The following is a 62,243-nucleotide window of genomic DNA, read 5'->3' on the forward strand; positions in this document are numbered from 1 at the left end:
TTCTTGTCTGCAAGACTAAGTGTTTTTGCTTTTTTTCTTTTTCTTCTTCTTCTTTTTATACTTAACAAGAAATCTACTTTTAGGTCATAAATTGAAAAAGTAAAATAGAAGATAGTTGCAAATGTAATTTCCCCAGTATGTGCACTAATTTACATGTTAACTGAGAAACATAAGATACACATGCACATACATATATATATATATATATATATATGTATATATATATAGACACACACTTGCACACCTATGAACATAAACATAAAACGCATTTATACACATATCCCGTTTGAAGTATAGGCTTTGAGGACATGCACTGGTTTATATGCCTAAAGGAGTAATAACAATATTTTTGTAGCATACTTTTAGATTTTTGTAACCTAAAAACAAATTTATTCATATGTGTAGGACTCAACTTTAACTTGCAGTAGTATACATTTATTTAGGTGTAAAGTTTAAAATAAAATTACATAAATAAAATTAAATAATACACAGACAAAGTAAAACATCTGAAAACTTTCATACACAAGTGCCGCAAGTACTAAGAAAAGTGATTTACTTTTTTTTTTGTATTTTTTGTATTTTTTTTTTTTTTAAGGGTAAAGAATATATTATAATACCAAGTTACAGATTTTACACTTGAGCAGAGAAAATTTGTTCTGTCTTATATATATAACTATGTACGAAAAAGACTTCGTTCCAGTTGTTGCTATGTATGTGTGTGTGTGTGTGTGTGTGCGTGTTTAGGTGTCGGTGTGCGTGTGTGTTTAGGTGTTGGTGTGTGTGTGTGTGTGTGTGTGTTTGTACGTATTGGTATGTGTGTGCCTATAGTGTGGACATTTTAAGATAAAATAAAAATTTTTTCGGCTAAAACTTTACGACTACCATAGACTTCACTTTCAAGTTTAATGCTATACCACTAGAATTAAACGGAAGCGACAACTTAAAGTGCCACAACTTTAGTGGAGACATAACATAGAATCGTAAAGAAAATGAAATCAATGTTTGCAAGTTTAGACTTTAACATGATTTATATTCGACAGTTTGCTACATTTTTTTCTCATTTTCTTATGTCTACATAAAGACATGGATGTGAACATAAATTTGAAATTGAAAAGACATTTACTAAATAACAAAACAGTGTTTTGTAGAGGCTGTTATGGTATTTATAGATAGATTATAAATAGAAATTAAGAGTGTAATTCAATTGGTTGTGAGTTATAATTAAAAATCTTTACGGAGAGCAAGTTTACGGCACTCGATACCACCTCTCTATTTCTTTCTTTTTCTTTCCTCCCTTGTTTCTGAACATCGCCTCGTTACGCAAATAAGGCACATCCCCTGAGTGAAAGCTCATATCAGAATAAATATTAAAATACCTTACACGACTTGTGGTACGGGGTATATTAAGTTGGTGCTGTCGGATGTAACACGCAGAAGATCCACCTTTTATTATGCCGATCGGATCAGAATCATCATCTAAGCCTATCTGTCCGTCGGATGTCTGTCCATGAAAATTTGTGTTCAAGCTACAGATCGTAATTTTTGAGATATTTCGATGAAATTTGATACAGTGAAGTCTTTTGGCCCAAGAATAAACGCTATTGAAAATGGTTCGGATCGGTACAGTTTTTTCATATAACGCCCCATTTTGAGAAGTCGTTGTAAGGAAAAAAATTGCAATATTTAGGCATTCGAAATTGGTATGGAAACTTTGGACGGGCTGAATCAATTTTTGAACCCCCTCATATAACGAAAGCTGAAGTTCACATCACCAAAAAGGTGTAATTATCAATGCTTCATGAAGAAAATTATATCATAATACTAGTAAACAAACGGACAGACGGACAGACTTAGATCAATTCGGATTATAATTCTGAATCGAACGGCATTGGTCAATCGTAGGCGCTTCTGTGTGATACATACGACCGCACTGACTTAACTACCGTGTACCACAAACGTATGAGATAAAAATTAACATGCATCAAATTTGGACCACCGCAAACGATATTTTAGATCCTACGATCTTCTATAAACCAGAAAAGCCTAAATTTTCATATGTCAATCAATTTTTGAACCGTTTGAACAAAACCACTCAAACGGAAAGTGTCCTATAAAAACAGGGTACAATTTTTGTATTCTATGGGAAAAATAACAATTGTGTTAGACAATGTGGTGTAGAGTATTTAATAAGCGACCAAGCCCGACTATAATGTTTTCACTTGTTTTGTGTTTGGATTTATAGTTCTCGATAATCGAGACGATGTATCAAGTACCCAATTTACAGCAGTCGATAGAGTAAGCTCTTGTGATACTGTGAAGAAAATTCCAAAGCTCAATTCAAAATAAACTCAAAGATCATTACGTTGCATTCTTAAGCGTTAGGAAAAAAAAAACTCATTTCAGTTTTGTAGCCATTGCTATGACGAGTGATTATTCAAAGATGACTATAGTTTTGTTAATTACTCTAAGTAATTTTCTTTTAACTTAAGTTTAAACGGATATAGAACTTTCCACATAATATATTAAAAGAAATTAAGTTGAAGTATACTTGGAGGAAATGTAATCCATTTAATTGATAAGTTTAATGAATATTCAAGAAAGCTTTTCGAAAAAGTAATTCTATGTCAACAAAAATGTTTAATTAGTAAATAGTTTAAAAGCAGAAAACTACTCTTTGTTGTCTAATAGATCAACTATAGTCATTTTGCTTATTTTGAGCCATAATCACTCATTAAATGAAAATCATGCCGGCAAGAAATGCTTAAGGCAAAGACAAAGAAATATGAAAGTTTTTCTTTTTTTAATGTCAGCAGTCGCTGAGGGAATATGTCGCCAATGTGGCCACGCGTCTGACAGTGACAGAGGAGTGGGCCAAGACAAGACGAGATTAGGATCGGCCAATGCTTAGTGAGTGGATGCCCAACCGGTGAGCTCAGGCTCAACACTCACTATAAGTCCGACCATGTGCGGTCAAGCTGCACTGAAATTTGAACCTGTGAACCTAGACTTCGTAGTCGTGATTCTTACCTACTCCGGCTATGTTCACATCTCTGACAGGGACCGGGAAGTAGGCCACGAAATAACGATATTGGGAGCGGTCAGCGGTTGATAAGTGGATGCCCAAATATTAAGTGCCGTTTGAACACTCAATATAGGTACGACCACGTACCGGTTAGGTACCCGTGAACTTCGACTTGGTAATAGCAATACTTATCTACCCGCTATGCGGTAACCCTATTGAACAGGCACTTTCACAAGCCTTTTCGAGCTTCGTTGCTATTGTTGCTAATATTTAGCTTGACCGCACAAAAGTCTCCGATTCGATAAGCTTTCTATGCTCGGTTTTCGCCAAAATATTTCAAAAATTTCAGTTCAAATAATTCTGAAAATAATTATTCCAATTTTTTAGTTATTCGAACGATCTATCATTATAGGTATCCGTGCTCTAAATATGTGAAAATATTCAATATTTTAGATTTGAGATTTTTCGATTCTACGATTGTTGACTTCTCTGCCAATGTTTCCAATTTCGAAAATTTCCCTTGGGCAACTTTCCATTATTTTCGCCTTTTTAAGGGTACTCTTGCAACGTGACATGTGAGAGATCTCTTTCAACTTTTGCAAATCGCTATTTCAAGGATGATCAAAAGACGACACTTCTATATATATGTATATGTAAAGTTACCTAGGACGACAACAAGCATTTTCTCATAGATTTCATTACCGCTTACCGAAATATGGAAAAATTTTTCAATTAAGACTCTAGTCACACCCTTTTATAGACAGACTGTTATTAATTATTACAACAAAAGTTTTAGGGAGAGCGCGGTTAAGTAAGTTAGCGTATTCCTACACTAGTTTGAAGTTATCTTTACATATATTACATTATGCACCTTTTGTATGCTTGTGTATGGGTATGCTTAAAAAAAATAAAAACCAATACATTTAATGACTCGGGCTTATGCTTTTATGAAACACATACATACACTTTAACAACACAATGTGTCATGTTTAATGATCGACAAAATACATGTTTAGAAAGCTATCAGAATATTCAAAGGATGCCAATGATTGTCATAGTGGCTAGACCATGCCATTAGAGACGTAGTCAAGTTTGATTTGATGTTCCCCCCTAATCGGCAAGGATGCTAGCAATGTATTTAATATATGAGACGGCGGGAATGAAATCAACGCTTGTTTCCAATTTTTCTCGAAAATTTGTTCTTTACAAACTTTTTATTACATTTTGAAAAAATTAAAAATACACACACTTACACAGACTTAGTAGGACACAGTCCACCATAGCATTTATTCACATAATGATTTTGCAAAATAAGTTAACTAAAAACGCTAAATAGAAACACTATAGCGATATACGGCTAACTATTAAATATCCTCCATCACTTCACTTAACGATCCCGAACAATGCTTGGGCCAAAATACTTCAGTGCACCACATTTCATGAAAATATCTCTAAAATTGCAAGATGTAGGTTGAATACCATTAAACAAGGCGTACAGAGGGACAGACAAACAAGCTTTTTCTTCATTTTCAACAAGCTTCAAGCTTCTTCTACTCTTCCTGGTTTCTTGGAGTATATTCTAACAGTCATAATAGAAAAGCAACTGAAGGCCGTTCCTATGTCGGGTGAGTTTGTTCAACCTAAGGAATTTTTTCTAGGTTGGATGCTTTCTTTTGGATGCTTCGAAGAAAATTGGATTTGTCATTAAACGTTAATTTGGCCAGAATGGCCAAGCTAGACTTGATACTGGTGCTCTTGGGTCAAGTATTCTTCAATATAAAAGCCCTTGACATTTGAGCTAAATTTTAGATTAAAGCAGAGAAAGGCGAGTGAAAGTAACCAAGCGCACAAATATTCCAAATGTAAAGTAGGTAAGCCGAACATTTATCTTATAGGGTATGCGTATGAATTGAGTGGGAAACAGGGACTGACTCATTCGAACATCAAAGCAGTTTTTTTCAAATGTGATGAGACCCCTTATGAGGGGAAGAATCGTTCACCAACTCCGCTCTATTTATTCACTTCCTTTTATATACTAATATGTAAAATGTGCGGTAGGTCTGTTCATTTACGTGAGTTTGTATACGAATTCTTGTCCTCTTTGACATTTTTCATTCTTTTAGTTTATGGGTATTTTGTAAAATATTAAAAACTTTTTAAATAATTCCTATGTAATAATTTTATCATATTTTTTTTTGGTTTTCTTTTTTTTTTTGTTTTGCTTTTGTATTTCCTGCTAACACACATGTTTGAGTGAAAGGTGTAAAAATACAGCAAAATGTAACAATAGAGAGAGGACTGAAAAACTAAATTTGTAACTTGTTTCATAATTGTTGCATATTTTACTACCTGGTACTAACAGGAGTAATGTTGAAAATGCTTGCACGGAAGAGAATAACGAGGAGATTCACTGCTTATTGTATGAACGTATGTTCGCATGTATTTCGTCAACACTTTTAAACTTTTTAAAAAATTGTTCTAGTTTTATTTTGTTTATCGTAACAAAAGGTTTGTAAGCGTAACGTCAACCTTATTCCATTCTTTACACGAGACACATATCGGCACGCACGATATATTTAAGAAAAACTCGCAAAGTTAATTAAAGCTCTCATATTTTACGATCACCATGTCCTTTAGAATAAGTGATGGAATTTTCGCCTAGACGTGATATGAGAGCAACCAGAAGAGACTTTGCCGAATTTTATTTTGGCCTCTTTTCATAGCACATTCTTCTTCTATTCTTTTATATCCCCTTTCTTCAGGCAAGAGGCTTATATGATCTCATCGACAAACCGTTGCCTAAGGCAATTCTCTAACGAAGGTCGATATAAAACATTGCGAAGCACAGAGCGCGAGTGGCGCAAGTGATAAGCGAGGAAAGCAAAACAACATGTGTTGCCTTTTTTGGGAATAGAAGACAAAGAGAAAGCACTTTAGCACGATTGATCAGTTGTGTACTACTGTGTCCGAAAAGTAAAACCAATTTAATTTTTCCTCTTTTAAATCTCTTTGTTATCCAAAACCTCCTTCGTCGTCATCAAGTTCAGATATTCAATGTTATTGTTAGCTCGGCTCAACAGATGGATTTCTTAGTGCACATCCTCAGCATAATTGATTTTTGGGCGAATTTGTAGCGATTCATTCGTTCTTAGTTCGCCTTTTGCGCGATATTCGCTTAGTTGATCGGTTATTTGCGTTTCGTATGGGCAGATCCAATTCTAATCTCTCGTTATAATTCGTTTCATGACTGAAAAACAGTCAAAAATCATCTCCGTCCATACAGTGTAAAAATGTGAAAAAATTCCTTTTGTGTGGCATAAAAACAAGCGCCGCTGAAACATTAATGACGTTTACGATGCGGAGTTTGACATAATTATCTGTCACATGGCTTTCTGATATTCGATAGTCTCGCGCAATTCAACCTGAATATTGGTCTTCTAAGCTTATATTCTGGTTACAACATTGATGCAATCGATCAATAACCTCCAGTAGACTTACACAAGAAGCTTAAAAGCTTCCACAAGGAGGTCCATATTCACTGAAAGCGTGCCAGAGAAATTCAGTCAAGCACTCTAATATGGATCAATGTAGCACATAGGACTGAAGGTTATTTGGTTTTAGATACATTTATCCTATGTTCAATGACACTACTCTCTCGGCCGATATTGCCAGGCTAACCGTCACCGTACCTAGCGACTTGAGACATATTCGTGACATACGACACTGCTTTTGGATTATAAGTTCAGTACCTATTAACTGTCTCGAGAGCGCGAGAGATGGGTAAAAGGACGACAAAAGAAAAATGAAAGGTGAAGGACAAAAAATATGATTTTGACTCTATCGTGATTGTAACATCGACCGAATTCTTGATGCGTATGTCGTAGATAAGAAAACTCGAAGGGTGCACCTAAGGATGGGTAAATGATCCTGCTCTGTCTGTCACAACTGCCCTTTACATCGAGTTAAAAAGCACTTTGACAGTTGGTAGCGTAAGATCGCTTAAAATCGTGGCTGATGCATTTAGGATAGATTGAGTGAGGAGAGTGAGACAGGCATCTTGGTTGACAAGATATGAAACATTGATGCTTTTACTGTGTGACACGAATCCTCACTAAGCATCAAAGATAGCGAAGATGGAGAAAAGTTTATCTTTCTCTTTACAGGGACTGCGCTCAGCAAGATTGGAAATCTGTTAAAGAGAGAGCAGACGTTTGTCTTCCGAAACCAATGGGGAAAGACATCATTTTAACTCCTTGTCCATTCAATTTTTAATGGCGAAAGCAGCCTTGGACAAACTTAACGGAATGATTGAACTTTGTCTCATCGTAAGAGGCACAAGGAGGTGCAAGATTCGCCCTAAATTCAATATACTTTCCAATTTTTTTTTTTTTTTTTTTTTTGCCCTCTTGGCCCTTAAAGCGTTTCCAAAAACTTTTTCGTCCATATTGATGATGACGGTGATGATGTCGTCCTATATACCTATTGTAACGTATGAATATTTTTGTTATATTTTTGTTGTTATATTGTTTTTTTCTTTTACGTATATATATACATATATATATCAAAGGACAAAAAATTGCATTTACACGAACTTTTCTTTATATATTTATTTTGTTTTACTATTATTTGTTAGTTTGTGCTTGTTTTTTGTTTTTTTTTTGCAGGCTACATGTATGCCATGTGTCGTTATGTTAGAAGCATTTTAGAATTTGCACTCAAATTAAATAAACTTTTTATATTTTTTTATATATCTCATTTTTATATATATTGTTGTTTCGTTGCTGGGTTAAAACATTGAATGATATTTCAGTGTCGTCCCCCTCCCCCCCCCCACCCGCGCTCCGATTCGCATTTTCTGTTTCGTTTTGTTTTTTTTCCAACATCATAGCCATTAGCTGCCAAATAATTTCATGCTACATTTTCGGTTTTTCTCAATCTCTTTGATTATCAAAGAATGATATATGCATGTGTATGTGTGTGTGTGTGTGTGTGTATGTGTGTACAAAAACAAGTAAAACTAACTATTGATGCTTTTGCGGTTTTTAGGGAAAAGTAGCTTTTTATGCTTAACTTAAATATTTATTAACTGTACGTTAAGTGCCAACTTTTTAAAATCGTTAAAAATGTTTTTAAGTTTTAAAATAAACATAAAAGGATTACATGATTAAATTTAAGTAAACTTTTCACAAATAATTGCAGCTTACAGTTCAGATCACAAAATCAAGCCGTGTCTTTTTTTTTTTTTTTGTTTTTCATCAATTTTCTTGCGAGGATGGGAACAAAGTGTGTAATCGTTACACTTATGATCCAGAGGACATTGACACATAAGCTTGCAAGTGTTAACAGTTAACGGAAAGATGCGCATTACGACGCCATATACTAAATATATGTTTATGTGACAGTCTTTATCTTGTCTGTCCCTCTGTCACTCTGTTGACATTATGACTACCAACGAATTTGTTTTCGAATTTTCTTTACATTCTGATCAAATTTATTTCTAATAGAAGGCAATGTGATGCGTTGGTTAGTTTTCAGTTAGCAAACAACTGAACATCAGGTGTTCGTTTAATAACAATTGTTCGTAACTTTTTTCTTTTGGTAGAAACTGCAGTAAATCGGTTAATAAATCATTATCTTCGATTCAATTTTTTTCTTATGAGAGTTTTGATTAAGGATAAACCACACACAAATATATATATATATATATATATATACATACGATGCCGGATATTTAATAGTTCCGTTTGACTGACTGCAACATTTATTTTAACGTCGCACATTTGAAAGGCATGTTAAGTCTTTCTAATGGTACGCCTAAATGTATGCTAGTTGTATGAGAGTGTAAACAGACTTGCGTGTATTTGTCTGGCTCACGTGTTTTGGCACAAGAGGCAATCCTACAAGCGTTTCATTATACCCTACTTGTGGTACATGGTATATTAGATCGATGCGGATGTATATAGCACTCGGAAAGGCTTGAGTTAGATCCATCTTATATTTTAACAATCAATTTAAAACCAACTTCTGAATTGATCTAAGCTTGTCTGTCCGTCTTGTCTTCTCTGTTCAATATACACCTCGCAATTTTTGAAAAAATTTTGATGATATGTGGTACAACGGCGGAATGGACGTGATAAACTGTGCTCACCATTTACCATCATTGTATGAATAACTGCATTCAGCGAAGTGATGTGGGGTACTTAACGGAGGAAAATTTTCACTTGTTACGATGCGAATGATTCGAAATGATGTAAGAGTGTAGCTGCAATAAGAACATTATATTTTCAATTTAGGTAATTTGCCTAAGTAAGCAGACGATGAAATTTTCTAGATTTGCTTTATTATTTAATATTAATGGATGGAATCGGTCAGGGTTCCCTCTCATATTGTAGCTTTCACATATCATTTATATCTTAAGCTCTTAGGATTCTAAACCTAGTCACATGGATCTTTTTATTTTATGCGTAACTTCTAATAAGATTTCCAAGTGACCCGAAATTATGAAAGCCAAGCTAGCTGATCTAACTCTTAGCTGCTACTTCTCAACTTTGTTTAATTTAAAAAGTTATTTCTTCGAGAAAACTAACTTAGAATGCAATTCAACTTTAAGTGCTCTTCCGTCTTCTCGATATGAACATTTTATTCTCAGTACAGTAACCAAAGGATATTTCATTACATATGAGGTCTAATTTCATTCATTTTATATGAGATCTAACAGATTCCAGGACAATTTAATTTGGATTAAGAACGAAGAGAACTAAGTTTTGCTTAAGGGACTCTTCAAGCTTTTGTTTTTTGTTTGGCAACCATTACCGTAAAGCAACAATGAAATTGATACTTGGCAAAAGAAAGAAGATCAGAAAGAAATGTTAATGAGTACAACTACTACCGTACTATGCACTATCCTTAATGAACATGTTTAAAAAACAAACATACAAGAAGAAGAAAAAATTATGTTTATTCTTACCCCACTTATGGATTGATGGCAACTTCAAGGGCATCAACAGATTTTGCTTAAGCTAAATAGGTTGTATTCCCTTTATCGTTTGAACTTTTCCCTTATACAGCTGTTACGAGGAAAAAGTTGATTATACTAGAAAAACTGGTAGCTGGTAGGTAGCCTTTACACAATTGAAACCTATTTAGAGTGTTTTTCCAGCTCAACTAAAACTCTCCATAAAAGTTTAGATGAATTATGTGATAATATGTTTGTAAGTGTGTGCACGTGTTTCTCCATAAATAATCTAAAAGTTTTATGGGGTTTTTCTATACTCCACCTCATCTTGTATCAATGGTATACTCTCTTTTACCCTCTGTCCTCCTCACTGACCCAGTGTGTGTGTGTGTGTGTGCGTGTGTATGCACTGTTTAGTTAAAAGGTTTCAATGAGTTGTAATTTATGGTTAAAGTTTCAACTGAATTCATTACCGAAACGATGTATGTGAGGTGCATATGATGGATAGGCTTGATGTGCTTCAAGAAGGTAAATAGAAAACCATTTTGTTTTGTTTGATGAAAGGCGAGTGGAGAACAGACAAACACGAATTATCAAAAAATTATGCAAGTATGAGTTCAATGTTATCTCCTGTAAAATTTATGATATTTTACTGAGTTTGTTAACTGTTTTTTTGTATTCTACATCGCTTCTGGTAACAGTATATTAGGTTTATATGCATAAATGTAACAGTTAGAACCAATTGAGAGTGAGCTGAGTCTATTGTTATTTATTGTATAAGAATCATTTTCAAAATTAAGTTAAAATTGTCCGTCCATCTGTCTATCTAATGTCTTTATACATTTGTTTAGCCTGTAAGTCTCAGGAAATGTCCCCTAGACGTACGATAAAGTTATGAATTTAAAAAACGTGGAGGGAGGAAACGAGATAGAGAGAGTGGCCTCAAACTAGTGGTAGTATACGCATCTTATGCCTTTATCGACTGAGCGCTCGGCTAGGCGACAGCCCATGCTCCATTTTCCCAACCACTCTCTGTATGAAGCTTTAGTTGCAAGAAATTAATATAAGAAAATGTCTCATTTTAAACACCAGAATATTTAAGTGGTATGTGACCATATTTTGAATCAACTGTCACTTGATCGTTCTTAGAAAAAAAATAAGCCTTTATTTGATCTATGAAATGTAAAGTTAACTATTTTACGAGAAACCTAATTAATGGTGATTTGATATGTAGATCTATTGTGGTAAGTTTGCGTTCATTTTCCGAACGGCTCTCCATATAATTATTCTCATGGAGAGTAAAACTTTTGGAAACCAACAAAATACAATGATATTTTATTAAGAAGATGTGCGCAGTGGTGTAGGGTCGTTGACATTACACAACAAACTCATTTTCTGATTTTCTCTTAATTTCTTTACTTCTCGTTAAATCGTTTCTTTTTGATACATTTTTTGCCTCGCTATTCATACAAAAGGTATTTTAAATTTTGCATTGTTTTGTCTAGGAATAAAGTTAACTAAGAAAAATAATTAAGAAAATAGAAGAATAATCTTTTAGAAAGATTTTCTTCCGTTTCGTTTTAATTATATTATAAACTAAGGAACAATTTGTCAGTAATTAAGAAAATGAATTTTAATTAGTTTTAAACGAATCCGATAGTACCCTTAGTGTATGTGTGTTCATCGATTTTTTTAAAGAAATAAAACTTTTTGTAATCAATAACAATGCAAGCGTAACTTGCTATGTCAGCCTATGTTGAATAATGACTGTAGTAGAACTTATGAGAATCTTGGTTCCTTTATTAAAAAAACTTCTTGCGGAGTAAAAATTATTGAAATAAAAAGTCCTGACAGACTTTGTACGAGAGTACGAGAGTATGCTTTAAGCAAAACGCTATAAATAACATATTCGCTGCACCGTAAAAACAATACCGAGCATCCATTAAGGAGAACAGACAAAATGCTGTACGTCTTTCGTAGAGCAGGGCTTAAGTTACCAAAAAGTCATTTAATCTCCACGTCCTAGCAAAAGTCCGTACTTAGCTTTGCTGACCACCACAGTGCATATGCGTACAGAAAAACGCTCTGAGCAACTGGTTGCATACAAAAAGCATAGTAAACACCGGGAATTGCAGTAAAAAATAAAAAAACTGGAGCAAATACCGATATTAAGATGATGGACTGGATTATCGCATAGCCAAACAGTTTAGAAGCGTGACTTTGAAATCGGTATACCCGTGTTCCGATGGCACTGCAGTAGGACTACGAGTGGTTTGTGGTCGCAGCCATAGTGAGTGCTCAGTTGATAAATACATAAGACTTAATGATCAAGCATATACCGTCCAGTCTACATTTTATCTCTTTCAACGTCCGCCCGACTTCTTCCACACGATCACTATGTTACACGTATTCAGGTTATTCCTTGAGCTTATGTAAAAAAAAGGATAGGATTGACGTTGATAGCGACGTAGACGAACATAGTCTTTAGCCTTTTGCTTTGTACTCATCTATCAGGTCGAGAATAAGTAGGTTTGATAGGACATAGTTGTTTTAATTTAAATGGAATTAGTCAACAAGTAATATATATTTTTACACATGTAAAACTTTTTTGGAAAAACTAGTGAGCATTCTTCTCATTATAAGCAGAAACCTGTGCTCGCTGTTCATAACTAAATTAAGTTAAAGAGAACAAAAATAGAATTTCAAATTTCGAGTGTTTTGTCAAACAAAGTCCGAAAGTAATGCCGACAGCTTCAATGAAAGGACAGATGGACAGACGTAGGAAAGAAACGATGGCTAGAAATTTGAACAACCATTTCAAGTGACCCAATAGACCTGAAGGCTCTTGATCCCCTCACAATAAGGATAAGAAGGTCAAGGATAATTGCGACCAAGCCTATGCTTTTGGTTGGCCGGCTTTTCTCCTGAAAATTGCAAGCGATGTTTGAGAAAAAGTTTGCGTAATATAATGCAAAGTAATGTGATGTCACAGTGAACAGGTTGAGTATATATACATATATAGAGGACATGGCTATTACATATCTATATTACATATCTATATTTATATCTATAACTAGTTCTGTGCCCATATCTCTATCTATTTGTACATCTATCTCTATTTCTGTATTTATTTCTATATCTATTTCTATATACATATATATATATCGATATCTTTCTTATTACTACTTTTCAACATATGTACTTCTTTCTTTGCGTTACCAACACTTATTCAAAATTCAATATATCCTATGTAGTGGCCATAATAAGAAGATTTCGAAGAATCGAAGAAGTAAAAAAAAAAAAATACTCTTTTAAATCTGATATAATACCGTGTAATGAACTTTTCCGTAAGATAATTAAGACCTTTTCCTCTTCAACGGCAAGTAGAGAAAGCAAAACCAATTTTACAACTGTTGTGTTCAGCAGCTGTGACAGCGTATTCTTAATAGCTGGGCAAGAAGACGACGGACGTTGTCAAACCCTTCAGCATATTATTTACAACTTGTATTTCATTTACAGCTAAATACGCTATGCTATGATGTCTCACCCGCGTACGATGGCGAAAGATTTGTTGTAAGTGAAAAAACTTTGAGAAAATAAATTGAAATAATCATTAAATGCCGCCGAACGAAAATCTTGTTAAATAATTCACGCGAGTGCTAACGATACACCAGAGCTTTGAAATGTAATGTAGTGGTGGCGGGGTTAACGGCAGAAGACAGTATATCGCCCAGTTGAGTGTATATGCGAAACAAAAATTGTGAAAATTGCTTCAAGCGATACGATTGTGGTGTTTCTGGCATTAGTTATGATTAAATATTTCATTTCACTGACAAATTTATTCTCGCAAGTTTTTTTTCTGTTTTCGTTTCTTTTCGCCACAGTTTTTTCAGAGAGGTAAAGGTAAAAGGACGACAGTTTTACCTTAACTTTATACTGAGATAATTAGTAATGCCCAGAGGGTATTTCGTTTTCTTTTTTTTTTTTTGCATCTCAGAATTAAAAACAAAAGATAAAACTGCAGCAGATATTTTTAAATGAAAGTATACTTACTAGTGTGCACAGTGCTCTCACTAATCAAGTCGGTAGTTGCACACTAGCACAGAGCAAAGTGGTTGTAAAGAGCATATAATATCTGATTATACTTTGGATTGCTTATCAGGGGATATAAAAAAATAAAAAATATGAACAAGAAATTATACTCAAAAAATTTCTAACGGCGAAGAAAGAAAATAAATTTGTCAACGCCTTAGGGGCAAACTGTGCTTACTCGGTTAGTTTTTCGTTAAATACACGATCCGAGATGTATCTTTGTCCAAAGCTTTTAAACGCATCTTTAAGCAGATCTCTATAATGCCTATGAAATAAATTCAATTCATTTAATTTTTTATATGCCTTTGATTAAGTTTCATACCTGGTCTCTACAAGGATAAGATATAGGACAAAAGTTTGGTTTTGATCCCTGATGGGAGATGGATAGTAATTTTAATGATATTAATCAAGCTTATGCTAAGTGCTATCTGTTAAGTAAGGCGCTCGAACCAAGAAATCTATAGTTAATTCGAAACGCCTCTGTATCTTAGTATGAATGGAATGAATGAAGTCCCTATAAGAGTTTCGAGGTCTCAAAGGTGGAATACTTTTGTAAGAAATATTTCAAACTCTCACAATAAGTACGTGAAACATCGCACAGTGAAGCTGATGTGCGCTCATCTTTATGTGAATGGTGGTAATAAAAGTTAGAACTCTCCTCAGCAGAGCCATGCGAACATATAAACGTTTCCATTAGCTTCAGCACCTATTGTTTTTGCTTTTATTGCAATCTTATGTATTTTTCTATAGTACATCAAAGAAGAAGTTCGTGGCTTTGGAAGTTATGATTAAGCTAATCTTCGTGGCTTTTCCTCTCATAGAAGGCTTTAGAGTTGCATAAGTTTGATAATCATAATCCTATCAAGCCCGATTATAGCTCGAATGAGAGACGATAGTTTAATAGATATTTTAAAATAAAAAACTCTAGCAGTTGTTGATTTGGTTGAAAGTACTGCGGGATGAAAACGAATCCAAATTTTGGAAACAAGTCGCCAAGTTTACACCGATCAAGTTAATAACGCCTTGCAGGCGTGTAAAAGTTAATAGTGTTTATACTGAAGATTCTATATCAAGTCTAACCTCACTGCGCCCCACGGACGCTATGGGTTGATTTGATAATCGGCGTTCCCCGCGGAGTAGGACAATTGCCGCCGAAGGAGGGCTTCTCATTCCCAATGTATCAGAATGAGAAAAAGAAGATTGTGAGTTATTTTTCTCATAAGTGGAGGGCTATCTAAACCCTACGTAGTTGTTTAACGTTTGGGATAACCATAGCCAGCAGGATTCCTCTTGAAAACCCGTATGCAGCAGTCGGGCAAGCAATCATTCTTCTGCAAATCTGATGAGAATCCCATCACACTTTCGCGGCCATACACTATTTGGACTACAAAGTCGGAAGTTTAAATTTAAGCCTAAGTTTATCATTTGGACTGTTCACAAGTTCCGGAAATTCACCAAGCCTTGCTCGAGGACAAATGGTGCAATAGCAGGCAGTTGGCCAACTGTGCCCCAGGTCCCTACTGTTTCGCTGTACCATTAAAAGTGGTTGTTTAAGAGCAACATTTTGAGGACCTTATGAACCATTTAGAAGAAGAATGTCTTCATTTCATAAACGAAAGGAAACTAGATACAGGAAGTCTGGATACTGGGTGTAAGCGTATACGAATGAAAAGCTTATTGGACTGGATTTTAATCTGCGAGTCGCTGCTAGGGAGATAACGAACGATGAAAGGAGATGCACCTATTGCAATATTGTAAAAAAAAGACCGTAGTCGAAAAAAGATGAGTACGTACAGAACAATTGCACAACGCGGATTGACGACACATTTGGTAATGCTTTGTTTTTGTTTGGTTAGACTGTCATCAGATTATACATCAAGTCCTGTTCGAATCTAACCAGATGATTGATTTAACTCTTTACTGTCAACAAAGAGTTCCGTTAAAACGGCCAATTGTGGCAAAACGCAAACCGAAGTGATCATTAGGGAAGGCCGCGTCTCCCCTCACATGAAGTTATATCATATTATTAATCGGGTGACAAAAATTGAAAAAGTTTGCTCATGAAATATTGATTCATTTACCATAGGGCTCGGGCCATGCCCATCACATTACCATATACCGTTTCTTGTGAAGAACCCTTTTAGGGCACACTTGGAAAAGACGGCGGTTAAGAACGTTTTCTTCTGTTTTCAGTTCTGTTCCATGTAAAACATAAAAACAGAAATAATCCGTTTGAAATTTAAAGTTGAGAAATCGCCACGAACTTTTTCCTTGCTTCAAAATATATTTTAAAAAAAAAGTGCAAATATTTATTTTCCTTTGCCCTTTTACATCTTAGTCCGTCTTTTTTTATTTGCTTCTTTCGTTTATGTGTATTTTCTTTTTCTCTGTCACATGTGCACAATTTCTTCTCATAACGACATATACTTTACTTATGTTCGAATTACAATAAGCTCGCCTTTGCTTTAATATCTTCATCTGATTTTCTTTGTTAGAGTTTAAAGTTAATTTCTATCTAATAAGAATAATGTACTAAGAAGAAAGCATGAGTAAAGCTTATATGAAAGTATAAAAAGATTTCATTTCGCATGCATTTTGCTTTTAAGCTACAAAACGGATAATATTGAATTTCCCATTAAATACTTGTCTACGTACGTACGGCAATCAGAGAAAATATTGAAAATAAGATAATGGATTTTAAATTCTATTAAATTGCAATCGATTTCACAGGCGTTAAAATATTTTTATATTAATAGCAAAAGTTTTTGTCAGCTTTTGGTAAAGTGCAGATAACACTCCTCCTCTTCTTTACGATTTGATACGATGATCAAATAATTATTTTTAAAGTTTATTTTGATGAAATGTCGATTAATCTTAATTAAGCGCGTACATCTGGTTTAAGATGCTTATAAAAGATATAATTAAACGGTATGATAGAAAGATTTATGAGAATTCGTCTATTTTGTGCTATTTACGTATAAGTTCCAGTTTCCAAGTACTCTGCTTTGCTAAAATATCTGAGTTAATCTGATGGATTGCCGGGTTTTTTTGTTTTTCTTTTGAGCACCACATTTGAAATTCGTCCCCTTAGTAAAGATTAATATGAAAGAGAAATTTGTTATATTAGTTATTAGCAATTTTATTGTTCAGGTGTCGCGTGCAAATGAAAATTCTTTCTGAACTTAGCTGCCTTTCTGCTTACACTTAACTAACTCTTGGGTTCTTCTCGTTTTCTTCAGAGATTTTTATATATTGCCTTAAGATCTCCGGATTAAAATGATAAGTGGACAGTTTTATTTGGAGGTCTAGTGCCTAAATGTTTGTGAGCCCTTTTCAAGTGTTCGAAGGAATTTAATGGATGAGATACTTTCTAATCGTTGGAAATTGTATTGATCAAAAGTTATACATGAATCATTTTGTTCTGAACTCAGCTGTCAGGGGGTACTTAGCTGGTAAAAGCATGACACTTACCGATTGCGATCGCTACCTTCCTATTGCTGTCTCTTTCCGCTCTTCTTTTTGACGATCACCGCATTACAGTCTTGAGTGATTGGACATATCAAAAAAAAGCTATATACACGTAGTATAAGCTATATAAAGTCTATATGTATAGTGGAAGCCTTTTTCATTTGTTCTAAAACGTTTCCATTTAAGGCCCCCGGATTAAAACGATAGGCCTGAAGTTTTATCTGGATCTTTATTTGCGAGCAATTTGTTGAGTATTTGACTTTCCAACTATTGGAGATATTATTGAGCAGATGTCATTTATAAACAACGTTCTCATGAAAATTGTTTCTAAACTCAGCTGTATTTCTGCTTGCATTTTACCTTCCCTATATTCAGTAGGTAGTCCTAGCGATCGTTTCAGAAATCCTTTTCAAGTGATTTCTTATAATCTCTTTTCGACGGCGGTGTATCCCCAACCATAGAATAGAATAGTTTTCTTGAAAACACGTGAAGTAAATGATTTGACTTTTCACTTTGTTTTACCCCCTCACTGCCTTTCTGGAGGCTAAAGCACAAGGCATAATTTCTAATTAGAGGAACTTTTATTTATTGGAAAACCTATAAGCTATACTTAGACATTATTTTTCAACTCACCAGTGACTCTGCTTACATTTGCCCATAGCTGAAACAAAAAACAAAAAAAAACCGAAATTATTTTTTTACCAATCCAACAATTAAACAGAAGATGCACTGTAAACTGTTTGGGAAAAATGGCATTTTAATCAGATTTTTAATTAACTTACTTGATGATCATTTTAATTAAGAATTCTTTTCAGTTAAAGAGAATCATTGAGTTTTTGAAATTGAGTTTCATAGCAAAATTGAAAAGAAAGAAAAAAAAAAAAAAAACAAATGATACTTCAATCTTTTTAAAATCAAGAGGAAAAAACAAATATTAACTAAATACCTGATTAGCATTAACTCACGCTTTAGCATCACAGTTGCGTTTGTACTTTCGTACGAATAAGTTGTTAAGTGGTTTTTAAGCTGCGGTTGACTACATATTAAGTTGAGATTAATAATAATAAAAAAAAATAAAGAGAAAGATTCAAGTGCCTACGTACTACTTCGGTTCAAGAGTTCAAGTGTGTTTCGTTTGCGAAGCGATTAAGTGCGATTCATTCTTAAATAAAATCAATTATTTATACATATACATATATATATATATATACATATATATACATATATAATTTAATATATAACCATGCAGTATAGTCTACCTGGTTTATTGGTAGCATGCACGTATTTAGCTTACCTACAATCACACACTGTTCAAGCGCAAAGTAAGTAACATCTTCATATGAGTCATGAACTTGAATCTCAGTCTCGCTTACATACGAGACTGACGTGCATTGTCAGCTAGCCTTTGTTGCATTCAATGTTTGTTTTGCTTGCTTATTCCGATTTTTTTTTTTTGGGGTTTTTTTCGCTACTGAATGCTGTTTTTGTTGGCGGGTTTTCTTCCGTTGTTTACATTTAATTACATTAACTATAACTCAATGTGTTTTTTTTTTTTTCATTTTTATTACTGTGTTTTACGATTCAATAAATTAATTGATTAGAAACGTGTGACTCAAACGACGCCCATAGAACTACATTTTGTTTAGATCAACAAAAGCTTCGTTGTTATCAGTCATTAGGGCTAATTGGGAATTTCTATAAAAGTTGGAAATTCAATGAAAATTTACATTTAATCTAAAACACTTAGCCTTTGTAGAAAAATATGCTTTTAATAAGAGTAAATATATTTTCCTGTTGACTTCCCATCATTCAATTTAGTAGTAGAAAGATAGTTTTGATTTTGATAATCGCTCATTTTTGCTTGGAAAGATTTCTTCAATTCGTGGAAGTGTCTAAGAACAGTGACCGCTTTCTTCATTATTAGACTTAACAGTTCTTTGATTATGGGGATTCGAATTTGATAAGCAAGCGTCATGATTTCAGCGCTTTCAACGTGTCACGAATCAGCTTGGCTGCATGGATGCATGGACAGACATCATCTAATAATTTTGATAACTAAGTGCCATGGGCTGAATTCTTTCAACGTACTTCCAACGTACCACGAAGCAGCTTTGCTACAAGGAAGGAAGGACAGACGTCATGTTATAAGTTTGATAACTAAGCGCTTTGGGTTGAGCGCTACCAACGTATCACGAACCAGCTTGGCTACATGGATGCATGGACAGACTTCATGTAATAAGTTTGATAAGTGAGTGTCATGGGTTGATCGCTTTCAACGTACCACGAATCAGCTTGGCTACATGGATGAATGGACGAACGTCATGTAATAAAATGGGAAGATTTGTTCAATTCGTACTTCGAAAACCATGACGATTAAGAATAATGAACGTTTCGAGGTTGATAAGTAAGCCCTTTGGGTTGAGCGCTTCCAACGTATCACGAACCAGCTTTGCTACATGGATGCATGGACAGACGTCATGTCATAAGTTTGATTAATAAATGCCATGGGTTGAACACTTCCTAATTACTTCCAACGTAACACGAAGCAGCTTTGCTACAAGGATGGAAGGACAGACATCATGTAATAAGTTTGATAAGTAAGTGCCATGGGTTGAGCACTTCCAACGTCTCACGAATCAGCTTGGCTACATGGATGAATGGACGAACGTCATGTAATAAAATGGGAAGATTTGTTCAATTCGTACTTCGAAAACCATGACGATTAGGAATTATGAACGTTTCAAATTTGATTTGGGTTGAGCGCTTCCAACATGTCACGAAACAGCTTTGCTACATGGATGGATGCACAGACGTCATGTAATAATTTTGATAAGTTAGTGCCATGGATTGACCGCTTCCAACGTACTTCCCACGTACCACGAAGCAACTTTGCTACATGAATGCATGCACAGACGTCATCTAATAAGTTTGATGAGCAAGTGCCATGGGATGACCGCTCTCAACTTATCACGAATAGCTTTGCTATATGGATGGATGGGCAGACGTTATGTAATAAAATTATCTTCTGTTAGCTTTGTTCATATTTTACGCATCTTTTCAGCGATAATCTCTTCAAATCGATTAACTTTTGTGGATAGTGCTTGGTATTAAGCATTTCACCAGACTTTAACACCTAATAGCAGATTACATCATTCTACTTCCACGATTACATATAACTTGACCCGCGATGTTTCCTTCGGAGAAAATTGTATTATAATAATTGAATGCAAACTACGGGCCAGGAATCTCTTAATGAATTTCCGCATGAAAGAGGCTTATCTCTGTTACAATCCTTCTAAAGGCTGCCAGGCTAAAGGTGGTGCTTTGTCCTGAACATTCTACTTGCGAAGTAAGACGGACGAACGATGGACCTGATTTTACTCCGGTTTTCTCTACTACTGAGACGGTGGTTACCCTGAGAACATTTACTTCTTACGATTCCCTCAGGCAACATGCTTTTAGGTGAGCTATCAACAGCTGGGCGATAAACCCTAATCCGTATTGCCCTTTTTGCACGGCGAGGAGCTCTAAAGTTTTGCCAGAAGCTTCCTCTTTTCCTGGTTTGGTAACGTAGTCGGAAGCCGTTTCCACGTTTTCCTGCACTGCTAGCATTGCTTTGTATTTGGTTTGAGCCATTTTCTTACTTATTAAATGAAATAGATCGCGATAGGCCTCCTTCAGTCCGTGAGAATGCTCCAAGCGCATTGTATAGATTGGAATGTCAACTGCAGATTCTATCTCATTAGTTTATATACGATCTAATACAAAATCCGACCTGACCATTTTTTCTGCTTTATTTTTGGTAGTATGGATGTCAGGAGCCCAAGAAATAATTTTCTTCTCTCGGCCTGATAACGGGAACGGCGTATTGCGGGAGTTTAGTGGTGGCCCAAATCGCGGGAAAATCGCGCCAATTTTATTTATTTTTATTTTACCCATTTATAAATGAAATTCAACTAAAGAAAATCACAGTCGAGTTGAGTGCATCTTAATAGAAAATCTTATACTAATTGTTTTAAAACTAGTATACAAGAAAAAAGAAGAAAAAGAATGAAGATGAAGAACAATAATAACAGCAAAGTAAGTTTAAAAATAAATTTAAAAGTCAAAAATAATGATTCATGTGTAAATAAATAAAAAGAGAGAAGAAAAAAAGCATGTACTCAACTAGCACAGAAGCAAACCCGCAAAGAGAACAGATCCAGGTTGCAAGTGAACCCCTAAACCATTGCAAACATGCATAAGCTTGGCAACCAACACATTAACAACACAATGTTATTTTAAATAAAAAATGAGATATTAAGAATCAAATGTTAGTTTAAGTGCGACATGGATAAATCGCGCATATGAAGCAAAGTTGCTTTAATTGATCCCGATAATGAGAATAAGTGACAGACACCTTTTAGGTTTCTACAAACAACTCTGAGCGGGTTAAACAGCTCAAACATAATCAAGATAATCTCCTAGCTTAGTTCGGTATGTCAGTCACTCTATTTACTCAAGCCAAACAAAAGTCAATTACGTGCCTTTGGCCATCTGATTACGGGCATGCCTTCTATCCCAATTGAATATATTACCGATACTACATTTTTTATCTGCATCTGGGCCAAAAATTTTTGGAGATAACTTTGTCCCAATCTGGATCACCTTCGATACGAAATTTTTGTACTTTACACTACTCGTAGTGCAAAGGTATATTAACTTGTGTAGATGTCTGCAATATCCGGAAAGACTTGAAATAAATTCATCTTTTATTACACAGTTCGATTCAGAAAGTGATTCTAGGCTTATTTGTCGATCGATTGGTCTTTTTTTCTTGCCGTCAAACTGTAAATAGTAATAGTTAAGGCTCCGACCGACTCGTCGTCCACTTTCCATATAACGCTTTATTTTGGAAAATCATTATATGAATGATAATGTGGTGGGCAATGACTGCCTATAGAGTTTTTATTTATTCGCTATAACTATGAGCTGAGATCTATTATGCATATATGTTCAAAATTATTGTGGAATAATCTCCATTCATAACCGGGCCACTGTTTGTGTGTAAATGTTTTGATTATCACGGAAAGTATACCAAGGGCAGTTGTGCATATCCCGTCAAAGTGTTGGTAGGTATCGTTTCTCTGACGATATTCATATATAAATCACTTGAAGTTAATTTCACTTCCTTGGTTCATATATTGTGGAAAATAACGAACAGATGAAACCCTAAGTTTCCCTATGGTTGAAAAAACAAGCTAGGTTTACGTTCATTTTTCGGGAACAAGTTGACAAGACGTTATTTTTCTTGCAATTGCAGCCGGCTGCCGTAACCCGAATCGCCGTATAGGCCAATGCATATCTATATACAATTGTGAAAGTTTACTAGAGGTCGTGAAGGAGGTTAATTTGAATGCGTTGGAATTGCAATTTTTACAAGAATCCCAATGCGAACGTGGCTATGGACGGCCACCACATGTTTGCTGTACTTCGGATAAGGGCTATACGACAACACCGACTGTAACACAAAGAACAACAACCACGACAAGTAGACCGGTTACAAGAGTAACTACGCCTCGCACTTGGTTAAGCGCAAGTCCATCGCCAAGTAACGGTCTTGGCAATGTATTACCTGTGCCACCAAATTGCGGTCACGTAACACTTGGCGATAAAATTTATATGGGTAATGATACAGGCTTGGATCAGTACGCTTGGATGGTGTTGTTATCATACAGAGACAGTAAGTTAAAACTAAATAGAATAAATTTTATTTATTTATCTTTGTCAATATTTATTTATTTAATCATCGCAGAGAATGGCAATGAAGAATTTAATTGCGGTGGTAGTCTAATTAATCAACGTTACGTGGTAACGGCTGCTCATTGCGTTATTGGTGACATTGAAAAGGAAGTCGGACAATTGTAAGTGCCTTACAGTTTTAGCCGATATTTGAATACATTATGTATTTTTTTTTAATACGGAATTAGAACGAGAGTTCGCTTAGGTGAATATGACACTAATCAGGAAATTGATTGCATAGAAGACGATTGTAATGAGAAGCCTGTAGATTTGGGTTTTGAAGAAGTAATACCTCATCCGGACTATTTTACTACGGGGAATATTCATCGTCATCATGATATCGCTTTAATACGTTTGGCGGCCGATGTTAAATTCTCATATTTCATACGTCCCGTATGCCTGCCTTTGTCACAACAACGTAGTGCTATAAATGTGGGAGATCATTTAATTGTAGCCGGCTGGGGTCGCACCTTGTTGGGTAAGTAAATAACAAAACACAAAAACAAGAAAATTTCATACGTAACATGGATACATGCATACATATGCGTATGCAGAAATTCCTAAAGGAGTTTTTTTGCATTTTTTTCTTCTTTTTTTTTTTTGGTGAGCAAAATTTATTTTTATGATTATTTTTATATTTTGCTGCAGCACGTCAGTCCAATGTAAAGAAACAATTGGCAGTGCCTGTCACCGGACATGAGGAGTGTGCCAATAAATTTCAGACACGTCGCATAAGTTTGATAACATCGCAGCTGTGCGCTGGCGGTGAATTTTCAAAAGATAGCTGTGACGGCGATTCGGGTGGTCCGCTGATGCGTCAACTTAATAATCGCTGGTATTTGGAGGGCATTGTATCATTTGGCAATCGTTGCGGTTTACAGGGTTGGCCCGGTGTCTACACGCGTGTTACTGATTATATCGATTGGATACAGCAAAATATACGGCCGTAGGCCTTTGCCGCACGCTCTTAAAACTATTTTTAATAAAGTTTATTTGCAAACACATTCACACAAAAACGATTTAAAAAAGAAAAAGTAGAAAAGCGCAGCCGTGTTAAAAAACCAACAAATAATGTTAACATGTAATCTAGACATACAACCGACAAATATAATGTCATTTTTTTAATATTTTTTTTAAAAACATTTTATGTAAAAACAAAAATATAAGAGAAGTAAGAGATTGTTCTTCGCTTGAGAATGAATATTCAGCAGTCGCCTTATCTGACCGGTAAATTAGAATTTTTTTTCAAATATAGAAATCGGAATCAACATTAGCCGTTTAACTCGACGCCCTGAGTGACCGAGTAGGCAAAGAAAGGATGTCGACTAACAAGTCAATGGTCGCAAAGTCAAGTCTTAACTGCGTTAGAGTTTCCAATAAAGCTGATCGCCTTAGATACTAGCTCTTTAAGACTTTAGTCTTACAATATATATCTCTGAGGGAATTAATTATAATAATAACACGAAGTATTTATATCAGGTTTTAAAAAAACTTAACCTTTATAGTATGTTAGCCTCATTGCGTAGCCAAGTAGTCAAGAAGTGGGACTGTCGAATCAATTCGCAGTAGGATAAGCCATACTTTAGTATAGCACGTATCGGTCGTACACATAAACGGAACAGTTACCCATCAGATTTCCATCTCTTAGGTTATGACCAATTGCTATTTTCTATTCCTTTTCTTTCCAACCATCACCTTATTACACTTATGGACCACATCCCTTGACTGATTGGTCATGTAAAGCAAAGTAACAATTTTTATTTCCCACGGGGGCTTATATGTCATTCAATCACACAAAAAAATAAGAAAAGAAACGTTTTTTGTATTAACTTCGTGGGCGTGTGCATCCCCATCTTTCTTGCCATATTGCACAGTTCATCCGCTACCGACTATTAGATTAATAGTCGTTGTGGAAGATGCTTTGCCTTATGTAGACTTAATTATAGGCAGAACACGCCTATTCATATTGTTAATTTATGGTAAGATGTACCTGATGCCTCAGATCCCAATTTTTTATGAGTTACAAGCAAAAGGGCAAAGCTAGTATATCCTATATGCGTACCGCTATGGTGGATATAAAAATAAATGAAGCTTCCTACTCGTTACACTGTTAATTGACAGACATTGGCGGTCTGCAGATGATGGGTTCATTTAATTGGAATAAGTGTACTTTCAAAAGAGGTCAAACATTTATGTATAAAAACCGACTATTAAGAGCATCGCAAATAACCGAGATTTTATTCTAATTTCTTTACTTTACTAAATTAATATTTATGTTAATCAAAATTTTTCCCCTGTGGGAAGTTAACAAGAATTGTAGTTTTTAAAGTAATTTTTTTTTTTTTTATTTTATATCAAATTCTTGGTGAAAACTTAAGGGAAAATCAGAATTCAATTCGTTACGTTGATGGTGAGAAAGATTCATTTTTCGTACTATTTTAGAAATGCTTCAATTTTGTATTTATTTATATTGGTTCGTTGGTTATAGTTTAAGTGTCTAAGTAGAAAATTGCCTCGAGGTTTTATATTTCAATTCACTTGAAAATTTATTTACGGTTCAACGGCATTCAATGCATGCATACATATAATGCCCCCCTACCATAGTAAATGAAATCATGAATTTTCATAAGGAAATGGGCAAAGCACTAACGACTCGCGTATAGCAGGAGCATTGAACGAGTAAGTGACAATTGAATAGAAATGAGAAGGGAGGGAACAGCTTTCATTTTAGCTTCGCAAGTGCATATAAAATTGTGAATAATTTAACTTAAACCGTTAAAACTATTTCAAGAAAACTAAATTACACTTATTCTGCGTATTCTCGCATAACTCAGAGTTGTATTTGGCAACCATTTTGTGTTGAGAGGAAATCACATCAATTCTTCTTTTTCAGTGCGACTTGAGGAATCAAAACAAGAAGCCGGAACAATAAACCGCATTCACAAGTCATCTCTAAGGTCTACCATGATACCCAGGCTCGGTCTATATCGATGCTTTTTAGATATATAATGATTTGCCGCATTTTACTGCCTCTTCACTACGACTCACTCGTATCGTTTTTACCAATGGCGCGCTTAACGATTTCTTAACGTAACATTTCTTGGACAGACCTACCGCTTCGTACGCAGGCGAGTTACTAATGAAATTTTAGAAGGGCACGTTAAGGTTTTTATACAAAATTTTTCTATTTAACTTATTTATGCATTTAAGAAATCGAAGTGATAGCATGCACATCTTGGTTTAATGGAAGATTTTCGAAAAATTCCTTTAAAATCTCTTAAGACAGACTTACAGAGTTTGTTAAATCTAACGCGTAAAGTAAGAATCTTTTATTGGCTTAGATTTTCTGCAACAATACCACAGGGTGTAATGAATGTATAAAGAGTATAATTCAAAGATGTAACACAATACTCAATACGTATCCTCACTCAATACGTATCCTAATATATATATATATATATATATATCGCTGTTGACAGACCCTTTTGATTTTTGAACAGTACCAATACCTTCACAGGTATTTTGTTAATTAGTTTAGTTTGGGCTAAACAAAACACGTCAGCGTACCATGTTTCATCAAAATATCTAGTCGGAAGAAACTAAGACGAATAGATGGTTAAACCTTAAACGGACAGCCGGACCAAACTTTAATCGATTCAGACAGTGACTCTAAAGCTTTCGGTATAATAAAGTAATTGGTCTATCTCAAGTCGTTGTGGGTCTGCTTGCATCGCATGTGGTTTAAGGTTACAGGTTTCGGTTTCAATTTTTGCAACTTTACGAAGTTAAAGGAGGACACAGTAACGGATGAGTATACCCAACGTCTCCTAATCAGAAGCCCGTTTGTTAAGAATATGCATTCGATTAATGGCTTCTTCGGTATAAAAGTCCTAATGGCTTCTTCGGTCAGTAAGCCCTACAAAACCAGTAAAAGGCCCTCGAGCTTAAGGAGGAGCTTAAACACTTTAAGAGTCTACAAAAAGCATTCCTTTCTTTTCGATTAGCAATATTCGAGAAAGTTATTAAGCATATATTTAGGTATCAAAGCGAAGTTACCTTCGCAAGGTATTAAAAAATTGGAACGCTGCGGCCAAAAGCGGAAAAATCGTCTTCCTAAAGCGAACTGCAAATCGTAAACTAAGTATCGAAATATCATAAAATATTGAATATATATAATATGTATTCCATAAAGATCAGTAGTATCGAGAAATTGTGTCGTTCCGATAACAGAGTTGCCATAAGTGTGTTAGAAAGAAGACTTGTTGAGGGATACGATAATAGGCTGACTATAGGGATTAGAGCATAAAGAAATAATAATTCAGTGATGTAACGTAAGAAACCTATGTAACAGAATTACTTCGAGGAGGACTACACATTTTTTTTTTTTTTATTTCTGACAAGTACAAGCTTATGGAAGGAAGTAAAAGTCAAAATTCGTTAGATACAAAAGAACATCTATGCTTCTCGGGCCAATGGAATGATAATACGTTGGTAGATACGAAACGCGATTAGAGAAATTGATGGAACGAAAATTTCCCATTTGCTAACCTCAACATGTAAGACAACTATTATTATAACGTCGTACGTTATGGCAAAAAAAAAAAAAAATCAAAATCGTTTAAACATTTATTAAACGAGGAACAGAGAGCATAAAATCATTTCAACGTCGTCGGCAGGTTGTAGTTACCGTTGATAGTAATGTTGCAAGTCAGTCGAAAAAACCAAAAAAAAAAACAATTTTTTATACATATTGGGTTATATTTAGCGCTTATATAGGTATGTCGGCTGTAAATATAAGTCAATTTAAAACAACTCTGTTTTGCATGCACACTAACGATAATATGATTATGTCGTTGTCCTATAAAATTAGCAGCTATTCGTTCGTTTTGTGTTGATCCCTCTGTATGGGCTATGTTATGTGCATACTCCCCCGGGGGCGGAGGTTATAGGAAGACCGATATACATAAATGCATTCGTTACAAAAACGTATTTATTTACATAAAAGAGTTCAGAGGCAACATTTACATATATATATATATATATATATATATATACGTATATTCTCTGTACACCAATGTGACACGGCAGGCGTGTATTTAATGAAAATCTATGAATATTTAGGTATAATTACAACAAAAAAGGTTTAGGCATTAAAATATTTTTGAAATATTTAATATGTTGTTCCAGCCAGCCACTAAATTTATATATGATAAGAGAAAATTATGGATTTTCATGCTTTATTAATACATGAAAGTCGAGATATAATAAATGATCATTAAAGCCAATCGTTTCGTTTAGTGAATGGTAGTGTTTTTCATTTATTTATTTAAAAAATAAAACTTTTTTTTTTTTTAAATTTAGATTAACATTTCAAATTTATGACTTGTTATGTTACATATATGTTTGCCATGATTGCTTGCTTATACGTTTTTGCGTTAAACACCATAGAGAATTTGACAATTTGTTAAGCTAGAAATTTATTGATTTAAAGCACTAAAGTAGACATAATTTATTTTTTTTTTTTATATCACAAAAACTAATAGAGTGTAAGTTAATGATAAAGGTTTGAAAGTTTCGAAAGCATCTCTTCCCAAAAGACATTTAACAACGTTGTGATCATACTACTATTATTACTATTCCCTTACAGTCAAAAGTGAATTAGGCAAAAGGGAAAGTTCGTGGCGTTTTCTTTTCGCCAGATAGCGCCTAATGTTAATTCTATAATGTCATACCATGCGTATTGTACGAAAATAAGTGAGGGTCGAAAGAAAACATTGTATCCTTTTTTAATTCAGTTAAAAGTACTAGCGTTCTAAAAATGGGTCAAAATCCAAAAAAAAAAACGCTTTAATTTATAACACCCTTCCATAGGCTCGGGTAAAAAGTTCGTGGAGTGAAGATGCTAATCAAAGTCAGCAGCACACGAATGCTTTGTTCGTTTTCAATAAAGAAATTAAGAAAAATCCGCATATATCATCTGATTACACCGTTAAATACTAAGCATTCAGCTACAAGTGTGCTTTGAACCATTTATAACTTAAGGTTAGATACAAAATGGAATTCAAAATTTCGTTCCGCTGACCCGCATTGAAAAGTGACAAAATTGGGGATTTCTCAAGAGTTTTTAGGACACAAAACGCCCGTGTTTGAATGCTGGAGTTAACTTGACAGCTTTCCATTAGTTTCTTCCCAAGAAATGCATATCTATGAAACCATTTATAACTTAAAACTGGATACATGGTTCAGTTCGTTCTGCTGACCCGCACTGAAGAAATTTGGGGATTTTTCGAGACTTTGTATGGAATAAAATTCCGATATATGAATGCTGAAGTTAGCTTCACCGCTTTCCACAAATTTCTCCGTAGAATAAACCTAAGGGGTTCCTCAGTAACGTATCGTACGCACGAATTTTCCTTATACTTTATACCTTTTACTCCCTTCACTCGCGGTTTTCTTGCCTTTACATATGTAATTCAATCCTTTGCTTTAGACCATTATTTATTTATTTCACGGTTTCCTTGATACTTTCATTACGATCAATCTAAGTACTTTCCCAGACGCTTGTCGAGAATCACAGATTTATTCTCCATCAAGAGAGCAGAGAAAATACAGGATTTCATTGAAAGCGTAGGACTAAGCCGCAAGCTTGTGTCTACACTCAGAATAGTGATATAAAACAGAAGCTCGAGCGAAAAGTCCACTTCTTTCGAGACCTAATCTTCGACCATCGTCTTTGCCACACTTGTTCCTCCCTCCCTGGTGACCCTTTGTATACACTGACGTCCTTATACTGCACTTCACTACAAACTTCCTCCTCGTTAGTATTAAACTTAATTTAATTGATGCTACGGATCATTACACGTAAAATAACTCTAACTAATAACTCATTTACTTATCGTAGATATGGAGTTACAACGAGGGACGATTTCAATCCTCACAACGTAATAATGGACCACGAAAAATGTGCCACGTAAAACAATTACATGGAATAAAATCATAGCCTAAGATGGATAAAGCTGCATGAACGATGGCAATGCCTGAACTGACATCTGGCGAGATTGTCTTTGATGGGCTTGGAATGCTATTTCAACTTGGCCAGGTGATTAATGTCAATCTTGTCTGTCAAGCATTAATGCTTAAGACATCCAATTTATGCAAAGTGTCCAGAATTGGTCTTACTATTGAGTGTCGTCTTGCCTTACGGCAATGCTAGACCAAGCACCAAGCTTAAGAACTTGGTTATAAGATCGTACGGCTCGAAACTTGCTCGTCCGGGCACCACCACTTATTTCGATCTCTGTATGAATCTTTCGAATGGCGAAAGCAGACTTCAAAACCGTTTCGTTTTTCACCGAGAAATTGCAGAACTTCTTCAGAGAAGGGAAAGATTTGCAGGAAAAAATTTGTAAAAGATCATCGACCAAAGAGACTCGCATTAAGTGTGGTAAAATTTGTTGGAAATCTAAAAATATGGGGTTCAAAATTAATTCAACAACGCCACGAATTTTTTTACCTACTTTTTAAGCATTTTTAATTTTTCTCTCAAAAGTATGCTATACATTTTTGATAAATATTCATATTCAATACTCTGTTTTGCTTTGCTGTTGTTAAGAGCCAGTTATTAGTAATAATTAACTAACTATGTCGATACTTGTCGTACATTTGTGTATAAAAGTTCCTTACACCGCAAGGTATCCTACAAAGCATTACAACACTGTAGTTAAAATTCAGTTACTATAATTACGAACATCTTACTACCTACTTAGTAGCAACTCACGACAGATTCATACACATTTGTATACACGTATCGGGCTTATTGAGTTCTTGCCTCAAGTGTAAACTTTTTTTAATTACATTCAACGTAATGAACAGTCAGCTTAGCTGCTCTTTATTTAGAGTTGATTTAAAAAACATAACGCACAACATTATAGTCGAGCAAGGCCGACCATTATGTACCCTACGCCACAATGTTCAATGCAATTCTTTAATTTGTTTTACTATTGTGGGCTAATTTTCTTCACCACATACTAAAAATTAGACTTTTCTCCTCTGCAAAGGATCAATTTTCGGGCAAACCCTTATTAGGATAGCATCCAAAAAATAGAACGAGGTGATCCAGGTTTGGGATAGTTAATTTTTCTATATTAATTTTCATAATGAAGCATTGAAAACTGTACCTTTTTGAATTTCCGTTTTCGTTATATGAGAGGGAGTTCAGAAATCTACTCAGTCGGTCCAAAGTTTGCATACCAATTTCGAATGCCGAAATACTGCTACTTAGCCACCTTTGCCAAGAAATTTTGAAAGTTAAAATTGTTTTCAATATAATGACTTTTCAGAATAGGCCGTTATATGGAAAAAGTGGATCGATCCAAACCATTTTCAATAGCGTTAGCACTTTGTATCAAATTTCATAAAAATATTGCGAAAGTTGTGACCTATAGCTTGAACACAAAATTACTCGGATAGACATCAGACAGACAGACAGGCTTAGATCAATTCAGATTATGGTTCTGAACCGAGCTGTATAATAAAAGGTGTGTTGATCTTAAGCACTTCTACACATATCCGTACTAAACGTTGGACCACAAGTGATGTAGGGTACAAAAAGATGACTTTAGTACGAGAAATTAACCAAGTATTTCAGTTCACTTACCCGAAATATAAAAGTAGAATACCAATGGGATAAAGATAGTTCCCTGTTTCGTGTTTTTTGCTATGAAACTTTTTACATAATAGTATTTTAATATAAAAAAATTTATGTGGACCTGATTTCAGCCACATGGGTCTATTTCCTTTCCCCATTCCATAGAAGATATCCCATGAGTAGTAAGCCCTTGGGAAAAATGCTTGATTTTTAATGATGAAAATTAATTTATAGTAGGAAGTGAGCATAAAATTTACTGGTAGGCAATTTGCATCACATAGGTCTATTTTTCCGAACTCTTTTACATATATAGATGTTATCCGAAAAGCAAGCTGAATATATGAAGAGAAAGTATAATTGCCCAATATGCGGGGTTTCTTAAAAATTGTGGCTTTGCATGAAAGGCAAAGCGGTGTAGGGTATGTAATGTACGGCGTTACCCGACTTTAATATTCTTATTTCTCTTTCGTTCAACTTTTGCTACCATTCCTAAGTAATTAACAAGGTATTGAAATGCTGATATATTTGATTTTGTCGCGCTGTAGTATAGAACGTAAGGCAGCATTGAAGCTATATGCACTGAAATAAGTTGTTGGTGTAGTTTTTGAAAATTGTTGTTTTAATTCTAACCTGAAAGTCGCAACTCACTAGACTATTGCTACCCCTTATCTATTTCTCTTTGCTTACTTCTTTGTGACCCTTATCTCCTGAATGATTGATTGGTTGTATTAAACAAAAACCATAAATAAAAACATTTTGAATAATTGTTACATGGTCTGGGCTGTTATGATTTTCCCAATTTGAGTGCAACTATATCAGCAGAGAAGTATTGCTAAGAAAAAAGCAATCATCCTTATGATAGTTCTCGGCCAGATATGTGGAATAAATTCTGCTGAATTTATAACTCAGGCAAAAGCATATATCTCTTTAACTGACTATTATTATCCAAAATAAGTTAACTTGAATGTTAACCCTAACAATCGGGGCGTTGTTTAATATATCCTCCTTACAGGAATTCTTCTCATAAGTAAACGTGTGTTCAATGCAATGATTCTTATTTCCACTGGTATCAGCTTAAACACATTCGTTAACAGTTGACATTTAAAACCCATCATTATTTGCTAACGAACCCAAAAATTTTACTTTCGAAGATTGCTGGCTTCTTTCACTTTACGTGAGCAAGAAAAGTAATGTAATTAGTTCACTTAACTTTTAAGAGAGACTAGACGACAGTTTTAATTATCAATTTAACAATCAATTACTTATAATAGTAGCAGAGGTGGGAAAAGTACAAACAGCCATTATTGCACTTGGTAAAAAGAGCTAAGAATGCACCTAAGCGAATATTAACATCTACTGGGCTTAGATAGATTGTTATATCCATCACCGAAGGGTGATGTTTCGTGAAAATTGTTGAAACGCAGGAAGCATCAGAGATCGCACAGAGTACCTATATAATTGATCCGCATCAAATTCTAAATTGAAATGGGCATGACCGGCTGTCCGTCTGTGTAATGCCTGTTGTACACATTCTCCTGGTCGTCGTGCACTGAACCTATCTATCAGCTTGAAATTTATCCGATATATCGGAAGTTTATATTGAAAATGGGTCGTATCGGTTGAAGGATACGCCCACAGCACCACGTAAACTGAGAATACCTCTGCTTTTTACTCATTACTCATTACTTATAGCAAATGAACGCACAAAAATTTGAGCGCATATTCTATGGGCGACGCTGTAGCACCTGTACCAAAATGGAAAAAATTCACCGTCGACCCATGCCTCAATATTACTCTATATCATCATTTAGTTCAAGACGCCCATAAAGTTTGTAAAGTCTTGGCCAATTTCAAACTTGGAATGCATCTGAACATGTCTGTTCGTCCATCTGACCGCCTACCCAACTATATGGGCAATAAGCATTCTCCCTTTAGCGAAAACGATGATACTGCCTACAAATTTGCAAAAGAACTTGGAAGTGACTTAAACTTTTCCAAGGATACACCTGCAAACGTCCACACGCCTATACGACAAAAACATTTGTTATGAAAATGGAACAAATTAGCCGCGTCCACGTGTAATATTAAAGAAAAAAAATTTATTTCTTTTACTTTATTTTGTCTTCTTAAGGATAACAGTGATGGGTATAAAAGACTCCCGATTCACGACCGAATGTACGTTTCTTACCTGCTTTCCCTTTCGCAACGTACTGACGAATAACTTTTTAGTTCATAACGGTTCTGAGTACTAATCGAAACTCATTTCGAAATCGAATTCCTTGAAAAAGAGAAAGAACCTAAAATCTTTAAGATTTCCTAAGATTGCTCTGGATTCATCCTGCTATGAAAGCGATTTTAGGCAGATTAACTCCCTTTGCGAATTATTTCTGTAAAAATGAGAATAAGAACGAAGTTTACAATTTTCTGGACCAATTTTTACAAATTTTGAACGCACCAGAAATGGTATAGACAGACAGACTGAAAAAGAAATATAATGGATTGAAGAAATATAGATTTTTGTTTCTTTTTGTCGCCTATAAGGATAAAAGAAATGATCGAAATTTTTACGTTGCCTATCCAAAAGATAATTTGAAATTGAATCTGCGGTAAGGGTACTTCGAGTATTAGCGGGCGGGACGGAGAAGAATAATAAGCATAAAAAATGTAACTAATTATTGGATTTTTATTTTATGGAATTCGTATATTTCTGAGTTGGGATGGGTTGAAAATAAAATATAATTAAAATGTGCCTTTGTGCCAAAGGTGTATTAGATCTGTGCGGTTGTATGCAACACCCAAAAGGCCTTGAAATAAATTCACCTGTCACTATGCCGATTGATTCAGAATCATTTTCGGATCGATCGAAACTTGTCTTCCGTTCGTCCGTCTGTCCGTCTGTCCGTCTTGTTTTCTTGTTTACTATCTACAAAAGCGGATTTTTCATATATTTTAATGAAATGTGGTGCACCGACTTGTCTTGGTCCGACGATGAACGGTATTGAAAATGATTCGAATCGGACTATGTTTTCAACTACTTTCCATATAAGGTCTTATTTTGAATAGCTATTATAGGCGAATTGGTGTAGTATATTTAATGGTGACGGCAGATCACTTGTTCTCTTTTATTTCAACTTGATGAGTTTACTTCACAAAAGTTCCAGCTTGTCCATCCGTCTGTCTTGCTTTGCTTTCCTCACCTTACACGCTGCAGTTTTTGAGTTTTTAATGAAATTTGGTGTTTTGACCTAAGGACCAATGCTATTGAAAATGGTTCAGATCGGAACAACTTTTCGGAAGCTTGCCATATAAAGCCTTGTTTTGAAAGGTCATTAAATGAACATCTGTAGGAAGGTATAGGGTATTTCATGGCTCCAGCCCACCACCATAGTGTTTTTACTTGTCTTTTTATTTTTTATTTTCAGCTTCACTTTTATTTAAGGAAAAAAAAAAAAATTCAAAATGTAACTATAATCAAAAAACAAATTCTTTTTTCTTTTATTATAGTTAAAAAAAAAAAAGTTAAAAAATATTTTTTTTCTTTTTCCAAAAGCAAAATTACTATCGAAGCGAATAAATTCTTCGCTTCCAGCTTCGATGATAATCGAAAACATGCTCAGAAAGGCACGCTTTCCTCACACACACACACACACATATATAAATATATATATTTAATATAAGTTTGTAATATGTACTCAATACGTGCTGGTTTACTTAAATTGTGTTCTCCTCTTCCTTTTTTTTCTCTTCGTTTTTTGTGGAACCAAATCTTATAATTTACTAATGAAATTATCGTCAACCACGCGCGCATAGAAACCAAGCCTATCAGCTTTAATTTTAAGTGACTGTATCGGAATACGTGTGCATGACTGTATGCGTTTTATATGATTTTCTGCAATTGAAAACGTTTTAATTAACTGATTTACGAAGCAGATGCCTTTCTATTTGGCCTTTGAATAAAGCTGTTGTTAATAACGATCCTGTTGATGATGTTAATGATTATGATTCTGTTGGTGTTTTTGAATTTTACTATGACTGCTTTTTGCCTTAATACGTCGGTTAAGTATGAATCTTTGTTTTATTTATTTATTTTTTTTTTTTTATTTTCCTAACTTTTTTCCCATTTTGTTACTACATTAACATGCATTACTGAACTTTGAAGTTTTTAATTAGGTTTTTTTTCTTCTTCTCTTTCTCTCTTTCTCGTTGCCTTCGTGCTCGTACAACTTTTGCTAAAGTTAGATTAAGTGAGTCGCAAGTAAACGGCTTGCTGGGAAAAAAAAAAAAATTGAAAACGAAAAACGATAATTCCCAACCAGATACTAGGCTAAGAAAATGAAAAGAAAAAATCAAAAAAAAAAGAATACTAATCTGTATAAGCTTGTGAGTTAAAATGCAGTAAAACAATGCTAAGTAAAGTTGCAGACAATTTTAAGCGAATCAATCTTAAGCTTGAGACTTCCTAAATAGTACATACTATGAAGTGTTCGTTACTTCGGAAGCATCTGACTTATCTACCGCTTATCTTGACAAATTATGGATAAAATTATCATTAAGGAGATGATGGAAGAAAATGGTTTCGCAAAAATTCTAGTTAAAATTGAAATGTTGCTGTGCTTGCTCACCAGCGAGGAGTTCTTTACAACGAATGTCACTTCTTGCCTATGCCAGGAGTCAGGCGATCGGAGAAATTTTATGCAATGAAACCATGCTCTCATGAGTTTTTCTCCTTTTACTCTGAAATTAAGGCAAAAGTTTGCAGAAATACTGCTCTTGAGAGTGGGGCATAAGCGTTAGTTTAGGAGACAATGGGCACCAATGTTAATTTTCTTTTCGTCAGCTTTAGATCTTCTTACTACGAGGATCTTCTTAATAAATAAGAAATTTATATTCAGTTTCAGATAAATCTTTTATACCCCTTACCTTAAAAAAGAAAAATACAAATAAATAAATTCCGATAGTCTACAATGATGACTAGGCGTGTCCAATTTTTTTCCCCCAATTTTGTTCAGATACGCCATATTTATCGATATATCTGTGGTAGTCATGTGCTATGTGCTCATGAGTAACGAAATAAAGTCATGTTTCCTTTTCTTTTGTGTTTTTGAAAACAAAAGACACATTCAAGATGGGCGTACCTTTCGAAACATTTGGCTCATTTTCCAGCCAGCTACGAAGATTTGATATGTTTTCGACCAAGAAAATGGTTACCATAGACACATTAGATAGATAGACATACGGACAGATATTCCTAAACCGATTCAGAATTTGATGCTCATCAAGACTATATAGACTCTATGAGATTCCTGAAGCTTAAAAACAAATGTATTCTCATTTCACGTTCAAGTAAGGGCTTGTTTCGTGCTCGATTTGGCTCATTTACTATACCAATCTGCCTCTGGTATTCAGTTAATAGCTCTCAGTTAGCTGTCAGGATTGCGGAGTTTATTATTTTCCTCTATTACTGCTCATACTTCTACAAGGAAGGCGATATATTTTACACCTCGTATATAGTCGTTACTCTTCGAATATCACGATTTAACTGTCCCGACGTGACTAGAGGCTTTGCTTATAAACAATTACCACACATTTCGTTTTGATCTTCTTAGCCTTAACTCTTCTTCTTATCCTTAACGCTTACCTTTACACTCTTCTTTCCTCGATAATCGTTGAATTACCCGGGAAATTTTGTTCACGTCTTCTTCTATGGCACCAACAGATAGAACATCGAACCTTTACTGTTATTACTATCTCAATCATTTGAAATATATCGTTTTGAACAGGATTAGGCACTTTTCGTGTACCAGATATGAGACATTTGTAATAATCCGAAGAAAGATATAGTGTCAGAAGAGTCGATGCGTACGTTAGACCTAATTAGAAAACTTTTTCATTTGCTCAGCGACAACAATTTCTTTCCGTAATTTTCTCTTGTCAAACACTTTAAAGCCTATCCTAGCAAGATGTGACTGTACTAATATCGCGTCACAAAAAACTTTAAGAATTTTCAGGAACAATCCTCTCGCAAGCATCTGCACAAAAAAGACACTACAGTGAATGGCTAAAGAAACCGACAGAGAATGATGTATAGTTCATAACATTCAGTTATCTACAGTCCTAGAAAGGCGTGGCCCGTGGCGATTTTTCCATTTCAAAAATGAGTGAAAAACCGAAATGTAATTTAAAATATCTCGCGGGAGCGTTCATCTTTCTAGAATTTTATTTTTTTTGTTTCCGTAAAAAAAGGTCAATGTGACCTCCGTTAGTGTCGTATGACCTCTCCAATGCATTTAAACACATTTTGTTATTAAAAACTTTGAAAGTTTACTTTATTTAAATATTTAAATTTTATTGTCTTTCAGTTATTTTGTTCCTGTCGCTCGATAATTTATGTTGTTTCAGTTAAATAATTTGTTTTGTTTATTTTAATTGGTGGGTTTATAATATAAGCGCTCACAAGGACTACAATCGCCGTCCACATTTATTTTGGAAATTTTCAAACAAATACAATAAATGTTAAGCGATGATAAACACAGTGTACACAGCATATATACGCACACAGGCAAAAGCCTGCATCCAGTAGCAACAATCACTGACCATAAAGGCGTGTTTTTGTATATAGGTATATAAATACACCCATACGTGCATATAAATGTATTGTCTACATATATTTATATATTTGTATATATATTTATTTATATGTATACATATTTCCTGTACCAATGTGCATAATTATCGCCGAGATACATTTACATTTTACTACTTATTGACACACATGACTCTGGCAAATATTACAATTACAAAATTCTCTGAAGCATACCGACTAGATTGCAGGCAGGCAGGCAGGCAAGCAGGCATACCTATGGCTTATCTATGCTCTTTATGCGAGCATAAATATATATATATATACATGCATAAAGATGAGGCCAATATTTGTCAAACAGGTTTCTAGGGCTTGTCACTAAAACACGATTGATGCTTCATCATATCAAATACAATCATAGGTAAGCACATTTACTTAGGGGTACGTTTGCGTACTTGATAAACTATAATTAAACTATATTGGACATTTAATACCAGCTCAATAGATTATTATTAATATCTGATATTTTGTTGGCAAATTATTAAAGTGAAATATTATCAGCACGAGAAGTTAATTGCAATAATAACAATTCATTGATTACATTTATAAAAAGAGAAATTAATAATAAATAAAAACTTCGCAGTCTGTTATAGTCCACAAAAACACTACAATTGATTATAGCCCATCATTAAATACTCTATCCTACTCTAGAAAAACCCTTCAAACTCTATAAAACTTTCCTGTAGAAAACTTTCAAAAAAAGGATTTATATGAGACGTGTTCAAAGAACTGGTCCGATCTGAACCATTTTCAATACCGTACGATTTTAGATCAAAATATACGAATATATTAAATTTCATCAAAATATCTCAAATATCGCGGCCTATAAATTGAAGAATATAAGAAGGACAGACGGACATACTACCTTAGATCGATTCGGAAAATCATTCTGATATACTGAAAGGCGGGTCTGTCTTAAATAATTCTTTGTGTTGAACCCACAATGTTAATGGAAAAGGGAACGGGATAAAATTATATTTACCTTACATCAACCAATAACTGCTATAATGCACACGCATGCACACAGTTCAATTTTAACAGAAAATTGATATTATTTTTAAAAAGTGTGAAACCCCTTATGGCATCCCACGAAAGTTCATTTCATTTCGATTGTTTATATACTGGTTATAAAGGCTTTAGTGACACATATTGAGCGAGGCCCGCATTTCGCATGATGACTAAATATTAATTTTCGATGGGGGAAAACATATATATATATATATATATATATAATTCCAATTCAGTGTAGGCGTGAAAAGGTATTCAAGTTATGGCAACACTTCTCTGTTGAAAGTAAAAATTTGTTGATGTTAAACATGGTCGCACGAATTCTGAATGTTGTATGGAGAGGGGGGAAGCTATCTGTACCAACAAACATAAGCAAATAAAAAACTCGAAGGTATAATTGCAAGAGATTGTTGACCTGAAGTTATCAACTTTTCATAAATACTAAGTAAGATATCAGCGTTCAAGCCGATATTATCTGTACTCGAAGTGTGATATATGTACCGTTTTACCACTCAATGACTGCAATGGCAAAATCAAACTTGAAATTGCTCTTCATGCTGGTTCGAAAGCACATTTTAGGAAATAAGATTTAAATGAAATGATTAGTCTTTGCAATAACTGTAAAAAGGCGGCGAAATGTTAGAGAAACGTTGAACTGTTTGCAATGTACTTTTTAAAGAAAGTATATTAGTGATCAGTGATTAGCGATTTTGCCACAAATCAAATGTTGAAATAAATTCGCGCGTTTCCGGTACATATATAAACATCCTGTTCATATATGTCCATGTACAGTGTTGTTCGTCCCATTGTCCCTTATATATATATACATATATATATATATATATATTTGTTATATGCAGAAGACATGACAGAAGCGGACATGCAATGCCCATCGTGACGCCAAGGGAAATTCGATGCAGTACCACCACCCTAGGGAATGTGCACGTTACTTTCACACTTAGAAAGAAAACGTGGATTTCCGTGACTATTCTTAGTGTTATAATATTTCAGGAAATTTACAAGAAATACTTGGGAATCTCCTTAGATCGCCGCCTCACATTAACTCACCACATAAATGCGAAGTTAATCCAAATAAAATTAAAAATGAACGAATTATGATAACTGAAACTGAAACTTAAATTCAAGACTGGGTCTATATAATAACTGTGTAATGCCATTATTAGACCAACTTCGCGTTACGGAATTCAATTGCGGGTCATATATTGGTCCTTCAAAATGTTTAATAATTTTCCCGAATAATGTTATGTTAGTGTGCTTTTGAATCACAATGTAAATTGGGAAGAAGACAATGAAAGATCCTGCGTAAGCGAACAGTTGCTCTGTGATACATAACTAATTCAAATATCAAGAAGTACTAAAATATGGTGGTAATAACAGAGATAATATAGCACAGCAAGTTAAGTTAAGGGATTTGTTACTAAAGTGCTAAGCCATTCGAATCTTTTTCCTCACTCTCTTCCCTTAACAGAGAAACATGCTGCTTTAAAATGCATAGCCATTACAGGCTTAATACACAGAAAGGTGAATTCAGATAAAATGATCTGCGTTGGCAATCCCATGGGTACGTAGGTATGTAAAAAATCTTTAAAAAGTTTCCTTTAAAGCTTTTCCCGATTACCTTAATATATTAGGTTTTCTACACTTGACCCAGATTTTCCAAAATGAAATTCAAATCATTTATCCACAAAGAAAGACAGGAAATAAAACGGCCTTTAATATATATATATGTATGTATATATTATTTTATACAAGGCTTTTTAGGAATATAAAAATTATCGTAAAGCTTACCTTGTTCGAGTTGTTTTTGTCGGCTAACAAAAAACTTTAAAATGTTTGCTTGGACAATCCGACTGCATATAGAATGAGTCTTTAGGCAAAATAATTTCCATAATTTATTTAATTTAATTTTCATTCAAAATTTCATTGATCTAAGATTTCAGAGTTATAATAATGAATTTACGCTCGGTATACATTACTTGTTTGCATTCTTAAGAAATTAATTTAAATTTTAAAATTTTGAAAACATTATTTTATGCTATTGACAGAATCTTCTATGCAGGCGAACAGAAATGATTTTCCCTTTATTTAAATATCATTTAGTTTTGTTGTTATTCAATTTCTTTACATTTTATTCATTAATCAAAAATTTACATTAATTTCCTTTAAAGAAGACGTTGTCTGAAATAATTATTTTGTATTTGAAATCTATTGAAGTTTATATTGCAAATAATTTAAATATTTACTTAATGAATACATGAAATACTTCGATAATCTTTACGTATTAACATATTTGTGATATTGCTCGCTTGTATCGCCCAAGGCATTACTAGGAATGCATAATACGTGTATAATGTATTCGGATTGCGCCTTATGCTGATTGAATGAATTTTCCTTCATAGAAGTTGATGCAGATGTTAAAGCTTTAAAAAAAAAAACAAAAGAAAGAAACTTTCACTCTCAACTTAATAATATTTTCTTATACGTTCACTGCTTATTTAACTTGTCAGCTTATTTTTTTTTTTTTTTTTTACGATCGATACGCCATAGGGAAGTTCCTTTCAAACAGAATAGTTTTGTTTACTTTGCTGGATTTGAAACATAGAGAATGAGTGTGTACGAATGAGAGAGAGAGAAAGAGGGAGAGAGAGAGAGAGAGAGAGATTGTGACAACTTAAACCTTACCAGGAAAGTTTAGCCCGCAAAAAAAAAATATTAATTAACGAAAACTTCGTTGCCGACTTCCGCAAGAAACGTGCGATTTCAATATCGCTACTACCTCCTGTCTGTATCCATGTGACAAATATTTTCAGGAATTCAGGAATTTGGTCCAGAAAAAAAACAAAATTGAACTTATGTTAATTGAGAAAAACTTTGTTGCCCGCTTCTTCAAGGAACATGAATTCAGGATTTCTTAAAACTTTTTCTCAACTAAATTTTTACATAACCTGAAGCTATAATTGATAAAAGGTATGTATAGGCAAGTTTATCTCAAAAAGGAATCAATCTTTCCTTGAATGAAAATGTTTAGCTTATGTATCCCAAATGGAACTTCAGACATTTCACCTTTTTTCCAAACAGTTCTAGCAAATATTTTAAGGAATTTGGAATCTCTGAAATCGTTGGTTTATTCCAACTGCCTCTATGTATATCTAATTATAATTTTAACTATCGAGAGATTTACGAATTTGGAATCTTTGACTTTCAATACGTTTCTCAAAGTAGTTAGGATCTGACGAAATTACAATATTTTATGCAAGGTTCCTTCAATACACAACGTTACGAACATATTTTTTTCTTTCACAAGATCGTTACATCGAATAGTACTAGAGGAAGCTAGTCCGTATATACTTCGTTACTGCAAATTGCCTCAAGGTGGAAGTTAAATAAAGTAATAAAGTTAACTGAAAAAATATTTTTAGTTTTATTTAAGTAATTTCTTATTGAAATTTAAACCCACTCACCTCACTTGTTAGTTTCATCTTCATTTCGTCTCTTTTTCAATACGATCTCTGCCTCGTGTACTCTGTTAGGTACACGTTAAAATAAGTTTGTGCACGCTGCACTCGAAAAAAGTAGTCGTTATTACTCCTGTTTTATGCGATAAAGTGAACTTTGCAAGACTGTTTGACATGAATATGGAAAACATATACATTCTTTCATGAAACCGTAATAGAGAAGAAAATTTATTTGAGATTCTTATTATATTTGTCAACGTGTACCGAAAATAGTACATATAACATAGAATGGCTTCTGCTCAGAAGCTCATAAGTATTTGCGGTCTACTGATATCCATATATGACAAAATTATAGATTTTGTTCATCGTAGTGACTTGGGGATCGATGGCCTCGATGTCTATGTTTTTCCAAAACAATCGATTTTTTATTCCTCTTGAAAAACAGATGTGTTCCCAGTTTGCGTGGTGCTGTGGGCGTGTCCTTCGACCGATTTAGCCCATTTTCAATACCAACCTGCGTGCAAGAACTTCGAATGTTGCTGCCGAATTTGAGTTGAGAATGTTTATCATAGACTTTACACTGACGGACAGACCGATACGCTTAAATCGATTCAGAATTTGATGCTGATCGACGATTTATGCACTTTGTTGGATCCTTGAAGCTTCATTCATCTTAACATAGAAATACTTCGGGTAAAACGTATGGTCAAAGCTGATGTAAGAATGTGATACGTAGTTGATTTTTTTGCACGTTACATATAAATAGTAACTTTGTTGTGGATGCATGCAACACTCTTATGGACTTGAGATAGATCCACCTTTTATTATACCGATCGATTCAGTATTCCTTCCTCGATCGGTCTGAACTAGTCTGTTCGTCTATCCGTCTAGTTTTGTGGCGTTCAATCCATTATTTTTGAGCAAATTTTGATACAATTTGATAGATCGACTGGCCAAAGGACGGACGCTATTCAAAATGATTAAAATCGGACCATTCTTTTGCTTCCACTTCACATATGACACCGTATCAAGCAGAGCGGTGTAGGGTATTTAACCGTGCCCCACAAATACTGTTTTCACTTGTTGTTTAAACAAATTATTATAGTTAATTATTAATTAAATTAAAAATCAAACCATTTTTCGTTAATTAATCGTCAAACATGAGACGCCTTGAATTATTTAACTAATATAACTCTTACAACAATTCTATTTCATTTTGAATGATTCGTTAGCATACCCTTCAATGACCTTAAAACATCTTTACAGAATTTAACAATTTCATACGTTTGCGTACGTTCAATATAATAAATGTAGTTTGTTTCCCTACAAGTTTTTCAACATATTAAAGCATAGGGAAGGAAAAGGAAAACTTTTTAAAAAAGTTTTTAGTGAGAAACTTAAGATGATGTGTGGAGCAAATAGAAAGTGTGTTAGCATGTGCCAATCACAGCAGATACGTTCATGTGTCAAGTAAAAAAGGTTTTAAAAAAAGAAACAGAAAGTTTGCAAATTGCATAAGCTTCGAGATGAATACGAAGCGCCCTCTTTTACTAACGATGGGACATTTGGGCCGGAAATTTGAATTATATTTCATATGTCATGCAAATGTTAATATTTCTTAATGCTTTTGCATGGAACTAATTTTCAAAATTTATCTATCGAAACGGTCTGTTTGTAAAATTAATTCAAGTTATACGAATTCCATGATTTCAGCAACGCGAACTAGGTCGACAAGTAAATATAGAATAACGCGTAGAGAGGCGCACTTACGAATGGAGAGACAGACAGATAAATCAATGAATGGGTGGACAAAAGGATACCAAGCCATAATGCTTCGGCGACTTGCACTAAACAAGCGCGGAGACAAAAAATTACACATCGTCAGTCGATTTACGCACAGGTGAATTGATCAATAGGCGGGCAAAGAGGTGGCTTATACCTTTTTGCTTTGATATCTTCAGCACCACGCAATAGATAGACAAGCAAACATAAAATTATGCATCGATGGACGGACAAAAAATTGTCTCATGTCTTCTTGCTTTAATAACTTCAGCGGCACACAATAACTAGTCAAACGCAAATAAAATTATACATCGGCCCAGACACTTACGAAAGGACACCAAACCAAAGGGGCCGATAAAACGGTTTCTCAATCGCACTTACTAATTTTCACAATATATTGTAAATGATCAACTAGCAGCAGGCATATGCATTGGCAGAGACGAGCAAATGAAGAAGAAGTTGGTTCGAGCTTTTTGCTTTGACAATTTCGGAGCATCACATCCTAGGTGGCACCCACGGACGCGTGTATGAACATATGAACGGGCAGATAAATAAGACGACGAACGAAGAAAGTGAAAAAAATCGAGTTTCAGAGATTTTTATGCAACTTTTATAACTCTCAGTATAATAAGATCTGATCAGGGAATAAAGTTTATAGTTATTATAAATTTACTTGTGATAGTTTCCACAATAGATGACACGAGCTGGAACATGCGAAAGAATAGTTGGAAAAAAGAAGAAAATCAAACAATTAAAATTAGTGGCCGAAGGGCGAAGATGGAAACATCTCGAAACTCTGCTGCGAATGCTTAATGCCACGATGAATACAAAATCAAGTTGCCTTTAACTTCAGAGATAATTAAGATTGACGACCGCGTCGTGAGCACTTAGCATAGGTGTCGTTGCGCCAGCAGCTTAACTAAAACAATTTCGATGCAAGCGCTGCGACAGCGACGCGGAATATAAAAGGAACAACCATAACAAAACCAAAATGGGCAACGAAAGATATTAGTAGTGATAGAAGTGACGATGTAGGGAGTGGTTTTATTATCTTCAAATTAAACTGACAAAATTAATTTATACAAAGTACAATTGCAACAACAACCTATTACTCTTTCATTGCTTAGATGGAAAATGAACTAACATTGGTACACATAAATGCCTATATAAAAAAAGAGAAGTCAAAGTGGTATTCAGGGTAGAGTTGCCAAATTTATTTTATCTACAACGATAAGCATGTTTTAATCATTAAGGGTATATCGGAAAAATATTAAGAAATTGAATCTAAAAGCTAAGCCTTATGCGAATGATATTTCTTTATTCATATCAATATAAACCGATGAATAGCTACTGCTAGGCAAAGGTTAAACAAATGCAGGTGACAAACGATGGAAGATATATTTGACACATAACAAATGGATATACGAAGAAAGAAGTGAACTATTGGACAAAAATGCATTCAAAGCGACTTATTATATTGTGACGAATGTTACAAACGAAATGACAAATTTGATAAACAATGAAAAATGCTTTGAAACTCTTACCTCTAAAAAATTGAATGAAAGTAATGATAAAAACTTTCTTTATAAAGAAAAACTAAATTGAAATCAACTAAAAGATGCTGTCGTATGTAAAGAAAGCACGAAATTCTTATAATTATATTAAAGTTTCCCATTTCGTTTCTCTGATTGTAAGACAATAGAAATAAGAAGAAGACGCTTCATCATCATCAGCAAGCAATTGCTTTAATAACTTAGAGTATTTGCGATTCAATAAAGAAATATCATTTACTTATAAAAATAAATTTCAAAAACAATATTAATGAAATGTCTGAAGGTATTTTTAGTAACTGTAAACTATGCCCTTTTGTCATTTGTTGTTTTTTTTTTTTTGTTCTGTTTCTTTATAGAATAAACGTTTAATACCATCATTAAGTTTTCCGCCTATTATCCAACTAATGACGTTTAAAAGTATTATATTCAGTAGTATTTAAATACTATCAAATAATTGAAGAAATAAAACACAAGAGCAACTAAACCAATACCTGTTGTTACGGTTTTACGTAAGTCATGCTACTTATATATAAACATATATGCTTGTATGCATTCTCTTGTTGTGAAATGAATTTAATTAAGTTTTGCTGTTCAGCATTTTTGCATCTGGATAACCTAAAGATATTAACTAAAAATTAAATACATATATATATGTATATATATATATATATATGTCAGAAATTGTTTCCAAGTGTATAGGCAATCTAATGTACAAATGTTAGGTGTAGAAGTTAATACCTGAGCAATGGGATTATTTTCCCCGTGAGAAAATTATCAAACTTAAAGTTCTTTATGTGAAGCTCTCTGTGGAACCGTAAAGTTATATTACACAATATAATTTTATAAATCGTTAAACGGTTGTATGGTAATAGGGCGCCGAAAAGAGGAAATAGTTACCTTTCTTTTTTTTACTTGAAGAGTAGCATAACGCAGCAGCGACCGTGTAGAAGAGGAGCGATGAAGAATAAATAGCCAAGATGCAAACTATGCCTTCACCATGATAAAGCTGATAGTTCTCGGCACTCTAACATGGATAACGAAATTCAAGTCTGTTTAGTGTATTATGATCCGATGAAATCAAATCATCACAAACGTGCGCTACCTATGAAAACCGACACCAATGGAACAATAAGTGAAATGAGCTACTTTTGTTGTTGTACGGAAACGTAGGAAGCTCCAACGGAGCGCATAGAGTCATTATGCAGACTATGCCGATAAAGAGGCTCAGGAGTGATTATTAACGAAAGCTACATATAAAAACTGGTACGATTGAGACAAAAAACGCGAAGTCATTTTTCAAATGAGACCATCATTAATGAGAACTGGTACCATTAAGTCAAAGCAAGTTTTATTTACAGGACAGAGCGGCTGCAATCAAATGAGACTATCGTTAATGGGTGCTGCCGCTAAGATATGACCTGCTTGACTCGAAAAACGGGAAGAGTTGCATTTCTTACTTAATGTAAAGAACAGTGTGGCAGTATTGGAATGGGACGCAAACAAATGGGCGACAAGTAATCATGACGTGTTCTCTCCCATTACCACTAACGTTGACGGTATATACACTGAATAGTCGTAACGCTGTAACTGTTCACAAACCATCACTAACGAATGCCATCTGTAAGAACTCATGCCAATGTAACGAAAAAGAGATATTATAGCCTTCCAGTGTTATGATGTTTGGCGCCATATGCGAAAGCCGTCCAAAAAAAAAAATACTACTTTCAATGTTGAGTTCATCAGACGTTACTCCTTCTGATTAAGACTGATATTGACCAATGAGTTCCTCTTTTTTTTCAATCCGGGCTAAAAAATTAGTTGCCTACGTAGAAAGTCTTAAATGAACAGTTGGCCCTTCGCTCACGAATTTCACTAGTTGTCATTCACCATCTACGTTGAAAAAGAGAAAGATGGGGAGAGAAGTATGTGTACCTGTTAGTATTGTTTGAAATAAAATATTCTGACCCTTACGGATCATTTTGCACACCCGATATATGTAAACATGCATTGACGTTGGTTTGTGTATATTTATCTATCTATGTGCTTTCCTTGAAAACGTAAATTTTATAAGCATGCTTAAAGCCTAACAACAACGACAAAAACACCATTAGATTTAGAAACTTTTATATGAAACTTATTTCCTATTTTTAGTGCCTCTTTATGCGATTATCGGTGTAGTAATGTACAACATAAAAACCTCAAATTCATTACCCAAAACTACTTTCTATTGTTAAGCAAGTAAGTAAGTATATTATTTATAAAATGAATGTGGAAATGAATAATGGAAAACTTAATTAAAAGCAACGTTTAAACCTGTTCGTTTTTGGTCGCGGGTATGATGGCCTGCACTTCCGATATCGGAACATCTTCTATATCATTTAAATAGTCATCATTAAATGCATTCGTTGATAGAAGCGTAGCGTTACTTGGTGGCGGTGGCGATGGCGGTGGCAAAAGTAATGAATTCATTTCGTTACACAAATATTTAAATTTCATTCTAGAGGGCTTTAGAATCTGAAAGGAACATTGTAGAGTAGTATCCACCGTCATAATGGCGCCAGCATTATCGAATTCGCCACAATATTGAGGAGCAGAAAATAAAGTGACCAATTGACGGCCACCAAAGAATTCATAACCATCTCGGACGACCTCATGCGCACGGCATATTAAATCCAGATGATGATTATTTAAAAATTCCGTTACAATGTCCACGCCAAATGTGTAGCTTACTCCGCGACTATTTTCGCCCCAGCCATGCACATCTCGGTCTGGATCGCTCCATAACAGATCACACGACAAGCCTTTATCGGGTATATCAAGAGGACGTACCAAACGTCGTATTTGATCCATGCTATGCAAATCGGGACTTAGACCGCCATGGACGCAGAATATCTTTTCCTCAACGATAGCAGCCAGTGGCAAACAATTGAAACAATCTATAAACGATTTCCATAATTTTACATTATAACGTCGTTTACATTCATCATAAAATCCATAGAAACGACTAATTCCAGCGCATTCATGATTGCCGCGCAACATAAAGAAATTCCCAGGATATTTGATTTTATAAGCTAGCAACAGGCAAATTGTTTCCAATGATTGCTTCCCGCGATCTACATAATCGCCCAAGAATAGATAATTGGCTATCGGAGGAAAGCCACATATTTCGAATATATTCAAGAGATCTGAGTATTGACCATGTATATCGCCGCATATGACTAATGGGGCCTCTAATTCGAGGAGAATAGGTTGCTGTAAGAATAATTCCTGGGATTTCAAGCATAAACCGCGTACTTCCGATTCCGTTATTTGCATTGCTTTCCAAGTAGGTTTCCTCAACAGTCGTTCTATTATATTATCGACATTTATTACGATTGCATCCATTCTTTGCACAAATTAATTCTTTACTACTGAACCGTAACTATATAATAATTTTCTTCAATAGTTTTTTCCTTTTTGAAAGCAAAAACTTGATTACTACGTTTGCTTTTCGTAAACGGTGAAGCTTTAAAGTAACTAGTAACTAGATGCTCTTTTTTCTTACCGTATACAGTTCAGTTGATGAGTCACAGTTTCCTGAAAATTTCTCAATTTTAACATTAAGAAGAATCAACAGCACTTGTGCGAAAAAGTTGAAGAATATGTTTTCGCATGCTCAGCAATTTACGTAGAATCTGAGGTAAAGTAAACCTTTTAATCCATAATTTGCTTTGGTCAAAGCTATGCATAGCAACTAAACTCGGCTTTGCCATGCAGTACTGTTTCGATTTGTATTGTGCAAATTTATGGATCAAGTTTTTAGATAGCACGAAGCGGGAAACATTTCATATTATAATTTCAGTCTTGCCACTGTATATTTTAGGCACGTACTAGCCGAAATTTTGTGGAACCTGCTCTTAACTACTTTTCTATTGCTTGAACAGATCTCTTCTATGATACTGTACCGTTTCCACTACATGCTAAATCTTATCTGTACGCCATGCTCAACATTACTTATAGCTAACATTGATTAATGTGAAATGAATTGAAAAGGGTACCCGATAGCAGCAGACACTCCATGATAATTACTCGTCTATGTGTGTCTTAAAAATATTAAAAAATCTTGTTTTTAATCATACTTTCAACGAAATAGGGGAAATACCTTAATGCCCAACAATAACTAAATAATACATTTTTGCTCATTTCAAGGCGCACCAAAAAAAATGAAAAACGATTTCATTCACATTTCGTACAAGCGTTCGTTTATTTAGCCATCAGTTTAGAAAAATATTTAATTGATACTGTGGGAATAGCGTAGATTGTTAGAGGTTATACACGATTTGTTCTTCATCATGTTTGTTATTTAATACGCCGTATTTTTCGTCTCCGTTTCCGTGCCAATCGGTCACCAGGCATTGAAGCCGGCATGAAAATATTGCGGGACGTTGAAGTGCTGTCTCCATTAAAATGGGGCTTTGTAGTCAACATACTTTCACTAGATCCGGTAAAATTATAGACAGATTGTTGCGTAACTGTGGCTCCAGTGTTGAATGAGGTAAAAAAAAGCGAGTCAATTGAGCTTTGGACAGCTGGATCCACAAATATTGCCTGGGAAGTAATCTGTGAATTAGTCGCCTGTTCGGCCATTGATGGAAAACTCACGGATGTTGTTGTTGTGGCATCTGATGTAGATAAAATAGTTTCCGAGTTTCTTTTAAATGCAAATCCACTAGTAACACTTGTGGGCACATTGCCTTGCTGTATTCTAGTTGTGCCATTACAAGAACCTTTATTAATGCTGTCACTTGAGTTTTCAGTGAAGGTGCCGCTATCGCATGTCGAAGCGGAGCTTTGAGTACCGAAGTCTACTGCGGATAGGGTAGATTTTATCGCCAAGGTGTCGGTCGTAGTTAATGCGGTGGTTGCCTGTTTCGATTCGTTTGTGTTCTTTGATGTGTTGCTCGGTAAGGAGCCAAATGAAAACTTGCCGACGCTACCGACAAAAGTAAATTTTTCGGCATTGTTGGCAAAAGCATTTGCAAAAATCGACCTGAGCTTGGGTTGTTCGCAACATATGCATTTAATGCGATTAACATCATTTCTACTCATGCAAACCTCACATTCCCATTTGGATGCTGTTTCTTGGGCAGGCAGCAATTTCAATCTGGAATTTGGTGGTGCAGAAGCAGTGCAGTTTGAGGTGGTTGCGGTTGTATGATTAACATCGATTAATTTTCGTGCTAGACGAGCAAACTTAAAATCACTGGTTGATGCAACGGACCCACCACCACTGCCAAACTTTTCGTTATGCCCGGGTTTTTTATTTTGACCATCTACTAAACATTGGTCGCATTTCCAGATATTTGATTTAGACTTAGACATATCCCCGAAGCCATTATCAGCCATCAAAATGCAGGTCGATGAAGAAACTTTCTTTGTTGTTTCGCACTCAACACATTCACTAGATTCCTCATTATTTCGAACCATACGCTCTAAACATGTTTGTTGTTTTTCAAACTTTTTAGTTATTTCGCAAGCAGAACACTTCACAGCTTCTGAGTTCTTGCATACCCTACACACGTTACATTTCCGCTCGTCTTCGCTTTTCCTAAACTGAAAAGTGCCGTCCAAGGTGGTCTTAGAGGCATCTGCCTTGCTTTTGGACGAAGTTAATAGTTCTTTGTTTAGGGTTTCTGAAAAGCTACCACTCTTCGGCTGAGTTCCAATTTTGTGATCCAAATTTCCTGTAGGACTTTTTGATTTGCAGCTTTGTTGCAAATATATTGGTGAACTGAATTCGTAGTGTTGTTGTTTTAATTTGATATTCTGAGTGTATAAAGGGGGTATATCCGTATGTGTTTGTGGAGGCGAAAAAAGAAAGTTGGTCGTATGTTTCGTAGTGAATGTTCCTAATAATGCCTCTGAAGCGGCTAGATTTGTTAATGTCCTGACGGCTTGTTCATTTTGGGCAAGTACAGTTGTTGCAGCAGCTACTGTTTGCTGCTTCGTTGTCGTAGATGAAGGCGACACAGCCAACTGTATATCGGACTGGGGCACAGGCTTCATCATTAGTAAATTTACCGACGACGAAGGAGTTTCAGCAACCAATTGATTAGAAGGGTTAACATTGCGAACGAAGTTTTTGGCCTTACCTGAAGGCGTACTGAAATCATTAATCAAATGAAGTATACGTTTAGTTCCTCTAGGCGTAGATGACTTGTCACGTTTGCGGCCAGTGGCAGCCAAAGATATGTTAGATAACGATAAATTCGATAGAGTCAAAAAGGGACGCTTAACTGCTCGGGTTTTGGGTACCGGACGAACACCGATACTATTGTCTATCTTGTGATAAGCTGCTGCACCGCCGTACGTAGTTTTGCCTTCATAAAAAGGCGACAAAATATTCGGCGAGCGCCTATTCCTTATAGTGGATGTACTACCGGAGTTCCAAGCATTTAGTTGATTGCGAGTTTCGCAGCTCAACAGCAGAGTCGAAGTTTTAGAAGTATCGTCAGATATTGAACCCTGAATATTCGCTTCAGCCGATAACGATTTGTGTCGCTCTCTGTGGAATGAAGACCGGCTACCTTGACGGGTGCCACTGACTGGGATCATATCGTATAAACCGATCTTTCGTTGCTGATATATCTTTTCAGTTTCTTTTCCCGCAGTGTCCACAGTTGTATCCCTACTCACATTTTCAATCCCACTTTCGTCCTTTTCTGAATGTGTCTCGGTAGTTGCCATGCTTTGATTAGCATCTCCACGCCTAACTTTACTTATTTCGCCATCACCTTCTTCATCTTTTGAAAACCCGCTTTGTTTCCTTGATTGATTGATATCTTCAATACAACAGCTAACTGTTTCAGCTTCTACATCTGTCGAGACACCTTGCTTAACACTTGACAACGACAGACTAGAAATTGTAGCAAAATTATCAGCCCCTTCAAAATTTGATGCAGTTGGTGGTACACTCAAGGTCCTACGCGAATTTATCTGCGAGATATTTAGTTCGCCGCTTTTACCGGAAGACACATCTTTCCATAACTCAATTGGAGTAGATACTATGTCCTCGATGTTAGTTTTTACATTAAGCTTCGACACCATAAAATCGTAACATTGTTTGCTTCCGATCTGTTGGGTATATCCCCTTTGACCCGACGAGCGTAACCATGCACCTCCATTACAACTACGGCACTTACTACTACTTTTAGGAGAAGTTAAAGCAATGAGGGATCTATTGCTCGCCATCAAAGAAATATTTTGCGTACTAGCGATACGGGAACGCTTTGCAGGTTGTTCAGGTGTGGTAGTTTGAAAGGAATTCAAATTTCGCTTATGAAATTTTTCTCCACTATTGTGGGACTTATCGTTCGGCCTATCTTCTTCAGAATTTTCATCTTGCCTGTCCCAACGGTTGCGATCATGACATTCTTCATATTTAGATTGCAGATATTCATTTGTGTCTTCGATGCAATCTTCATTATCGACTTCTGAAAGACGATGGCGTCGTTTTTGGGCTTTGGCTGACTTTGAAAACCACTTCGTTATACGATTAGGTAAAATCCTGGCGATTCTCGATTTCACTATACCGATAAAGGAATTGTCGTTGATATCAATGGCGTCGTCCACGCCAGAGTTTTCGGTGGCCTCATTCCGGCGAATGGATTCACCATATAAGGGATGTTCCGGCATTTTCTGAGATTTCAATGTGTGTTGTTCCTGTAATAAAAATCACCTTGTGTTGTTATCTGATATAAACAATATCCTAACTCCAATATACAACTACAATTAGCAATAAAGCAGTTCTTGCTCAATGCAGATACACAGCACGTCCTAGAACTCAACGCCTTTTATTGCATTTTTTTGGAGAGCGCTTTTGTTACATCATTTCGATGTAAGTCTATAGGAATCTTTAAACAACTCATTGGGCTTGTGACCACGGATAAAAATTGGTTTCACTTGCTCTTACATAGTCAAATAAATTTTCATCTTTTGCTTTCGCAAACTCTGTTTTATTCGTCCTTAGACAACTTTACTCTCAGCGATGTATATTTATATCAGAAATATATAAAAATTTTCTTCGCATTTATTAGAAAAAAGTTAAACGTATAATTTTAAAAGAAGTTTAATATTAAATTTCAAAATTTTTCATTGAATGAGAAAAAAATTGTTGTTTTTGAATATTTGTATTAACCAAACTATATATATAAATATTTTTTTCTTTTTATAAATTTACTATTCGACAGGGAAGTATTACAACTTTCCCCATTCATTACCATTTGTCTTCAATGTAGACTTACTTTCTTATGTTATTCATGACTTCTAATGCTAATATGACATCTACCACATATCGGGATGTAAAAGCTAGTGAGGAATCTCCTTTTTATGCAAAACGTGCAAGGATTGGCTTGTTTGGCGTATTATGACGTCTAACTGGCCTTCAAGATTGTTCGATGGATAAACAAACTTCCAGTCGAGTGGACAGGCACAGGTTATGCAAGGTCCAAAGGTGTACGGGGAGAGGAATGCATTCAAAAGTAGAAAGCCACGAGATACCAGGTAAAAGGAATGACAAGCAAACTAGCAAATATGCGATAGGGAATTTAATGAACAGACGAAAAGAGAAGTAGGTTAGGCGAATATGCGAGCAGACTTGCTCACCAAACGGAGACGCAGATCCTTGCACATGGCGATGGATGAGAGCACAAGCTGATACAAGGACTAAAAAATTAAGTACATTGTAGTGCATTAGCTCTCGTGCACGATATAGGTAAAGTCAATGATAGAAGAAATGTATGGACTTAAGTACAATGTTCCGTTTCTTCTGTCGCCTATTCGTCAACACACTCTGGCGTATTCGGTTAGACTACTTTATTATCTGCCTAGACCTGCTTGTTTACTTATACTTACTATCTAACAGAGCTTAGCTTCCAAATACTGCCACATCCAAACTCGGTTCGCCAGTGAGTGCATGCAATACATAGTGGGTCATAAAGTAAACAGAGTTTTTTATACTGTACACCACTTGTGGTACAAGGGTATTGTCAAGTATGCGGTGGTTGCATTCAGCACTCAGAAGTGAGTTGAGATAGATCCAATTTTAATTATATTGATCGATTCGGAATTACTTTCTCAATCGATTTACGTTTGTCTGTCCTCCCGTCTACCTTGTTTTCTTGTTGTTCAACCGACTGGCTGCAAATTTCTCAGATCTTTTGATCACTGTTACACTGACGTACTTTCAATCGAAAACGAAAATGATTCGGATGGGATCACATTCCATGTGATGAAAAGTCCTTGGAATAATGTAGGGTACTTTATGCTGGCCGCAGCTCGAATCTCGCATACCCACCACTACGTTTCTCGCATTCTACACTTAAAGTTCTTTTATTTGATACCCATATCGCTGGTATTAAGAAAAAGTTAATCGTTAGAATTGACCCATTTTTAAGCAGATAATATATCTTCATTTAAGGAGTATATAAAATACTTTTAAGCATTCGGTCTTGATTACCTTACAATAAATAAACATAAAAATCTAAAAAAAAAGAAAAAAAACAGAATTTAATCACTTGTAACTTTGTGTCGGAATATCGGATGTTTTTCATTTTTGCTTTAATAATTTCCGTGTAATGTGCAAAAATTCAAAAATTCTTGTTAAAAAAAACTGAATTGCGTTTAGTTTACGCTCCATTGCGGGCTTCTGCTCTGACCAATTTGGCCGTGCAGAAACGTCCAATGTTTCTATCTAATTTGAGGTCCATATTTTCATTTTTGCGAACCAGGAGAGTGCCAACAACACACAGACGGACGGACATGGCTAAATCAACTCAGATTTTACGCAATGTATATAATTTACAAGGTCTATGAAGCTGCCTTTTGTGTTTTGCGTTACATATATTTTGGGGAAAACAAAATGAGTACACCGCCTGTGGTACAGTGGTGGGTATAAAAATATAGATATTAATTTCATTATTATAAAAATTGAATCACTTTACTTTAATTTACTTTACTTTAATTAAATTCCATTATTATAAAAATTGAATCACTTTACTTTAATTTACTTTACTTTAATTAAATTCCAAAAAGCTTTTCACTTACTTATATTCGGGAATTTTATTAAAAAATTATTAACAAAAGCATGTGGAATACTCGAAATTCCGGAAAAAGTTAAATTTATTTACATAATAAATATTTTCAAACATTTCTCCGATTATTAAGAAGAAACTACTTACTGCGTTCATCTGACTTTATTTGAGTGTATTATGCTTTTTTGAGTTCATATAAATACCACTTGCACATACGAAACAGTCTGCCAGGCTATGTATACCTGATTTCGTATTTATGTGCGTCATGCAAAATAAACGTTGCAGTATTTCTTACAACTGTGTGTATGTGTTAACGTGTATACAAACATCTAGGTATTTATGAGCGCACTTACACGCAACTGCTGTATATAAACATAATTTAATGACTTTTATAAACATACCGTTAATTGCATGACAGAAACATAAGTCTGTAAAGCAGCGCACCATGAAGCGGCCGCCCATACTCGAAATAATGAATTGATCAATTGAAAGACGAGAAGCAAAGTAATTAAATTTACTTTAATTCAATTTAACGAAATGCTTAAATAATTTGCATAAAATGAAATAAATAAATGAGACACAAGTGTATCCAGGAGGTTACTGCAAGTGACTCTTTTTGTGCACATCGAATATTGTCGCCTTATTTGCTGACTTCAGTTGATTGTCTGTCTGCTCTTTACATGCATTTGTCTTTCGATTCCTGAATATTGCTTGTAGTTCAATCATCTCAATGAGGACGCAAGACATACAAAATATTACCAATTATTAACTCTTTTGCTTTTTTATTGTATTTAGTCCTTGAAAAACTGCCAATAACTCTTGAATTGCTTAAGACGTGTGAAGTGTTTCTTTTATTTATTTGTTTATTTATTTTTTTTGGATGTTGAGTTTAAGCCAATGAGAAATGTGATTTATATATCCAGATTATATAATATGATGATTATATACATTTATATATACACATAATGTGTTGAGATCAATATATCAATTTTTTTCTTGGCTTTAACATGACCAATCACTTATCCTGTTCGTGTAATACGATGACCGCTAGAAAGAAGTGCAGAAAGTGGAAAGAGACAGGTGGCCGCAGCCTAATATGTGTGTTGGTAAGTTTGATGCCTTTACTAACTGAGCAGGCATTCACTATACCGCACTGAGATTTGTACCCGTGTAAGCTGATTTCCTAGTCGCGATTCTTACCTATCCGGCTACTCTTGTGCATATCTAAAGATGTGAGGAAAAGGTTCCAAACTTGGCAAACTTGGCTGAATATGATAAAAGAAAATATTAAACGAAAAGTACATTATGCGCAATTATGTTCACACTTTTAGAAAACCCTGATAGCAATTCTAAACGATTTACTTTAATAATAGCTTTGACACTAGAAGGTAGCGAGTTTCATAACTTTATCGCATTAACAAAAAATGGTCTTGATGGTCTTAAAAATTGGATTTATCGTAAGTCCGGATCTGACGAACTGGATATTCGCCTAAAGACAATTGATTGTGCAAGTAAAAATAAGCTTTTGAGTAAAAATCGCATTTCTGATATTAAGAAACGACGGAAGACCAAAGTGCAGAATCTTAATCCAATAAAAGCGGCGGAGAATTTTTCTTTTAAGCAAAAAAAAACCCTTATGCAATATTCCGATGGATAAGGCTCTGCTATGTCTCCAGCGTCTATTGGCCCGTAATAACACATTTTCAGTTCCTGGTGAAGGAATGTTGAAACAAAGTGCTTGGTGTACTCAGCACAGTGAATCATCTGAATTGTAGAAGAAAAAGAAGAAGAAAATTGAAATGTGATTTTTCCTTTCTACCTTTGAGGCTAATTCAATTTCACTCCAAAAACACTGCAATGAGATTGTAAAGGGATGTTACCTAATACGAGTTACACACATATTATAAATTTACAATCATATTCTAAGCGCGTCTTTTAGACTGATTGACGTTCAAGAACGTACAGAGCCTTTTCAATTCTTTCCAAACCAGAATATAAGCTTACTGTAAGGAACTTGAAAAATAGATAAAGCATGTGGGCTTTTCTTAAGTCCAATTGCAATCCTTTGAATCACTAATCAATTTTTGTTATTTATTGTCTATGCGTTGTGCCTTCAAGGATCGCTAAATCACCATTCAATAAGAGATATCTAGGCCTCGCAGTGGCGTTGCTATTACTTACTCGTTCTGATCCGTTCATTTTCTTTGACTGCCGTCTTAACGCGGGAATCAAATTACCACATTAAAAGTCTAAAACATATTTCGAAATGCTAGGCATTACAAATCCTTAACAACGGTTTTAGAAGGAGATGAATTCCACGGTTCCGGTACGCTTGAGCGACTTTTATTAACAAATTTTTTTACGCGATTTTATCATCCAAAATACTCTGACGACATATGTTGTTTTGTAAAATGAATTCCAGAGGTTACAGTAAAGGTAAGCAATTTTTATTAGGCAACTTTTTTTACGCGATTTAATCATCCAAAATACTCTGACGGCATATGTTGTTTCGTAAAGAGATGAATTCCAAACGTTACTGTTAACAAACTTCTGTTAAGACTTTTTTTAAGCGATTACATCAACGATAATACTCTGACGACATATATGGTTTCGTAAAGAGATGAATTCCGGGCCACACAGAAAAGCAACTTTTATTAATCAACTTTCTTTATGCGGTTGAATCAACGGAAAACTTTGACGACTGGTGCTGCTCCGACAACGATTAGAAAAGAAGTGAATTCCGGAGGTTACAGCAAAGCTAAATAACTTTTCTTAACCAACTTTTTTTATGCGGTTATATCATCGAAAATATCCTGACGACATATACGTGTTGACAGAAAATGCAGCATTTTTTTGTCTTAAACTCAGAAGTGAGAATTTCTGCATGTAAGAATTTTTTTAACACCTTTCGTTTTTCGAATTGCAACGGTATAATAGATACTTTCGTCTTATTGTCACAAGGTTGACAATTGAATATACTTTTTCTTTATTAATTGTCAAACGAAGATAAAAGAATTTATCAGAACACTTTTGCATAAACTTGTATGAAAATCATTGTGATTTTTTTTAAGGATATTTTACGTGTTTCTTGTTTTATAAGGTTGTAAATAAACACCTGTATTTCTATTAAACGAGCATTAGAAAAGCGTCGAAAAATGAGTGGAAACATTCAATCAGAGCAAGATTTGACGGAAGCTGGAAAATTCTATTGTATTATACATGATATATACACTAACCCACGACCGCATGAGGATAAAAAGGATAACAGCAACCATCCTAGCTACCGTAAAATTAAATTGCCCTAGTAAGTCCAAAAAAGACATGGAAAGTTCGATCAAAAAATTTCTCTTTCCGCGCCGATCTTTCGTCTTTCTTTCCTTTGGTTTCGATTTCTTCTTTTTTTCTCGCTTATTTTAGTTTTCTTACTTTTCTTTACAGTTATGTACAATGCGCTAACCGTTACGAAAACGCTAAACGTGCATACGAGAACCAATTTCAACGCGAAATCAATAAATTGATTGCCTTACAGTCAACCGGTTATGAAGCCGCACGTATGAATAGGTACTCATTTGCATTTTTTTTCTCCTACGGATTCCATTTTTCTAATATATATATCTTTCTTTGTGTTGTTGTGTTGTTATTCATTATGTAGACATTTGTGCATAACGAGTATATGGCCACCGTTGCATAGTCGTCATGATATCGATTACACACATCGTCACTTTTTCAGATTAAACCGAAAGGAACGAACACGTTTGCAATGGATTATGACCACAAACATTATATGAGTTTTTCTTATGATGTTTGTACACTTTCGAAATCAATCTTTATTTTTTATAAAGTATATCAACAGATTTTGATTACAAAAAACAAAACAAAAAGCAGCTTTTTATTAGTTTAGGTCAGATTTTTAGAATTAGGGTACCGGAGCTACGTTGGCTATAAAAATGCAATGATTACAATACGGGCTAAGATATTTTGGGGTTGTAAGGCTGAAGTCGTCGTTACTATATTGAAGCCTTTTTACATCCTATACCATAGGGCGCAATAAATATGAGCGAATGGAGAGAACATCATGCAGGAGGTCACCAGATAGATTCACCTTTTATTAAGCGGGTCGAATCAGAATTATTGTCTGAGGTATGCTTGGACATCTATCCATCTGATGCCCGCTCATGTATTTCTGTACTCAATCTATAAGTCACTGTTATTGAGAAAATTTGATATGCGAATTACAGACTTGTTCAACAGGCCGAAGGGCGAAGTCTATTGAAATTACATTGGATTAGACAAACTCCTTTTTGGGCCATTTGCTATGTAACGCGTTATTTTAGAAAAATCGTTCGAAAAAGTAATACGACATAAAAGCTAAATATCAAATTTGGACCAGGTGCATATGACTAGGTACATTTGCATTCCTTATAACGGGTCTGAGGAGCAATAAGACTTTCATGGCTAAGTTTCAATATCTGCTTATGAAAATTCATCCATAAATCGATTTCGTATAAAATTTAACTGCAGCAAATTTGGATCACATAAACCTATATTTTGGATTCCGGCATATGTAAGGACTGTAATAGAAGGTAAGGCTCTATATGGCGGAAAAGTCTATATTTCGGTCTTTTATGACACAAATAGATGAAGAATATTAACATCTGAGACCAGATCATCAAATTTATTTAACTCGGGTAGGTAAGAATTTCGTGGGTAATTTTGTTATTGTTAGCTATAACGAGGACCTAATCGGTAAAGGCATAACACTTACCGATTGGGAATTATACACACACACCAGGGTACAACCACCACATCCCTATCTAGCTCTATCCCTTTCCTCACTCCTCTCTAACCCTGACGAATATCGGACATACCATGGGCGATTGGTCATATTATTATATACTTTAGTAGCAGTAGCGAAGTAAGTTAAAGTAAGTTTACATGAAAAGAAGCAATAATTTTTGTTTTAGCACAAAATTGTATTAGGAGAAAATTGAAGTATTTAACGGCCTATCTTCTCCGTCTATAAAGTCTTTACATGTTTTTAAATTTAGGCGCGATGAAAGAAGATGAGTTTTCACCTTTTACATGGACAAAATTGTTTGGGTTATCTCACGCACTCTGAGTCTGTCTTATGTATTCCACTGCTCTCAAAACTCTTTGTTCCAATCATAGGGCTTTTCTCCTTCTTTATAAACTTAACTATATTTAAAGTATTAATTGCACGGGCTACAATTCGCATTAGTCGGTAGTTCGCGTTATGTTAGGTAGTGGTAAACACAGCAAGTTGTCCTGAGAAGCCGTTCGTTTCTCAATTACTAAAGACCCAGTTCGATGTAATCTCGCAGATTCTAGACAAATACTATTTGTCAGACCAAAGCGTGATTCATAAGATTGACCCATTCACTCTAAATTACGGTGACAATGACATTTTTCATTTTACATTCACTTCTAAAAGCAGAAGAAGTCAACGGTAAATTATTAAAAGTTGTTGTCAAACATGTTTGTTGTTTTTCAAACTTTTTAGTTATTTCACAAGCAGAACACTTCACAGCTTCTGAGTTCTTGCATACCCTACACACGTTACATTTCCGCTCGTCTTCGCTTTTCCTAAACTGAAAAGTGCCGTCCAAGGTGGTCTTAGAGGCATCTGCCTTGCTTTTGGACGAAGTTAATAGTTCTTTGTTTAGGGTTTCTGAAAAGCTACCACTCTTCGGCTGAGTTCCAATTTTGTGATCCAAATTTCCTGTAGGAC

General features: G+C 34.9%; 4 protein-coding genes across 4 annotated transcripts; 2 read left to right on the forward strand and 2 right to left on the reverse strand.

Annotated features, from left to right (window-relative positions):
• Positions 1-18,581: 18,581 nt before the first annotated feature.
• LOC119638520 (serine protease 7) lies at positions 18,582-24,550 on the forward strand. The gene is made up of 5 exons (XM_038035358.1): positions 18,582-18,859; positions 22,840-23,259; positions 23,332-23,440; positions 23,507-23,796; positions 23,967-24,550. Exons 1-5 carry the CDS (start codon positions 18,781-18,783, stop codon positions 24,266-24,268), a joined length of 1,200 nt encoding a protein of 399 aa, XP_037891286.1. The 5' UTR covers positions 18,582-18,780; the 3' UTR covers positions 24,269-24,550.
• A 23,620-nt stretch (positions 24,551-48,170) lies between these two features.
• Positions 48,171-49,808, reverse strand: LOC119638565 (serine/threonine-protein phosphatase beta isoform-like). The gene is made up of 2 exons (XM_038035432.1): positions 48,920-49,808; positions 48,171-48,232 (listed from the first exon to the last, which is right to left on the reverse strand). The coding sequence occupies exons 1-2, from the start codon at positions 49,806-49,808 to the stop codon at positions 48,171-48,173; spliced, it is 951 nt and encodes a 316-aa protein (XP_037891360.1).
• Positions 49,809-50,762: 954 nt separating this feature from the next.
• On the reverse strand, positions 50,763-54,098 carry LOC119638566 (nuclear pore complex protein Nup153-like). Its single transcript, XM_038035433.1, has one exon. The coding sequence runs from the start codon at positions 54,096-54,098 to the stop codon at positions 50,763-50,765; it is 3,336 nt and encodes a 1,111-aa protein (XP_037891361.1).
• Positions 54,099-59,649: 5,551 nt separating this feature from the next.
• Positions 59,650-60,282, forward strand: LOC119638567. The gene is made up of 3 exons (XM_038035435.1): positions 59,650-59,798; positions 59,933-60,055; positions 60,147-60,282. The coding sequence occupies exons 1-3, from the start codon at positions 59,650-59,652 to the stop codon at positions 60,280-60,282; spliced, it is 408 nt and encodes a 135-aa protein (XP_037891363.1).
• Positions 60,283-62,243: the final 1,961 nt, after the last annotated feature.

This window comes from Glossina fuscipes, unplaced genomic scaffold (genome assembly GCF_014805625.2).
Source record: "Glossina fuscipes isolate IAEA_lab_2018 unplaced genomic scaffold, Yale_Gfus_2 90, whole genome shotgun sequence".
Classification (NCBI taxonomy): domain Eukaryota; kingdom Metazoa; phylum Arthropoda; class Insecta; order Diptera; family Glossinidae; genus Glossina; species Glossina fuscipes.

Bases quoted from the DNA above. Each gene is read 5' to 3' on its own strand.
- LOC119638520 (XM_038035358.1), top strand. From the start codon at position 18,781: ATGCAGTATAGTCTACCTGGTTTATTGGTAGCATGCACGTATTTAGCT. The intron at 23,260-23,331 runs GTAAGTTAAAAC...TAATCATCGCAG, and splicing joins GTTGTTATCATACAGAGACA to AGAATGGCAATGAAGAATTT. The intron at 23,797-23,966 runs GTAAGTAAATAA...ATTTTGCTGCAG, and splicing joins CTGGGGTCGCACCTTGTTGG to CACGTCAGTCCAATGTAAAG.
- LOC119638565 (XM_038035432.1), bottom strand. From the start codon at position 49,808: ATGGATGCAATCGTAATAAATGTCGATAATATAATAGAACGACTGTTG. The intron at 48,233-48,919 runs TGAAATTTAAAT...AACTAATTTTTT, and splicing joins GATTCTAAAGCCCTCTAGAA to AGCCCGGATTGAAAAAAAAG.
- LOC119638566 (XM_038035433.1), bottom strand. From the start codon at position 54,098: ATGCCGGAACATCCCTTATATGGTGAATCCATTCGCCGGAATGAGGCC.
- LOC119638567 (XM_038035435.1), top strand. From the start codon at position 59,650: ATGAGTGGAAACATTCAATCAGAGCAAGATTTGACGGAAGCTGGAAAA. The intron at 59,799-59,932 runs GTAAGTCCAAAA...TTTTCTTTACAG, and splicing joins CGTAAAATTAAATTGCCCTA to TTATGTACAATGCGCTAACC. The intron at 60,056-60,146 runs GTACTCATTTGC...TTCATTATGTAG, and splicing joins GAAGCCGCACGTATGAATAG to ACATTTGTGCATAACGAGTA.